This window comes from Salvelinus namaycush, chromosome 5 (assembly GCF_016432855.1).
Source record: "Salvelinus namaycush isolate Seneca chromosome 5, SaNama_1.0, whole genome shotgun sequence".
Lineage (NCBI taxonomy): Eukaryota > Metazoa > Chordata > Actinopteri > Salmoniformes > Salmonidae > Salvelinus > Salvelinus namaycush.
In genome coordinates, this window is record NC_052311.1 from 38,916,351 (window position 1) to 38,988,439 (window position 72,089).

Consider the following 72,089-nt stretch of genomic DNA (forward strand, 5'->3'; position numbering starts at 1 on the left):
ATGAGGATCCGTAGGGCTGTGATCATTGACCATTCACATTACACAATATGTTTGAAGCGTGCGCTCCAAGCCGCGCTCCGCGGTAATAACTATAAACAATAACTGATGGCCCACTCTCCCGATCGCAACAGATAGTTCAGATGAAAGGTAACAGAGTCGTGGACTTACGTGGATTCATGGATGCACAGACCTTCTGGAGCAGACGGAGTTAAGGAAGAGAAAGCAGCGAGATCAGGCGATGGCGTTTTCCTCCTTTTTTGGGGATGAGATCTGTCGGTCACTGCCACCTGACCTAATTAAAGCGCCCCTGGCCCAGCTGAGTAAGTGGCCATGAATTAAAGAATTATTCCACCAACTCCATGGGCCTTTTCTACAGCCACCCTGGAAATTTGTTAAATTCCACACTCTTCAAAAAGGCTCATTGCTCCCCGTCCTCTGTCATCTCAGGGAGAGGAATTAGTCGAGCAACTGGCCGGATATATGTCCGGTTCTTTACCTGGATCTCCACTGATCTAACGTGACCATCGGTCCCAGGCATGGTCTTAGTGATACGTCCCACCGGCCAGGAGACTCGAGGCAGCTGAGGGTCCACCATCATTACTACATGGCCAGTTTCCAGGCTGGCCATTTCTCTCCGCCATTTCCCTCTGTGCTGTAGGCTTGGTAGGTAATCCCGAATGAATCGGGCCCAGAAATGGTCAGCCAAGATCTGGCTGTGTCGCCACCGGTGTCTGCCAACGAGGTTGGTATCAGCATACATGGCTTGAGGAAGTGACGCATCTCGGCGTCCCATCAAGAGCATATTCGGTGTAACCGGATCGGGGTCAGCGATGTCTGCAGAGAGATCAATATCCCTTCCAACTCTATCAGGACGCTCCGTAAGAAATTTTCAGTGACAGTTTGGTCCCCCAGGACGACTTGTAAGGCCGCCTTTACAGATTTGATCTCTCGCTCCCCATGTTCCTCCAAAATGAGGAGCTCATGGAGGGTTAAATTTGAATAAGATTTGTTGGTCCATCAGCTGATCCTGGAGGCTGGGTTCCATGGCTTGGAAGGCTTCCTCCACCTGGCTTCTCCTGCCTTGAAGTTTGTGCCTCTGTCAGCCAGGATCTCGTAGGGTTTCCCCCGTCGGGAGATAAACCGCCGTAGGGCCATGAGGAAGGCTTCAGTATCCAAACTCTCCAGTAGGTCCAGGTGGACACACCTAGTTGTCAAACACTTAAATAGAATGCCCCAGCACTTTTCCACTCGACGACCTAGCTTGATCGTCAAGGGGCCAAAGCAATCTACTCCTGTTTACCAGAAGTGTGGTTTGAGGAGGCGCAAGCGAGCAGGGGGTAAATCTGCCATTTTGGGCACAGTGGCTCCGGCCCCCCATCTCTGACATTCTATGCAGGCGTATTGGTGCTTACGAATGGCTCCTCGTCCTCCAAGTATCCAGTACTTCCAGGGAAGCTAACTGCTTGTGCATGCTGGAGGAGTAGTGTCTCTGCCGTGAGGGAGGTGGGTATAGAAGTCACCCCATCTGAGGTCTGGTTTGTGGCGGCGATCAGATCTGGCAGTGTTTGGGATTGTGCTAGGTCAGGGAGAGCTGTTGTTGGTTCCGTAGAGATGCTGTAGCATTGGGCGGACTTCCTTAACTCATGAGCTTCAGTTGGTGCGGAGGGGCCGCACGCCTGGGGGCTGTCGGCCACTCGTTCTCTGGTTGGGACAAGAATGGTGGTCCCAAGCTCCAGCGATGGGGTTGAGCCAGTTCCTTAAGGGTTTTACCGCGAGTAACGTCATCAGCAGGATTGTTTATGCTATCAACATACCTCCAGTCCTGGACTTCTGTTAGTTGTTGGATTTCCGCAATGCGAGTTCTGACGAACACCTTATACCTGCAGGTCTCCGACTTGAGCCAGTCAATACAGTGGTCGAATCACTCCAGTAGATGAGCCTTTGGATTGGCAAGGTGAGCTCGGCTCGCAAGGTAGAGGCCAACTATGCTCCGGAAAGGGCAGCACTGAGTTCCAGCCTAGGCATTGACAACTGCTTCTTGGGTGCAACCCTGGACCTGGCCATGACAAAGGAGACATGGGTGTGGCCTGCCTTATCCTCCACGCTTAGATAGGAAACCGACCCATAAGCTCGCTCCAAAGCGTCACAGAACACATGCAGTTCCAGGCATGATCCCAGTTGGTCAGCACAGGGTGGTACATAACATCTTGGCATTTGGACATCAGAGAGCTCCGATTAACTATGTTTCCCAACAGATCCATCGTTCCACTAGATCAGCCGGGTGGATCGGTTCATCCCAGTCCCTCTTGGTCTGCCACAGGTCCTGGACTAAGACTTTGGCCCGGGTTGTGTATGGCAAGAGATACCCAAGGGGATCGTATTGACTGGCCAGGGTCCGATAGATGGTGCGCAGAGTGGGGGTTTCGGTACTCAGGGCTGAGTGGTGTTTGTACCCAAGGGTATCCGGTATGCAGCTCCATCTCAGTCCTAGAGTGGGCTCTTGTGGGTTAGCGCCAGACTGCGATAGCCGTAGTTCACTGCTACTGGACCTGGCTTGTGGCGGGAGGTGCTGGATAACCTCCGATCTGTTACTCGCCCACTGTCGGACCTCAAATCCCCCTTTGGACAGGAGATTCCGTACTTTATCAACGATTGCTTTCGCTTCAGCCGTGGATGGGATGCTCTGTAAGCAGTTATCCACATAGAAGGCATTTTCCACTGAATCCCATACTTCTGGGTTACTGTCTGGGTGCTCCCGTGCGTGTCTCTGCAGAGCATATATGGCACAGCAAGGACTGCAGGTGGTGCCAAATGGGAGTACTTGCCATTCATAGATGGTGGGCTCTGCGTCTCGTTCCATATCTCGCCATATGAACCGGAGCAGTGTGGTGTCGGAAGGCAGTAGATGAATCTGAGGAAACATGGCTTTGATGTCTCCACTGATGGCTGTAGAGTGCTGCCGAACCGGTGAAGGACACCGAGCAAGGAAGGACCTAAGGTTGGTCCGGCAAGTAGACAGTCATTCAGGCTTTGACCAGCAGCTTGGAATGAACAGTTGAAGACAAGTCGGTACTTCCTACCGTGTTGCTGGATAACATGGTGAGGGAGATACCAGGATTCGCTGAGTGGGTTTCCTTCTTCATGAGCGGTCACTTTTGTGACATAGCCTGCCTTCACAAGGTTATGAATCTCTCGGTTCTAAACTTCAGCAAGCTCAGGATTCTTCACAAGGCGTCGCTCCGTTCCACGCAGTAGTGCCCAGTACAGCCCGTGTTGTGGTTGCCAGAGGAGCAGTGGGGTCCCGTAGCAGTGGGGTCGCGTACCCCTGAACGCCATCCAGTTCAGTGGTGGTGGTGCACTTCTCCAGGAGGTCTAATGCATAGGAGTCATGTTTCGAGTGGGTGACCTCCTGTAGCTTCCGGTTGGAGAAGGTGTCCATCTTCCAGAGCATCTCTACATTCTGAAGGAGGTCAGTGGCTGCACAGGGGGATGGAGCTGGATTGCTTCTGGTGAAGAGGACTTGCTGTGACTGTACAGCTTGGGTGGAGAGAAGTACTGTAGATGGGCTGGTCCTTGCACAGCCCAACCCAAGGATGTATGGACAGCAATGGGCCCTCCTTCTGGTCCAGCTCGTATAGGCTCAGTCGGGGTGACGAGATGTGGGTGGTCTGTCCCAATCAGGATAACTGGCGCTACTCTGGCCAGGTTAGGAAGAGGCAATCCTCGTAGATGACAATATTGTTTCTGTAGAAAACTTACCGGGCAGGAGTGCTTTGCGAGATTCAAGCCATCTGCCGTGAAGGCATTGGTGATGTTATAGGCCACGCCCCTGTTTCCTGAAGGTGAAATGCTAAAGGTCACAGCAGAGCCTTTCATTTGGATAACATCATGTCGCACCGTTCTGAGATTAAGGGTCTCGGGGGTCCCCTCCAGGTTAAGCGGACCGGTGGCCGCCGTGAGAATGATTGTTCTTTCTGACCCATCATCTAGAACGGCGAATGTATCAATGCTTCTCCCTTCACTTTGCAGAGTGACCTTGACCACCTTCAACATGACCCTTGGAGACCGGTTCTGCTGGTCGAGGTACAGCTCCTTTGCAGCTCCTACCATGAGCATACTCTGCTCCTTCTGTGCTTGGGGAATTACATCATGCAACACTGTGAGATGGATTTCCTTACAGCGATTGCAGGGTATCCTCAATGTGCAGGTCTCCGCCTTATGTTTACAGGCACACTTGTAGCATCGCTCGCCTGAAGTGATCCAGGCCTTTAAAAACCTTTTCTCAATAGGGGGTGCTGTTTTCACTTTGTAAAAATTTCGTTCCCAAATTAAACTGCCTCGTACTCAATTCTTGCTCGTACAATATGCATATTATTATTACTATTGGATAGAAAACACTCTCTAGTTTCTAAAACCGTTTGAATTATATCTGTGAGTAAAACAGAACTCAAGTTGGAGCAAACTTCCTGTGAGGAAGTGAGAAATCTGAAATCAGGCAGGCTGTTCTGGGGTCAGTTTGTTAATTTGGATGTCTTCTATTGGTCGAGATGCACTGCATACGCCTTCCCCTAGATGTCAGCAAATAGTGAGAATTGGAATGGAGTTGCTAGGCAGATCTGAGGCCATATAAAGGGTCTGGGAACGTGGGGTGCACTCTTTTCAACATTCGCCATGACGCAAGACAGACCTCAGGATGGCGTTCTGGAAAGCTCCCGTTATAGGCCTTAGATATATCCGGCTCTGATTTTATTCGATATAGGTGTTAAAGACATCATAATGTTGTTATTTTAAACCAAGTTATATCAGTTTATATCAGTATATTGCGATTTTCGGATATTTCTTTGTGCTGCGTTATAGTGAGTTGGGCACGTCTGGGCCACATGGCTAATGTTTACTGCTAATTCCAAAGTTGAAGGCGACAATCTACAACCGAGCAACGATTATTTTGGACAAAGGACAACTTGCCCAAGATTCTGATGAAAGCTCATCAAAAAGTAAGAACTATTTATGATGTTAATTCGTTGTTCTGTTGAAAAATGTAAAACTCCTATTCCGCCATTAATTTCGGTGCGGTCTCGCTTTAACGCACGCTGTATGTCGTAGTAACGTTAATTTTAAAAATCTAACACAGCGGTTGCATTAAGAACTAATGTATCTTTAATTTGCTGTCCAACCTGTATTTTCTAGTCAAGTTTATGATTAGTTACTGATTAGATTAGGTGCCTCTCCCAAGATTTCTCCCGACATTTTGTTGGCAGCTTGGCTACTATTCTCATTGTATAACCACGATTTGTGCCGCTAAATATGCACATTTTCGAACAAACTCTATATGTATTGTGTAATATGATGTTATAGGACTGTCATTTTAAGAAGTTTGAGAAGGTTAGTGAAAAAATTAATATATTTTGCTGGTTTATTCGTTATCGCTATTGTTGGCTTGAATCAATGCTGTTGTGTGGTTGGCTATTGTAGTAAGCTAATATAATGCTATATTGTGTTTTCGCTGTAGAACACTTAAAAAATCTGAAATATTGGCTGGATTCACAAGATCTTTGTCTTTCATTTGCTGTACGCTGTGTATTTTTCATAAACGTTTTATGATGAGTATTTAGGTAATTCACGTTGGTCTCTGTAGTTATTCTAGTTGCTTTGGTGAGAGTTGTGATGGTGGCTGCAATGTAAAACTATGATTTATACCTGAAATATGCACATTTTTCTAACAAAACATATGCTATACAATAAATATGTTATCAGACTGTCATCTGATGAAGTTGTTTCTTGGTTAGTGACTATTTATATCTTTATTTGGTCAAAATTGTGATAGCTACCTATGCAGGAAAAAAATTGTGGGGAAAAAAAGTTGTGTCTTTTGCTATCGTGGTTAGCTAATAGAAATACATATTGTGTCTTCCCTGTAAAACATTTAAAAAATCAGAAATTATGGCTGGATTCACAAGATGTGTATCTTTCATCTGGTGTCTTGGACTTGTGATTTAATGATATTTAGATGCTAGTATTTACTTGTGACGCTATGCTAGGCTATGCTAGTCAGCTTTTTTACTGATGGGGGTGCTCCCGGATCCGGGATTGTGATGAAGTAGAAGTTAATTGAGGTTGAGTGAGCTTTTTTACCCTGGGGCATGAGCCAAGGAAGTGCCCCTTACTATTGCAATATGGGCAGTAAGGCTGGAATTTGATGTTCTTGCTCTTGAGAGGGGTCTTCTTCCCAGGTTCCTCCCCGGCTTCACTATTTAAGTACATGGTAGTGGGATTTAGCCTTTTCTGTCCCTCCTGGCATTCAAACTCCTTCCTTCCCCTGGTGGCTATGGTTGAGATTGTGGCCTGGTGAGCGATACTCTTCGCCTTTGCCTTCACCTCCAACCATGCGGCCAGGTCTCTGAGAGCATAGGTGCTTCTCAAGCCTTCTTTCAGGATGCCCTTTTTCAAACAATGTTCAATGAAACTGTCTCTGAGGTACACTGGAAGTTCGCTAAGAAGCCTGTCCACGTGGGAGCCACATTTCAGCTCGTTCCCGTCTTCTCCTTCAACGGATTGGAGCATCGAGGTCAGGGATTGGACAGCCAGGGAGAACTCTTGGAAGGCAGCAGGGTCTCCCATTTTAATTGGAGACGTGTTCAGGATGTTGTTTAGTTCATTCTGGACTAGCTGGCGTGGCTCACCATATCTCGCCTTCAGGGCCTGGAGAGCGGCAGTGTATGGTGTTGTGGAGTGCATAAAGGATTGGGCCAGCCTGTATGCACTGGGAAACCGCAGATGATCCATTAGTACTTGGTATTTGTAGCGTTCTGACAGATGACTGTGAATACCCAGTAGGCTCTCCAATGCCATTTCCAACTGGACAAATTCACTCTCCTTTCCGCTCTCAAAGTATGGCAGTTTGGGTCTGGGAATTCCACAGGCTACTAGAAGTTTCATAATGTTGGCTCCCTCTTCTGGTTGTGTGAAGGATAAACCCGGGACTTCTGATGAGCCCACTGTGGCCTCATTGGGCCGGTCCCCTACTGTCCCAGACCCTCCATTGGTGGAAGCCGGAATTGGGTGAGAGCCCTCCCACCTGATGTTTGAGGACTGTCCTGGCCCTGGACGAGAGGAACGATTTGCCGTGGTTGGTAATTGGCGGAAAGGCGAAGGAGTGATGCTTTGTCCAGATGGAGGAATGCTAACTTGTGTCACTGGCATAGAGGGCGTTGGTGGAGCGGCCTGTGCCCCGTGCTCCATGTTGGCTGTTGGTCCCGGAGCCTCCGGGGACTGTGTGCCATGCTGTACCAAAGGGGCAGATTTGGAAAGAAAGGCAGACAGGTCAGGTCCATGTGGAGGGGTGGTCAGGTCAACTCCCTGTTTGTTCCTCTCCAGGAAGGATGAGACCATCCGTGCCTCCTCCAATTCCCTTCTGGCTTGACGGTGCCGTCGCTGCTGTGCCAGGTCCTTGGCAATGAATTCCCGTTCCTGTAGAGCTCTACGGGCCTGCACATCCAATTGGTGACATCGTTTGTCAGCCTGTCGTCCCTCCTCAATCTGACGCTCAATTTCCTCCAAAGCTAATAGTTTCATCCTCTTTTGCAGGACAGCGGTCTGTGAATCGCTGAGGGCTAGTGAATGGCGGCTGCCATGGCCACTTCCAAAGGGGTATCCACTGGTCGAACTCCCACTCCGTCTAGAGTGCCTCGACGATTTCCCATTAGTTAAGGGGTGAGCGGAGCCTGCCTCAGGAAGCTGGTCGACCTGTGCTGTGGGAGTCACCTCCATGGGTTCTTCCTGTAGACCACTTTCCTGCTCCAAAGCAGTTTCCGGTCCTTGGCTCAGAGGGGATGGTTGATGGCTGAAATGTACAGTTGATCCATCACCACTTTGAGCTCTGGTGGGCTTGCCCTTTGATGTCGGAAACTCGACCACATAATCCTTAAGATAACCAGGTGCTTGCCTGGTTCTTCTGGTGCTGCTGGTGGTTGAGGATGAAGCCTTTGTTGCTTTTGGCTTAGCTCCTGGATATTTCCTTTGTTCCAAGACCTTTCCCTCAGCTGCTCTCTCCTCCTCTCTTCTTCCTTCCAGTGGAGACAATTCTTCCTTCTCCTCCTCCATTTCCTTTTCACTTGTCTTTGGTTCAGTCATCATCCGGCTCGAGGGACCTTTGAAAGATTAGTGGAATCTGTGTGGGTAGCTGGACAGGTAGGATGACTGACAGTGAAGGTGAACAGGGGGTCGTGTGTCAGGTGAAATAGGAATGGATGAGACTGAGGCAGGAATTCCTTTAACCATAAAGTGGTACATTTACTGAGTAGTCTGTGCTGCATAACAAAGGAAATGTATCCGATCAAATTCATAATCACAAAGATCATATCATAACAATCATTCACGATTAACATAATTAGGGAATTCAACAATCCAGTTCATTAAGAAGTCAATAGTAATCATCCGTGAGTCATTTAGGCTTGTAACTATTTATCATAAATCATGAAAGAATACAAACAGTGAATGGTTATTCAATCTATAATCCCCATTAGTTTGATATCAACGTCGATCAGTTAGCAAACAATGACGTTTCTCATTTCACCCTTTCAATTGTCTTCATGTGTACATGTAATTAATTTCATTACATATTAACCATATCGATTGCATAATTGGCCTATGAGGATCCGTAGGGCCGTGATCATTGAATTAAAGGATTATTCCACCAACTCCATGGGCCTTTTCTACAGAACATGAAGATCAGTCGTGGGTAATACGTATTAATAAAGACTTGGTTTATTGATAATAAGAAAGGACTATGCTTGGAGCAGCTTATTGGATAATAATTGCATGTAAGAGCTGAGGTCTCTGAAAAATGTAAGTGGCCATTGTGGTGTTAAAATCCTGATATTAGGGTTTAGTAGTTATACAAAAGGTGAATGTGGGGTAGATTTTCTATTTTTTAGAAGTGTTAATTTTGTGAGTTTTTCTTCAATGGACATAACCTGATTGACATATCTTGGGTAGTGGGTATTCACTGTCCTGCTTGTTTGAGTCTCTGACTCTGATGAGGTCCTCTGATTATTAAGTTTCAGGAATTTCTAAATTACAAGTGGTTTTCAATGGTAGATCCAAATGCTGAATATCACTCTCCTGCTGTGACATGTAAACTAATCAGGAAGCATGTGTGCTTAACCAGCAGACGGAATTGTGTACACACAAACATGTGCCTCTGTGTGTGTGTGTGTGTTTGGTGTGGGTGTTATCGCTGATGGGACAGGAAGAAAGCTCATTAGGTTTCTTGGCCCAAAACTCTGAGGAGATTTTATAGAATCAGCACAAAGCAGGGAGGCTCTTATGGAGGCAGATGCACCTGCTTGTTATCTTTCAATTAAAATTCAAAGCTCCGCAAACGAAAGGAGTGACGCTCTGTGGACACGATGAGTCCTCGCCGTCCTCCGGCTTAGGTTACATCACAGCAAAGAGGGACTCCCTATGCCTCATTTCTCTAATCTCTTCTCCCCCCCCCCCTGCACTCATGGTGTGATGGGTTTCCCAGCCCTAGTCTTGATCTGCGGATGCACATGTTATCATTGTGACTCCCCTGGATGTTGGGTCCAGACTAAAGATTTTTGCAGAAAGCATGTGACAGGTCTTATAGGCCTCCGACCGGCTCTCAGGATTAAGGACAGAGGTTATGGCCTAGGGTTGTGAAGTGGTTCAGCTTTGACCTTCAGGCTCACAAAATTTGGCACGGTGAGGTTTTGATGCAATTCATTGGGTGGGGGAAGAAAACATTTTAATATCATCCTAACACCCTACTTGTATATTATGATTTCTATAAGCATAGACATGAGTTTATCAGTGTCTTACTCTGGTACAATTTCATAGATTATCGAATTTCTCAAATACGTAATAAAAAGGAGCAACAGACTTATAACCATGGCAGAAAATAAAAGGGGAGAAGAGACCTTGACAAAGAACAGGTCTGAGACTGTTAGACAAGACAGCTAAGATGGGACAATATGTGCCCACACATAGGGGTCAAGGCTCAGATTCCTTGTCAAAGCAATATAGAAAGTTACTTTTCATAGATTCCCTCAGCAAGTGTAACATCTAATCATATAGTGGATTAAGCATATATGAGTGGCAATAATGTTAATAAAATAGTGCGGTTACAGAGAGCAATGAGTTTGAAATAGACATGAGAGAGAGGAGAGCGAGAAAGAGAGAGAGCGAGAGAGCGAGAGCAAGCGAGAACAAGATTGACTTCTTGTAAATAATTATTCCCAAACATGTGAGCATAGCGAAATGTACCTTTTCTTGCTATGGACACGTTTTGAGTGAAAATATGTTCTTGTCTGCTGTAAAATCATATTATTTCACTGGTAAATGATGAGTCAAATTACTCCACAGTGTCCTCTACAGGTTAACAGTATGAGTGCAATGAACAGAGGGTGAAATACATTAGCACCTGTGACTTGCCGGTCAAACCATAATCATCCCATAGAAGAGTAAATAACACTTCACTTTTATTGGGATTCTATTTAGATGACAAGTAATATAGCCTCTTCTGACTAAATTCACATGTAGCCACCACAGACACAAGCACATATAATGACAACTCCCCTTCACAGAAAATATTGAGGAAAATCTGAGGGAAAGCAGACATGTCAAGAATATGTATATTAGAATGAATGCAATATGCTGTTGTGCCAGATACACCCTTGTTATATCGATTACATATCCTATAGGATATATCTAAACCCATGCGTAAATCTGTGTGAGTGTTTGTAAATGGTATGCATGTGTCACGAATCCCGCTTCCTGAGTCTGGGTTTGCCTGTGTGTCTGTCCTGGAGTGTGTTTCAGGTGTCCTGGAACGCACCCTGTCTGGTTGCCGGGCGAATTAGCTTGTTGGGAGATTGATGTTCACCCGCACCTGTGTCCCATCAGTATTCTGCACACCTGTCCTGATCATCATCTCTCCCCTTCAAAAGCTCTGACCTGACTTCCATTCCCTGCCGGATCGTTAGCCATGAACAGTATGTTGTGCCATAGTACCAGACTCAAGTTGGATAGTATTTGTTTTGTTGTTTTTGTTTACGTATTGCTTGCCTTGAACTTATCTCCGTTTGTTTTGCCTTCAGTTACTCACCCGGATCATTCACCCCATTCCCGCCTGGTTGACGGAGGATTCCGCTACTCCATTGGATTCACCTATTTCCTCTCATCAATTCACCACCGCTGCCCGCTACGCCATCTGGATATATCTACCCTTTCACATTTAATTGTAAATAAATACTCACCTTCTTCCTACGCTCCTTGTCCTGGTCTGCTTCTGGGTTCGATCTTGAAAGAACGTGACAGCATGTGGAGTATTTCCATTCGCCTCACCCTTTGCTCATTAAACATTAGTCACAAAACCTTTCTATGCTCTACAATAGTCATTTGAATGCCAGTCATACTTTGAATAACTGTACTTTTCCGTAGTTGGAAATATACTATTAAGTCTATTTGTTCTGTCTCCACAAATATAAATATTATATTTTGTATTTACAAATTCTAATTCTGTGTTTGACTATTCTCTAAAAAGTTACTTTTAAAACACTAATAACTTATCCATGTAGGAGAAATAAACCGTGTCGTTTTAATCAACACCTTGCTTTGTGTATGGGTATCTGAATCATAGATGGGTAGTGCTGGGCTGGACAGAGTTTGCTATACTCTCATTAAACTGATATTGAAACTCCTTTAGAAGCCTCAGGAAGCTAATCAACACGACAAGGTCCTCAGCCCTGGGGCTGTCCTCGCTATGGATCCCGTCTCATGTGAGAAAGAAAGGAGAAAAAATAACAACGAATGAGGTGAGGGAAGTTGGAGACGCCAGAAACCATGGAAACTATGTGGAGTGCCTCCACTAAAGCAGTGTTTGAGAGAGAGAGCAGTGACCCATCGCTGTGATGGCGGAATTCTGGTACAATTTTATAGTGAATGGTGAACATGCATGCTTCTACTGGGGCACAAAGGGATGTAGTTGGTGCAGGGGAGATGGGATTTAGAGGATATGGATATTCTGTCTCTGTGCGCATTTTGAGATTGAGTGTGTCTTAGTGAGAGTATGTTTTGAGGGGCAGTATTGGTGAGATGTGGGACTGTGTGTGTGAGAACTGAAGCGAGAGAGTGTGGAGGTTCTCTGTATCTCGCGTGTGTGTGTGTGTGTGTGTGATATCACATCCATACAGACTCATGCAGTCCCCCTATTAAGGTTTGACTTACATTCTAATAAGGACAATTTCTTGCAACTATGCTATGATAATGAGGCTATGGAATGAGCCCTTTATGATTCCTGAACTCGGCATCATGTGTGTCATATAACAAAAGCAAAACACTATACAGCCCAGGCCATTGCAAGTTCCTCTCCACTCCAGAATATATTCCTCTCCAGAATATTCTCACATACTGTACTCTGTATCCTTTTAGAGATCCAGGCATCTCGAATGTCCAATATAGGCTACAATCTCTGTTTAACTGATGAACTAAAAATATGTGTGCACCACCTCTAAGCGATGGAAGTTAACTTTAGGTGCAAAAGCGATTCCTGCACTAGTCCTGGCCTAGCCTGATTCTAATTGGGTATTTTCACATTATTTATGGTAACTGTCTCACTTGCCAATACTTATAACATACAAACACCTTTGGTTGCAAAATAAAAAGTATGTAAATTATAATATTTCCACAAAATGGTAAAGGCTATCGCTAAACTATTATTTGCAGCTTTTGAATGATTCATTGTAGCCAGAAAGGCAAAAAGAGACCATGAAAGGCACCAACAACACAACTAACTATTGGACATTTAATACTTACCATTTTAAACGTGTCATGTATTATATTTTGAGTCAAAGTTGTCACTTAAACACTCACCAATTCGCACCATGTGAACATCACAGTTAAATGTTTTATGGGAGCGCGCCCACCACCCCTCGCCTGCCAACCAGTACCGCCCACATTGGTGATCTAGCCAATGAGCGCAAGCATCATCCTACTGTAGACACGTCCGATTGCTAAAGGCAATAGCTCATGATCATAGAACAGTAAACGCGCTACACGAGCGAGAAACGGAGGTGTATGACAAGATCTCCCTATTCTGCGCCTGGACGTCCTAACCTTGAAGAGAAACAAAGTCATAGTAAAATACATTTTAAAAATCAAGACAAGGAAAGGGAGACCGTTTCAAGGAGGATTGCTAACGGATCACTTTGCACCGGCAAACGCTCACACTACTCTGATCAATTTGTAATAACTCAGCCGCCGCTTTCACACGGTGAAGGCAATGCGTAAAGTTGCATTCAGAAGTTGGTGAAAGTTGTCATCCTGGTGAGCAGATAATAGGACGGAGATGTTCAGTCCATTATGGGGTTTCTAATGTGGATGTAGAATAGAAATCTTGGAAGAGTCTCCGGATGACCGACGCATTTTGGATGTTACCTTTCTTTGGGGCTATTCTCTGAGATTCCTTAGAGGCGGTTGCAATACAAAAAAATTAAAAAGGATTCCTCTCAGGTGGCACATCTGCCATGTTTGGATGGATTAGATTTTTACTATAACCAAGGTTATCAAGAAATTGTTGCATTTTTTCCCCTGTTTTTTCTTTATTATTGTGTCTGATCCAAACGACAGCTGAAATTTTAGTACAACTGTCCAACTCACCTTCGGAATTACAATCATGAACATTGGCAGTTTTGTACAATTATTATTTGCAGCGCTGCTTCAGCTTCATTTGTATGCAGTTAAGGTGAGAATTATATTTAAATCGGAGGGGGATCAGATGCGTCAGATGAATTAGGAATATAATGCTGTTCATGTTTCATTAATGAGGTGATCGCCCTTGTCGCTCAATCTCGTCACTTGCTGCTAGGTCCGTAGGTCACTTATAATGTATTCACTTTCTGTGAATCATAGGCCTAAAGAGAGGTTTTATGTAAATGTTGAATTGTTAATCCTGACGTTTGACATACATTTTGGTCCTTTTAGGAAAAAGTGTCATAGGCCTATCCAATTAACGCTGTATTTTCTATTATTATTAGGCTATTATATTATAACTTTTGAAAATGCACAATGCACCTGGCATTAATGTCAACAAAATAGTAGGATAGGCTAAATCGGAATTTTGAGTGATGTAAAAGGGAAATGAGTTGCATCATTACACTAGCATAATCCAAAATCACGACAACGACATAATTCAATTGGATTCCTTTGTAATAAAATCACGACAACATAATGTCACTATTCCCACTGGGCACACACTGGTTGAACCAACGTGGAATAGAGGTTGAATTGATGTGTGTGTCCAGTGGGTTGATTCCAATATTGGCAATGTATTTGCTCTCATTTGTAGACTAGTCTACTGTAATGAAAAGCAAAGTCCAGACGACCTGTCTCTTGAGAGCGCAAGGATAGTGCAAACCTGTTGGCCCCTAACCGAATAGGCTAGCTGGTCGCAGAGGGTATAAAGTGTCAACATGTATTTCACTCCGTACTCAAGGCTAATAATATCCCGTTTCTATTAAACTTAGGCCTTGTTCATTAAAACATTCACTCAAATGTTTATGGTAATCAGTACAACCAGTAAACGCTAACAATGGGCAACCCAGCTCACTGTCTTTCATCTATAAAATTAAATCGGCTTCTTTCTCACGCAATATTGAAGAGCTATTGCAACAGTCAACGTCAGGTGATAACGTGACTGAAGCGCTGCTGTGATGCCATTTTCTCTCTTCACTTGCCCATAGGCGGGAAAATATTCAATGAAGTAGGCTAGCTGTCATAATAAAGGGGGAATGTATTGGAGTCTTGCTGTATAATAAGCTAATGCCATACATTGATGCATGGCTTAATGACATACCAAAATGACTGTGCATGCAATTACATTATGGAAATTATATATACATAATTCAGGGTGGCAAAACTGCCATGCCTTTTTAAAACGTGATGCATAGCCTACCATAGAAAAAATGTGCATGACATAGGATAAAACATTGAGCTTGCTCTAATGGCTTAAATGTTTGCATTTTTACAGACAGCCCACATACCCAAGAACGGGGAGAAGAGTAAAAATGATGGTAAGTGCCGAATGTACAAATGTATTACAAGTGCAATATTGTAGAAGTTTATTCTCAGTGTTTACCTTTATTGGGGGATTTGGTGTGTGTATAGCCACCTAGTGGACATATTCTGAATCTGAATTTTCCCAGAGCAGACTTTTTCAAGTTTATGCCTTCAATGAAAATTCGTTTTTGACAAATTGGCTGTTGCACATGGCTTTTGCACATGGCTATTGTCATAACAAAATCTTTACATTGTGTCAATGCTCCCTCTCTATCAGTGAGAGTACCTATGAGTATCATATAGGACCGAATTGTACTATATTGAAGTCTTAGTGGTCAGTCCCTGAGTGAAAGGCTGTACTTGGGACTTTGGAATTACCATAAAAGTGTGTCTGATCCAAATAGTCTTCTATATATTAACAGACAAGGTTACTGCATGAATTCAAGGCCACTGCTGAATTCATGTTTTATTTTGCCTTTTTCTTTCTCTTGTGATTTGGGAACATGGTAAACACATGGTCAGATTGTATCATTTATATTGGACAAAGCATGTATGCATGGTTATGTTTGTTTATTGACAGTGACAGAGTGTGTTTCACTTGTTAGCTGTGTTCAAGGCTAGCCATGTTAGTCAATAGTGGACACAGACAGGTTACTCACTGTGATACGTCAGGGACTGGTCCTCAGCAGAGAAAACACGGAAATTGAATTGTGGTTGTTTGTTATTCTCAGCACAAGGGCAGTGACTCCATTCCTCTTCTCTGACACCTGTGAGCGGCTTTTGACCTTCATTTCACACGCACGCACGCACACAGAGAGAAAGCGAGATACAGAGAACCTCCACCCTCTCTCGCTTCAGTTCTCACACACACAGTCCCGCATGTTAACAATACTTCCCCTCAAAACATACTCTCACTAAGACACACTCAATCTCAAAATACACACAGAGACAGAATATCCATATCCTCTAAATCTCATCTCCCCTGCACCAACTACATCCCTTTGTGCCCCAGTAGAAGCATGCATGTTCCCCATTCACTATAACATTGTACCAGTATTCCGCCATCACAGCGATGGGTCACTGCTCTCTCTCTCAAACACTGCTTTAGTGGAGGCACTCCACATAGTTTCCAGGGTTTCTGGCGTCTCCAACTTCCCTCACCTTGTTCGTTGTTGTCTTTTCTTCTTTCTTTCTCACATGAGACGGGATACATAGCGAGGACAGCCCCAGGGCTGAGGACCTTGTCGTGTTGATTAGCTTCCTGAGGCTTCTAAAGGAGTTTCAGTTTAATGAGAGTATAGCAAACTCTGTCCAGCCCAGCACTCCCCATCTATGATTCACATACCCATACACAAAGCAAGGTGTTGATTAAAACGACACGGTTTATTTCTCCTATTAGTGTTTTTAAAATAACCTTTTAGAGAATAGTCAAACACAGAATTTGAATTTGTAAATAAAAAATATAATATTTAGATTTGTGGAGACAGAACAAATAGACTTAATAGTATATTTCCAACTATGGAAAGGTACAGTCATTCAAAGTATGACTGTCATTCAAATTACTATTGTAGAGCATAGAAAGGTTTTGTGACCAATGTTTAATGAGCAAAGGGTGAGGCGAATGGAAATACTCCACATGCATACCATTTACAAACACTCACACAGACAGCGAGAGAGAGTGACGTATGACGTAAAGGTAACGTAAGGGTAATGGCGGACTGAAGGGATTTATGTAGAGCACCTCAAGATAAAACATAATATTCGAAATATCTGCTAAATTAGACTAAAATATTAGCACTACTTAATCTGGTGAGTGATAACCTTCAATCTGGACAATAACACAAAACAAATCCTAAAACTAGAGACATTTATCGACAAATATTACGAAAACAGGCAACAACCAAACATGACGGAGAGTAAGACAGGGGAACCGATTACAAAACGAAAACGTGACTCTTCTACAGACACTGATGATTTAATATTCTCACCACCCGGAATGGTAAAGGTCGAAACCGATCTGTTAAAATCAATAAATGACAAACTGGGTATACTTGAATTAGTTAGTAAGGATATAAAAGAGTTGAAGGCAAGCCTAGAGATGAGTGATGAAAAAGCTGCGACATTGGAGAAGCAAACACACGCGCTAAAAGGGACAGTCAATAAGATTGAAACCGAAATGAATGGAATTAAAAAGGAGAACACCGTTCTGAAGGAAACCTTACTAGACATACAAACTAGATCCATGAGAGAGAATTTGGTACTTACAGGTATCCAAGAAAAAGAAGGAGAAGTTCCTGAATCTATAGTTAGAGAGTTCCTCCTTACAGCGCTTCAGATTCCACGCGAAGTTATCGACAAAATCCAACTTGAACGCGTTCACCGCTTCGGACAGAGAGGGCAGAGGTACGAACGCCCAATCGTTGCCAAATTTGCTTCATTTAAAGATAAAATAATGGTTAAAAGCCTGGGTAAAAGACTTGCTGGGACCAAAATTGGCATGAATGATCAGTTTCCGAAGGAAATTGCAGAACGGCGCAAAGTTCTGTATCCAATTTTCAAAGAAAATAGATTAAAAGCGAAACGAGTAGCTCTCGTCGTTGATAAACTATATATTGATAACCAGTTGTTCAGAGACACAAAGACTACTCCATGGTTATTTTAAAAATTACAAAGTTCTCATAGACGAGGGAAATAAACACAATTCAAGCCCGGTTACTGATTGTAACAATACAATAAAAAATATAGCTTTTCTATAAATCTTCACATATAACTAATTGAACACACAAGCACTAATTCAACATAGTGAAGATAAAAACTAAGTAAACAGAAGGCACAGTATGTGTGGATGGTATGGTTTGTGTTTATTTTTTATTTTATTTGTTATGTTTGGAAAGTTGAGTGAGTGAGTAATGAAATGGTTGCATATCCCAGAGCCAATGTATTGCTGTGAGCCGGGTATGAGAGGGCTTTCAATGTTGTTCAGATGATGGATATACTTTTATAATGAATTATACGTCTTATTTATTTATTGTCCTATCATGGAGAACTACATTTTTTATTTATTTTTTTATAAATTATATCTAATTATTTATTATCCTATTTTAATGGTACGGTCCATGGCACTATACCCTAGACACCCACCTGAATGACCCAGATACTAAGGAGAAGTCCCTAACTGTTTTATGTGCCCGCTGTAAGCGGTCTGTATGCAGCTAAAATGAGGTCAGAGACCAAGAGCAGCACTGCCCCCTCAAGATTCTGAGCCTGCTTGGCAGGGTTGGTCCTGCAAAGCCAAAGCCCCAATAAGGGAGAGCATAATATACAAGGAAATTCTCAAAGCTGCTAATGAGAACCTTGACGACCTTGTACCTAGCCGGTGGGGATTCCGGTGGGGTGCCCCCACCCAGGCAGTGGCAGTGCTGGCAACACTAGCTGCAGTAACCCATGGGGAGGGGGTCACACTCGGACATTCAGAGAGGGGGTATATTATTGTGGCCCTGGCGGCACAAAATCAAAGTCGGACTGCATGGAGATGCGTGGGGACATGGTCATGACGGGTGGCCGTATTGTGGGTGTTTCAGGAATAAGGTGTACATTTGACCTCCATTATCTAGGATATGACAATGGTAAATAAATCTCTCAATTTTTGCTAATTTTTTGTGCGGTCTTGCAGGCCTTCTCATGCAGCTGCAACTGCAAGTGCATTTGTAAATCATGACCCATCTTGAGTTGGGCTCTGGGATGGTGCAATTGTTGAGAAAGTGAGCTTATGGTTGTGTGGGGGTAAGGGCTGAGTGTGTGTGGGTGTATGTGTGTATCCCACAACTGTTGCGAAGGAAGAAGTAAAAGATGTTAGGGACAATAGAGGATGATCCACAGATATATATAATACAAATCGAGGTGAGGGCAATGGAAATGCATATGGTAATTGATCTTCTTCAATTCGGTAAATGGCACTGTATGCTCTTTTCAAAGAATGGATCCCAGTCGGTTCAGGGCTATGGGATACAGGGGGTCGAGGGTGGTCTACCGGGCATTGGGATGACAAGCCATCTCGAGATGAGGCCTTTTAGCGGGTGGAATAGTAGGGACCAATTGGAGGTTTACTTAGTAGAAATGCAAATATCATGGTACAACTATATAGACACTCAATCATTATGTTACTTTTTAATAGTACGTTTACAAAAATATATTCTGATTAAAAGAATGAAAGGTGTGTCTCATTATGGTAAGTGGTGAAATAAGTATAGCCAGTTACAATTGTAATGGCTTAGCAGATAATAAGAAAAGACGATCAGTATTTACCTGGCTAAAAGAGAAGGATTATAATATCTATTGTTTACAGGAAACCCATTCAACAGTTTTAGATGAAGTTTTGTGGAAAAAGAACTGGGGGGGCAAAATATATTTCTCCCATGGGCAAAGAAATTCAAAAGGGGTGATGGTTTTAATTAACAATAATTTTGATCCAAATGTGCAAATTGTCCAAACAGATCCTCAAGGTAGATGGATTATTTTAAATATGTTATTGGACAATAAACAAATATGGCTTGTTAACCTATACGGTCCGAATAATGATGATCCAAGCTTCTTTGAAAATATATATAAGAATTTATCAACTCTACAAGCAACACTAGACTCTATTATTATAGTGGGAGATTTTAATACGGTCTTAAATACCTCTATAGACCGGAAAGGAAATCACACTACAAACTATCACCCTCAGGCACTTAAGGAAATCATGAATGTCATGGATATATTGGAATTAGTGGATATATGGAGACTTAAATACCCTGATTTAGTGAGATATACATGGCGGAGGCTGAATCAAGCTAGTCGTCTTGACTACTTTCTTATACCATTCTCTCTGGCACCAAAAGTTAAAAAAGTGTTGATAGGGGACAGAATGCGGTCGGATCATCACATAATTGGCATATATATTTCTCTTACAGAATTTCCACGTGGGCGAGGATATTGGAAATTTAATCAAAGTCTACTAGATGATAAATTGTTTAGAACTAGGACAGAAGATTTTATAACTGACTTTTTCAGACATAACATAGGTACAGCAGATCCCCTTATTGTATGGGACACTTTTAAGTGTGCCTTTAGAGGCCATGCAATTCAGTACTCATCTATAAAACAAAGGGAATTTAGATCAAAAGAGTCCATATTAACAAAGGAAATTGAAGGACTAACAGTACAGTTAGATAGCAATAAAAACGGTACCATAGAGGCACAGAATAAGTTAGAGGAAAAACAAAAAGAAATGGAGGAACTTATTCAAGAAAGATCCAGTGTAATACATTATAAAAATAAAGCGAACTGGATGGAATATGGGGAAAAATGCACCAAATTCTTTTTCAATCTTCAATATAGAAATGCTACCAAAAAAAATGTATTAAAACTTGTTACAAATGATGGAGTCACGCATGATTCACCAAATGATATTTTGAAAGAGGAAGTAAAGTACTTTAAGAATATGTTTTCGTTTCAGGCTCCTCCATCTCCACTAACTGAAACTAATTGTATGGATTTTTTTCCTATTAATAATGTAAAATTAACATCTGTACAGAAAGACTCATGTGAAGGCCAAATTACAGAGGAGGAACTGCTTGATGCAATTGGGGCCTTTAAGGATGGGAAAACTCCAGGGCTGGATGGCATACCAGTGGAAGTATACAAAACTTTTTTTGATATACTCAAAGGACCATTATTAGCTTGTTTTAACCACTCCTATATAAATGGTAGATTATCAGACACGCAACAAGAAGGTCTGATATCGTTATTACTGAAACAGGACCCAAGTGGTATATATAAAGATCCAGTCCAATTAAAAAATTGGAGACCTCTTACACTTCAGTGTTGCGATGCAAAAATCCTAGCAAAATGCTTGGCGCATAGAATAAAAAAAGTTTTGTCAGATATTATTCATCCTAATCAGACAGGTTTTTTACATGGACGATACATTGGAGATAATATAAGGCAAGTACTGGAAACAATAGAACACTATGAAATATCGGGGACACCAGGTCTGGTTTTCATAGCTGATTTTGAAAAGGCTTTTGATAAAGTACGACTGGAGTTTATATATAAATGCCTAGAATATTTCAATTTTGGGGAATCTCTTATAAAATGGGTTAAAATTATGTATAGTAACCCTAGGTGTAAAATAGTAAATAATGGCTACATCTCAGAAAGTTTTAAACTATCTAGAGGAGTAAAACAAGGTTGTCCACTATCGGCATATCTATTTATTATTGCCATCGAAATGTTAGCTGTTAAAATTAGATCAAACATTAATATTAATGGATTAGAAATCCGTGGCTTAAAAACTAAGGTGTCATTGTACGCTGATGATTCATGTTTTCTTTTAAAACCACAACTAGAGTCTCTCCACGGCCTCATAGAGGATCTAGATACCTTTGCTATCCTCTCTGGATTAAAACCAAATTATGATAAATGTACCATATTACGTATTGGATCACTAAAAAATACACATTTTATATTGCCATGTAGTTTACCAATTAAATGGTCTGACGGAGATGTGGACATACTCGGTATAAAAATCCCAAAAGAAAGAAATGATCTCACTCCAATAAATTTTTATAGAAAGTTAGCAAAAATAGATAAGATCTTGCTACCATGGAAAGGAAAATACTTGTCTATTTGTGGAAAAATCACCCTGATTAACTCTTTAGTCATATCACAGTTTACCTATTTGCTTATGGTTTTGCCTACACCTAGTGACCTGCTTTTTAAATTATATGAACAAAAAATATTCCATTTTATTTGGAACGGCAAGCCAGATAAAATTAAAAGGGCCTATTTATATAACGAATATGAATTCGGAGGGCAGAAATTATTAAATATTAAAGCATTAGACCTCTCACTAAAGGCATCAGTCATACAAAAGTTATACTTAAATCCAAACTGGTTCTCTAGTAAATTGGTACGAATGTCTCATCCTATGTTCAAGAAGGGCCTTTTTCCCTTTATTCAGATTACACCTGCTCACTTTCGGTTGTTTGAAAAGGAAATAATCTCCAAAATATCCTTATTTTTTAAACAAGCCTTAGAAAGTTGGTTGCAATTTCAGTTTAATCCACCTGAAAGGACGGAACAAATAGTACAACAAATATTGTGGTTAAATTCAAATATAGTAATTGATAAAAAAACTGTATTTATCGAAGAAATGTTTAAAAAAGGTATAATTTTTGTGAATGATATCATAAATAGGACTGGTGGAGTTATGTCACACATGCAGCTCACACAGACATATGGAAATGTCTGCTCTACCCAAAATTACAACCAATTAATTGCAGCATTACCACAAAAATGGAAGAGGCAAGTAGAAGGGGAAAAAAGTAAGGAACTTGTATGTCGGCCCTGTATTAAAGAACATAAATGGTTAAAGAAAAGTGTGATAAATAAAAACATATACCAATTTCATTTAAGGACCAAAAAACTGACAGCTGTGCCATATAAATTGCAAAATAGTTGGGAAGAGATGTTCGATGTACCCATTCCATGGCACATGGTTTATGAATTGATACGCAAAACAACGCCGGATTCAAAACTTCGAATTTTTCAATTTAAATTATTGTACAAAATTCTTGCAACTAATAGAATGTTATATATATGGGGTATACAATCTTCCCAGCTCTGTAGATTCTGCTGTGAGGAGGCAGAGTCATTAGACCATTTATTTTGGTATTGTCCATATGTAGCTCGTTTTTGGTCACAGGTCCAGGAATGGCTGAAGAATTGCAACATTTGCCTAGAACTAACGCTACAGATAGCAATACTGGGGGATTTGAAAAGCCATAGTCAATCAATCAATAATATAATAATTATTTTAGCAAAAATGTTTATTTTTAATTTACAATCTGTAGAAGCTATGAGAATAGGAAGGTTCAAATCTTTTGTGAAGCATCACAGCACAGTTGAAAAATATATGGCAAATAAAAATCCGAAATGGATGATGTTGGAAGATAGATGGGAAGGGTTGAGTGGAACTGAAGGGTGGGACTAATAACAAGATAAACAATGTAGGGCATACGGGATCTGTGAAATGTGTATAGGTGCGGAGCTTTTGTGAAATAGCACAGTTACAAGTGGAAATAAAATTGGATGGACAACAGAAATAGAGGAAGGACTAAGAACAAACAAGAGAGAACTATTATAAAGTAGTCTGTGTCTGTAAAATAGGTATAAGATGTATAAATTGAAGGTAAAAGCAGAAGTGTTTATTAGTTTACTCCAATTGGGGGAGCGGTGGTAGGGTTGCGGGGAATAATAATAAAGGTATATTCTTTAAAAAAGTATGTATGTCTATATAGGTATGTGTATGTATATATGTATATATGTATGCATGCGTGTATGGATATATATATTTACCCCAAAAAATATGGGGGATTGGAAATGATGCAGACAATTACATTGGAAGCAACATTCTTTCCGCAATATTAAGCTGATCCACCCCCAAAAAAAAAAAAAAAAAAAAAAAAAAACACACAGATTTACGCATGGGTTTAGATATATCCTATAGGATATGTAATCGATATAACAAGGGTGTATCTGGCACCACAGCATATTGCATTCATTCTAATATACATATTCTTGACATGTCTGCTTTTCCCTCAGATTTCCCTCGATATTTTCTATGAAGGGGAGTTGTCATTATATGTGGTTGTGTCTGTGGTGGTTGCTTGTGAATTTGGTCAGAAGAGGCTATATTACTTGTCACCTAAATAGAATGTATTGGAGTCTTGCTGTGTAATAAGCTAATTCCATACATTGATGCATGGCTTAATGACATACCAAAAATGATTGTGCATGCAATTACATTATGGGAATTATATATACATAATTCAGGGAGGCAAAACTGCATTGCCTTTTTAAAACGTGATACATAGCCTACCATGGAATAAATGTGCATGACAGGCTAAGACGTCAAGCTTGCTCTAATGGGCTTACACACACACACATACTCACACAATCACATTAAAACAAATGTTGCCTAGGTACTAGAACGCTGCTAGACAGAGTGTGAAGCAGCAGCTGTGCAGAGGGAGACTGTGGGGCTCCGCAGAGCCAGAACAGCACAGGGAGATGTGTTGGGCTGGTGACCTTGGGCTGTAGACTATGGCAGCGAGAAAGACAGACAGCCCCCCCCCCCCCCCCCCCACAGGCCTACATGCTGGCCTGGGCCTGGGCTTCTCCTCTGAGAGCAGGTGCTGGGAGGGATAAAAGGAGGTAGTGGACACTGCATCTGCTGACCAGGCAGGTCATCCAGGGGCTAGCAGCGGTGCATGGTTTGAGAAGGAGTAACAGCCAGCTATGGCAGGCAGTGGTGTTTCAGGATGTTGTTGTAGCATTAGGACGTTACTAACCAGGCCGACTGGTTAAGGGGTGGGCTGCCGGGGGTCACATGTCAAAGGTGAACCCTGGCACCGCACAGCCTGAGGTCATGGGCTGCTCGGATGACCTGGGGGTCAGGAGGGGGACGGGGTCACTGGGAAACCAGTCCATAGGTTGGAGGGTGGGGGATTATTCTCGGATGGAGAAAGGTAGGGTTAGTCAGCATCTGAGGATTTTTGGGTTGTATGTATATGGCGTGTGAGTGAGTTCAGATCATGTAGCTTAAACGTGTGGATGCGTTGTAATTGTCCCTGTGTGTGGGTTTGAATGTGTGGTGGTTTAGGGCTGGGCTGTATACCTTATTTGATGATATACCAGTATTGATGCAGGAACCGGTTTGGGTTTTTACTTTACCTTCTATACCGGTATTTGAATGTTTGGTTTGTTAAATGTGATATGCTATGTGTAATGTCAATTTATATAGTTTACTTGCTACTTAAAAAAAAAAAATTGTTGAGTCATCTCTCTCCGGGCCACTTTCCACACAGACCTAGACACGCCCCCTGTCACTCAAGGAGCGCATTTGAGGTTAATCAACCACGAGACACTTGCGTTAAGTCTGCATTGTCAATGCAGCACCGTTGATGATAACAATGCTGTTTTCACTTTGCTTCTTAATATAAATCCACTAGCGTTCTATAATGACTCTATTAGTTTGTGTTTCGAACATCAGCAAACAGCTAGTTTGTCTTTTCTTCACAAGTTGCGCTAAATCTTGTGAGATGCTAATTGTTAGCCGCTAATGCTAATAGCTAGCTGATAAATGTACCGAGTAAGAGCAAACGTAGCTAGCTAATACAGCCTGATAATACCAGTGATGGTGTAGATCTAAATCAGCATGTTGTTTGTGCAACAGTATCTTCTAAATCAAAGAGGAATATATTAGCTACATGAAGTAGCTAAGAGAAAACATGCAATGTAGCCAGCTTATAGGGTCCCCTAGGAAACACTTATCAACACTTTAGTTCCTACCCTGTCACAATAACTCCTCCCTGGCATTTTAATTCATTGTCATCTCAAACAACACTGTATTCAAAGTGCCAACTATTATATTCTAACTATAGAATTAGAACAGTCATTCTATTTCCATGATTCCAACAGTTTTGGAGTGCCCCTGGCTATCTGTAAATTAAAAAAACAAGAACATGGTGCCATCTGTTTTGCTTAATATAAGGAGTTTGAAATTATTTATACTCTTACTTTTGATACTTAAATAGATTTTATCAATTACATTTACTTTTGATACACAGGTATATTTAAAACCAAATACTTTTAGACTTTTACTCAAGTAGTATTCTACTGGGTGACTTTTACTTGAGTCATTTTCTATTAAGGTATCAAAGCTTTTACTCAAGTATGACAATTGGGTACTTTCTCCACCACTACAACTGAGTGCAGGAAATGCAGAAATTATAAAAGTGCTGAAATTTGTTTTGGTTGAAGTTGAATTGAACAGTATAAAACAATAACAAAGGAGAAAGACCCATTGAAATCACTTAGAATGTATGTGTTGCCACCCTAGGATCACTCACTACTCATAAAGCAAATGTTAAACTTTTACTATTATCAAAAACTAAAAATACCGTCCATTTTTTTTAAAAATAGCGTGATATAATATTTTGGCCATATCGCCCAGCCCTAGGTGGGCTTTAGACAGCTGTGAGCACATGCGCAGGTTTGACATGATTTTGTTTTGTTTTGCTGGGGGACATTAAGATCCTTGTCAGCACAATAGTCTTCTTTGTTGCATCTGAAGCCATATATATGTGGCTTTGTTTATCTGCTAAGCTGGCTTTAGTAATGGGAACCACTCAGGAAACAAATGCCTGTACCTTTTGACGACCACAAAGGCACACAAGTACTCTCTTCCACTGCCAAGCGGAACCAGAGCAGATGGGGGGGGATGACAGGGAAATAGGAAATAGAGGAGGCATGGAGAGTTAGGATAAAGGAGAAAAGGGCACATAACTGGGGAATGAGGGAGGAAAGAAGGATGAAAGAGAATGCATTGGAGAGTTTTACAATGTGGAGAGGTTGGATGTGCTGTACTCTACAGTATAGCAGTTTTGTGGTAGGGTTGCCACTGATGTTGCTGTCTTCTCCTCAAGGAATCTTACTGTTACTGACAGTTATCTATGGCACAGTGAGGATGAGAAGGAAGCAGTACTGATGTTCTCCCTCTGCTCTTCCTCCTGCAGTGGTCCCGTTCATGGACGTGTATAACAAGAGCATGTGTCGGACACGGGAGATGCTGGTGGACATCTTCCAGGAGTATCCAGATGAGATTGAGCACACCTACATCCCCTCGTGCGTGGTGCTCATGCGCTGCGCCGGATGCTGCAACGACGAGGCGCTCGAGTGTGTCCCCACGGAAACAAAAAATGTTACCATGGAGGTAAGCACCAACTCCAATTCTCGCCGGGACCGGTGAACAGGGGATTTGTTCAACCCTCTCTCTCCCCTCTCACTCTCATTCCATCTCTCTCCTATCACTTACAACCCCCTCTCTCTTCCGTATCTCTCGGTGTCCTTTCTCTCTTCCATTCCTCTTCTCACTGGTTATCTAGGTCTCTCTCTCTCTCTCTCTCTCTCATGCTTTGCTTTTCTCTCTGTCCCATGGAAAAAGTGAAGCAGCAGGGGCCTGGCATGTCAGCTATTTTGTTTACCCTTGCACACCCTGTTTACGCCCCTGTTTATGTGGTTGAAGTCTCTCTTGGCTACAGTCAGGAGTTAGGACTTACTGTTGGCATGAGCCTAGGGTGGAAAGGAATAAGCTATAGGAATGTGATACAGCACATACCTGGATATGGTGTCGGCCTATCTTCACCGACCGGTTAGCTACTAGTAGTCAGCTAGTAGTCAGACTGTGGCCACTATGTCAATGGTCAGAGCAATCACTCACTAAGAATCTCTGAGGTAGTAATGTTGCGGCAGAGGAATTTGGTTTGGGTGGATTGACACTTTTTCAATGTGAATTTTAATGTTTCATATCTTATGTTTCTCTACAGGTAATACAAGTGAAACAGAGAGTATCGCAGCATAATTTTCAGTTAAGTTTCACAGAACATCGAAAGTGTGAATGCAGGTAAGAATCTTTTCTCAGGTCTATAATGATTTCATGCTTCACTGTTTTGCTTACTGGTTAAAGGTCCAATGCAGCTGTTTTTATCTCAATATCAAATCATTTCTGGGGAATAATTAAGTACCTTACTGTGATTGTTTTCAATTTAAATGTTCAAAAAGAAACAAAAATAGCTTCTTATTTTGCTATTACTGTTTGGGAGTGTTCTGAGTAGGGAGTTGAAAACTGAAAACTAGCTATTTTTGGCAGAGAGATTTGTAAATCTCTTTCTTATTGGTCTATTAACTAATTATTTAGGCCAAAACTCCATCCCACCAAAACAGGCTGACATTTCAGCCGGTCTTTTCAAACAGCTCTTACACTAAAAGGGCATTATCATAATTTTTTACAATTTTACAGTATTGTTCCAACCTCATAGTGTGGAAATATATATAAAACATAGGAAATCATGTTTTTGACTGCACTGGGCCTTTAATAAAAAGCTAAATATAAATATAAAGCTAAAGGTTTTGTTTTCTATTTTCCTCTTAATTTCAGACCAAAGCCAGAAGTTAAGGCAAAGAAAGAAAAGTAAGTACATGTTTTGCGTTGTTATTGTTGAGTTATTTGTGGGACGAGGGGAGGGAGCTGTCTGTGTTCAGTTTGGCTTCCACTCTGATATTCAAACTGTCAAAACAACTCTATCTGCCAGCCCCAAAATATCTGAATATTTTGATTGACCAGTTTCCCAACCAATCATCAACCCGTTCCCACAGACACTTTAACTTAACACAGAGGGCTGGGACCTAATCCTCCCGAACCAATAAGTATTCATGTATTCAGTATTCCCCATTTTGATTGGCAACATGCAGATGAGAAGAAGCCAGCTGGACACTGTGGTACCAGCAACAATGTGGGGTAGCACTAATGCTAATGCTAATAGTAATGGTGAAGCTACAGTATCTTTTACCCCTGCTGCACTGAGAAGTCAGCAGCTGCCCTGCTCCTGCTGATAGGACTGAGTCGATCATTTTAAAGGGTGGTGAGAGGAAGTGTTAGGTTGCCTTCTACAAGTGATTGGGATTATCAGCACCTCATAGGCTCCTACACCACACCACATAGCCCTGTCTCTCTCTTTTTAACATAGCGAAGGAGGGGAGGTAGAGGCCTAGTTCTCCATGTTCCCTTCACACCTTTTGGGAGTTAGAGGACTAGCAGCACACCTTGTGGGAAAAACAGCCTCTCTTCTCTATCTTTACTGGTGCTGATAAGCTCTTTTTTACGGGGTTTGTTTCAGTTTGTCGTCCTCCCAGGGTCTGTTTGTTTTATTTTCGGTTGGTTGAGTGCTTTACTGTGTGGCTGTAACAGTTGGGTTGAGGTAGTTAGCTAGCGCCAGACCACCCGCGACTGGCCGGGCTGCCCAGCAGCCTTCTTCTTAGCTCCAGTTGCTCATGCCTGACCCTCGGCCCTCGTGGCTACTTCCACACTGTAATCATTGCAACAGGTGTCATTCAGTTCACCCATTTTTTTTTTTAAAGTTGTAAATAGTGGATGAGCCTGGAGACGGAGACGCAGTGGACGTGGTTAGTTACAGGCAGTGTGGAGGGAGGGAAACAGACTGACTGTCAGTGTTGATGCAGGGGTGTGTGTGTGTGAGATGTGTGTGTGGTGCATGTCTTTAGCCACCTCAGTTGCAGCTGGCACGTCAGAGGACGTCCCTTGTTTTAACTGGATAAGAACCACGCAGGGTTAAAGCCCCATGGATCAGTGGAGGAGAGATGGGATCATGTTAGCTACCTGAGAGGGCTAAATCAAATCCATTTGTCATGAGGCTGAGCTGAGCCTTGTCCCCGCGCTGTGCCACACACACCTCTGCCTGCCACCCAGCACGTAGGCAGACAGCTCACCCTAGCCAGGCCAGGGTGGGGTGCAGGGAAAAGACAGGCCATTCATGAGCTCAGACATACCCTCAGTCATTCACTCAAATGCATACTGTACATAATACTAAAGACCAGGTATTCCCAAACTGGGGTACACGTGCAATGCCGTCGGGGGCACGACAAAGATTACATTTGTTTAATAAATAAATGATTATTATTTTATTTGTATTATTCTTCACACTTTCAAACAGTCCATTTATATTTTCCAACGGGGCTATACATTTGGCTAAGGTTTTTTTTCTTGCCTGAGTAGCCTCGTTTCACTGCCAAAAATAAAATGAAACCATCTAGTGTTCAGCGAAATAACAACACAATGTCAAATACATGTAGCCTAGTCAAATAATGAACATCTAATCACATTAACCGTTACTCTCTCATGGGAATTCCACTAACGGTCCGTATGTAGCCAAACGTAGCTGCTGCTCATTCCATTTGCTCGAAAATGTATAAATGTTTTTTAAAAAGTATGGCCCGCGTCCATAGAGACACATACCAGCTCTACTGGTATAACCAGCAGTACTACACCTGTCGACGACACAAGTTGTTCTGCTTCCACGAGCACATCCAATGCTAGCATCAGTAATTCTACATTTATTGTTAGCCCAGCTAGCTCTTTGTCACTTCCTACGAGCCGGGTTGTGACGACAACTCACACTCATTCTTATGTTTAATAAATGAATCGTATAGCGTGTGTGTGGCAGGCTTACAATGATGGCAACTGGTGCTAGAGGGGGTACGCAGCTGGAGGTAGAATGTTTGAAAGGGTACGGGACTATAAAAAATTTGGGAACCACTGCTCTAGACACATACTTGGGGCTCTATTTTAACAAACCTAACGCAATGGTAAATATAAGCGCAGGATGTAGCGCTATAGGTTTAGTGGCTTAAATGGCTTACAGAAACGAAATAACAAATGAAGACCTATCTTTGCTAAATATGTTAACTTTAACCCATTTGCAGTCCACATTGTTCTAAGTAATTGTATGGCTTAATAGCATTCACATTTAGGGGCTAGGCCTACTGTAAATTGCATTTTAGCAGAGCACGGACATGCCAAACATTGTCAATAAGCAATATTAAATTCATTATGGATTTGGCCTACAAAGAGAACGAATAGTTATAATCAAATTCTAAACAAAACAAGCAATCTTATTAGAATGCTTGTTTTTCTTTTAATGTTATTAATGTTAATGATATCATAAAATCTGCAGGATAAAAAGAAACATATTGCTATTGAACCAGCCTTCGTTATAGTAGGCTTAAGAAAGGGCTTGGGTTTTGAACATATGAAACAGAAAACAGGCAATTGTTATAGGTTACAGATAACTTCTAAATACGAGGTTCATCGGTATTCAATGAGGTTCTCATCTCTCGTTTCATGATGGGCATGACACATCATGGAGAAGGGTTTACACACATCCAAAATTGGACCTGCATGGCTAAAATAATGTGGGCCTACATACAATGCATAGATAACAAGGGAATGTCAGCTCACTGTTTTACTCCTTTCAAACGTTATATTTTAATAAAGTTTTGGTGATTAAGATTTATTTCCAGGTTGTCTCAGGAGCCAAACCCTTTATCGACAGTCTTGACTACTTCACGATTGCATTGGGCAGGACTAAAAAAAGCCTTCATTGAGAGGAGGGGGGCTATACTTGATTTTTAACCAAATAAAACAAAATGTTTTTTAAAATGTTTCTATATACAAAGTATACAGGAACATTAGGCTACTCTTGTTCCATGCGCATATTGGCAGTGTGCATCACTGAGTTTCCTCTGTCAACATTCATGCCATAACCAACTGCGTTACCGCTAAAACCAGCTTTTGGTTGGTCTTAAATATCCCTACCAGCGCTGCCTGAAATTAGCACTTTGGATCATGTTTTTAAGGACACGCCTAAAATATTTCCACCCCTCCCATCTTGGCGCAAGCGTGCTGATATAAAACGGGTACATTTTCGAACCTGGCGTTAGGGCCGGAAAATGCAAGTGCGCTAGTTTTTACATGACGAAATTGCAAACTAAAGCGCATTTCACAGTAGTACTGCCTTAATGCCAGCCGAAAATAGAACTCTTGATATGCATAGACTGATTTACAAAGGCAACAGTGGATGTATTTACATTGACACACGCATTTACATTGAGACACACACACACATACACACACACGCGTTCAAACAGGGATCGATCCCACTGTTAGATTAGAAGGGAGATGCCCGACTTGATTGATTGTCTCCTCTTTGGCCTAACCTCTATTGATTGAACTCTGTATGATTGTCCCTGCCTCCACTTAGGTGTCTTTTCTCTTTTGCCCTGTTCTCTATTTTCTAGGGGCAATGACCAAAAGAGAAAGAGAAAGAGAAAGAAAGAGAGAGACACTGGCACGATGAGGTCTGAGGCCTATGCCAGCGCCTCTTCTGTGGCGTGTCTGCACATGGGCACTATGTCTCTCTTGATGGTTGGCTTGATTTTGGAGGAACTTGTTTGGATCTTGTAAAATGCAAACCTCTTTTTGTTTGGAATGAGGAGGCTCCATTTTTTTAAAGAAACCTTTTTTTTTGTCTGGCGTATGCACCACTTAAGTCCATGGCGAGGGCAGTAATGTGAAGTTGACGTGAGTGAGAACTGTCAGGTAATGATGATGTCTGTATGAAGCTTGGCTGTCTACCACCCCTCACTAATCCATGGCAGCAGGGTCGATGCCATGTTGAGTCTACATGCTGCTAGGAGTTTGTTCTCTGTTTCTCTGTTGCCTTTTGTTTTAGCAGATAGGTGGATGAACCAACACTATTGTCTTAAATTTCTACCACAATAGTGTCAATTGGTTTGGTTACTTTAAGTACAGACAGGCTTGGCTCAGTTTATGTTTGATTAGAGTTATTGTCACCTTGATTGGTACCCCCGAAAAGGGCTGCTTTGGGTTGCTTTGTTCATGCTTTTAGACGGGAAGGTCTTGAACGTGACGCAGGCGTGATCTGACCTCACGTAGCTAGTAGAAATACGGCCAACTGAGTTGTCTGAGACAAAGCGTAGCTTCATCTCGTCTGATGCATCACAGCACTCCCCTGTCTCTGTCCTTGTTTTGTCTCACATGTTCACCTCGATAAAAGATACTGCATCTTTAAGCACCAGCGACGGCATCTACTTTGACTTTAAACTAGGCTTGTGAAAATAATACGATTAGATTGTCTTTGATCTGTATTTTATAATCCTTACATTGTGCCCGAGCCTGCGCTTACTCAGCCAAGCCATCATTCTAATGTCATCCTAACATCCCATTAATTTGTGGCAATCATGTGAGCATGTCTGTAGGGTAATTGTAGTGGGAAATATAGGCAGATTTTTGGGAGGAATAGGTTTTTAAAGATGGCTGCTCCCTTGTGAGCATGTCATTGGATGGATCGGGAAGCAAATGCTATGTGTTCTTTGTTTCTGCTGTGGACTTTACCTTATCACCTGCACCTGTATTGTGTGTGTGTGTGTGTGTGTGTGTGTGTGTGTGTGTGTGTGTGTGTGTGTGTGTGTGTGTGTGTGTGTGTGTGTGTGTGTGTGTGTGTGTGTGTGTGTGTGTGTGTGTGTGTGTGTGTGTGTGTGTGTGTGTGTGTATACAGGATCATGTGTGTATAAGTGCAAATGTTCTCATTCAATGTTGCTTTTCATAGACCCAATCACACATGTGCTTGTCATGCCATTAGAGAGGATGAATGAAAGAGTGTGTGAGTGTATGCAAGCATGATGAGGCCCATGTGTGTAGAAAAGTCTACATGTGCTCTCTTTCTAACCCGATCACAATGCTCCACAACCTCAAACAACTTTCACACCACCCAGCGGCTGCAGAAGTATTGAGCTAATGTTGCTCAAATGTTTGTCCAATGTTGGTGTGTTGGGGCGGGGGCTCTATAGCTGGATACGCTCTATAGCTTAGACCTCTCTCTCTCTCCCTTTTTGCTTCCCTTGCAGCCACTGTGAGCCTTGCTCAGAGAGAAGAAAGCGCTTGTTTGTGCAGGACCCTCTCACCTGTAAATGTTCCTGCAAATTCACACAATTAGACTGCAAGTCCAGACAACTTCAGTTAAACGAAAGAACTTGCAGGTTTGTTTACGAAATATTATGATAAACATCGTGACTTGATCTATACTCCATTCATCTACATCCATCCACCTGTTTGCACTTCTGTCACTTGCTTGATTTTCTTTCTCCTGCTGAGAAATGCATGCTTCTCACTTGCTTATAGAATATGTTTTTGTTTGTATAGAGAATTGTGTGGGACTATGTTTGCTTGTAAGTGTGTTTGTATTGTCTGTTGTCGTGCGTAATATTCTGATACTCTTCTTAACATCATCCTTGATGTTAGAACTGTGACTCTATTATCGTGTGTTCTATAAAGGTAGTATATTATAGCTAGCTAGTGTAGTGTATTCCCTTTGCATGGTAGACACTTAAACTAGACAATACACAAAAAACAGCCCGTTTCTCGCTTTAGATTCCCTTTATATTAATGCAGTATCTATATTATATATACTAAATTCTAGCACCAAGCAAGATGTGTGTAGGGGGTTAGGTTTTATGTGTGTGAGACAGTCCGCACCATATTTGGTCAGTCTGTAGTAATGCCCATTTATTCTGACCCACACTTATCATCCTACTTATCATCTCCCAACATAGTCTCCTTATCTCTTTCCCATCACTACATGGATATATATAACCACCTGCGTAGGAGGGGAATTTTAGCGTCCATTGTTGTTTTTAACTTCGACCAGTCTTGATCACACAAATGGACAGACATGTTTATAAGTCAGCACAGTACAGGACTCAAGACGAAACTAACTCATGCATGACACTAACACTCAAAGGGAAAGTGTTTCCCTTGGTTCGTAACCGTGAACCCAACAGGCTCTTAATTGAGTGAATGTAGAGCTGGTGTCCATGCTGCTCGTTTCTAATGGTCCTACTCATAACTCCTACGACGCGAAGCCCTAAACTCAATTACTAATCGGGGATTAAAACTCCATCTCCATTGGTTGCAAATAACGTCTGTATTCAGTCAGTGGCCCAATGGAGATCTGACTGCTTCCGGTGAAACTCCCACAAGGCTTTGTGTTGATGACCTCCCTTGACACTACTATATACATCCCTGACCTTTGAACCTTAGGGGCCCCCCACACAGTGTGCTGGATTTAGAGAGCCACACATGAGTGGGGTGACCAGCGACATGATTCCAATTGGTCATGGGTCAGAGGAGGAAGAGGGAGGGGCTGCAGGAGTTTTCCACATTTGCGGTGATGTGATTGGCTCAAGGCTACACCCCTGCTGGGAGGAGGATTTGTTGCCCATTTTCTAACCTACTGTCTGTCATGTCTTGTCATCCACAGATGTGACAAACCAAGGAGATGAGATGAGGAGAGGGAGAGGGGGACAATGAAAATGAAGGAATATTTTCTTGGCACAGCACTTTGAAACCTGAGGACGCATTCCCTGGATGGACAGAAAATGACAACGCAAGAAAGAACGAGCAAGAGTGAACGATGGAGAGAGACTGAGATAACAACATGCCGTTGTATATTTCTAAGATATATATATTCTAAAAGGACAATGACAATGTGTATTGCTGCTATAAAAAATGAGACATTATAAAGTGAACGAATGCGCCACTGTCTGGCGTGTGAATGGGGCAAATGTTTAGTTTCCAGGGTGTTTGGGCCTTCGCGTGGATAGGACTGAGAGTTTTTGTCAGAATACATTTTATTTTATGTAACACTTCACTGGATGTTGGTCTGCTGTGGATATGAGTATCTTAAATATATCTATATAAAAACGAAGCGAAATTGTGACCATAACTTCACTGCGAGGTGCAACGGGAGCATGTTTCTCCTCAGACCTCTGAAGGTCTGGAGAACTGTCAGAAGGCATAACTATTTCCTCTATGGGGTTAAGTTTTTGTCACCACCGTATCGACTAACACCAGATAGGACTCGGTGTGACAATACTTCTAAAGGGATATTAAATGTAGGTATATATGGAGACGAGAGAATACTGAACTTGATTCCATCTTCCGCCAAGGAACAGTGGCATTCAACTCACCACTGTCAAAATCAATGATCTCTATTTGCTTTGTTTAATGCCTTCATTTGTTTTCCAAAGATATAATTGCACACACACATGAAAGAATAGTCCATTATGGATAAAAATAACGATCTGTATATACTTACCTAATATCCCTTTGTCTAGTACACTACATCTAATTTATAATGCTAGAATATTTTCAGTTTTCTGTGCATTTAATTTATATATTTATATACAGTGTTATGGTTGATATTGATATTACTTCTTCACCTGGCAATGTTATCACCAATCTGTTTGGCCATGGAAAACATTGAAAACTGTAGACGTATTTCTTTTTTTTAAAAGAAGGGGAAAAAGAACAGAAAGATAAAACTTCAACATTCCTGAAAATTAGATACTGTATGTTTTTTGGGGCTAGAGGGGCTGGTAGCATGTGTCTTGATTTTGTTACAAACAAACCCTGCCACAAACATGTTTGTGAAAAGACGCACAGCCAACGTTGCAGTTTTAAGCTTGAGTCGGGACACATGTTTTTGCACTTGAGTGCCCGAAGACACGTCATGAGGAGGACTGAGGGCGTCTCACTGACCTTGGTCATCTTGGGCAAACTCCACAGTGAGAGACTGAGACTCTGGCCAGCCCAGTTTAGGCCAGAACATGACTTGGTATAGTGGGGAACCAGGAGCAGTAGAAGGAGATGATGCTCTGCCCTTTTATGAAAAAAACAAACATTCTATTTGTATGTCAGTGTCAGAAATGCTTTTTTGTTTGTTGTATCATGTACAGACACATTTTTAGTATATTTTCACATTAATATATTTATTGGTGCTGTAAAATTATCCATTTTACAGTAGTAACATCTTTTTTTTGTTTTTAGTGTAACTATTAACTATATTTATTTAGAAAATATATTGTTTTTTATTAAACAGAAAATGCAGTTCTCTTTGGAAGCCTATCATTTCAACTGTTTTGAAATTACCTCTGACATTTGGATCAATCTAAAATAATTTGATCAAGTAACAATACAACACAATCCTACTTTATTAATCATTCCTAAGCCAATTGATAAGGCATCATAAGAGTACAAGACTACATTAAAATACATGAAATGCAACATACAGGTATCTGAGAAAATAAAGGAAACACAAACATAAAGTGTCTTAATAGGGCGTTGGGCCACCACAAGCCAGAACAGGTTCAATGCACCCTGGCATAGATGCTACAGTTGTCTGGAACTCTATTGGAGGGATGCAACACCATTCTTCCACGCAAAATTCCATCATTTGGTGTTTGGTTGATGGTGGTGTCAAATGCTGTCTCAGGTGCCACTCCAGAATCTCCCATAAGTATTCAATTGAGTTGAGACCTGGTGACTGAGACAACCATTACATCGTTTTCATGCTCATCAAACCATTCAGTGACCTGTGGATGGGGGCATTGTCATCCTATGGGGGCATAGCCATGGTTTCCAAAATAATGGCTGAAATAATGGCCTGCCCAGCATGACCCAAAGCATAATGGAATGCTAATTGCTTAATTAACTCAGAAACCACACCTGTGTGAAAGCACCTGCTTTCAATATACTTTGTATTCCTCATTTACTGTACTCAAGTGTTTCCATTATTTTGGCAGTTACCTGTATGTAGGCCTACATTCATAAAGATTCAGAAATTACATTACATTAAGCACTGATGCAATACAAAGTGCAATACAGTTCCTGGAAGTTGACATTTTTCCCACAATGCCCCAAATGGAACCATAGGTCTCATGGTCCTTTGCATGATCAAAGTAGGTCCAACTGGTGCTTAAACCATAAAATTAACATTTAAACAAAAGAAGCCACAAAAGGTTTTGATCTATTCATACTTAACAGTACATGAAGGGCAGATGTACATAAAAAAGTGATAGATTCACTTGGGGTTCGATTCAATCCGTATCGCAGAAGTTCCGTGCTATAGCGTGATTGAAATGTAAAGGTAATTTCCGATTGAGCCAACATATGCAGTGTTTACCGTGAATGCAGTTCTTGTAAACATTACCTTTACATTACAATCACGCTATAGCACTATAGCCCTTGTTTAAGTGGTCAACACCTCAACACAACTTACAATGAACAACAGAGGAGAAGAAAATAAACTCCCTATTAATGTCAGAACCGAGCATTGACTTTGTGCCATACTTCAAATAATTTACCCAAATTGTTCACAAAGAATCTCTGAAACAGTGGAGTTTTTTTTGTCATGAGTGGTTGGTGATTTTTAAACCGAACCTCTCTAATTAGAATCCAAAAATACAAATGGCTATGTGGTTATGTCATTTCATGCATTCTACCTCCACTAAGAAAAGATTAGCAGTGGCTCTCTCTTAAAATAAACCCCAGAGAGAGCGGGAGGAAGGAGGAAGGAGGAAGGAGGGAGCCTATTGTCTTGGATTTTATTTGACATCTTCCTCTTATTCATCTTCCTCCCTCCATCTCTTCCTTCTTCCTCTTGAGTTGGTCAGCGTCAGCATGCCTGTGTACTACTGTAGGTCATTAATCACGTTTAGTAAGGTAAACTGCACACTGGCACTAAGAAATTGCTTAGTCACGGAACAACATGGAAACGCTGGCCCGACCACTCCAGGAAATGCCTAATGAGGCCTGTATTTGAATAACGTTCAAATAACGTTCAGGTAATGGCTAACCACCAGGTTCCTGCCCAGTTTCACTTTGTATACTTAAAAGGAAGTTTCAACTTGATTCCATAGAAAGTGTGGTTTCATCTATTGTTTTACAAGTGACTCCCTCACCCTAGTATTGCTTCATGAGGCCTACATGAAGGAAGTTTCTGTTGTTTGTGGGTGTTGTCTTCCAGGGAAAGAAATATTACATTTTCCAGTGAAATGGACTTAAAAACTTCTTGTCAATAGGGGGGCGCTGTTTTCACTTTGGAAAAAATCGTGCCCAAATTAAACGGCCTCGTACTCTGTTCTAGATCATACAATATGCATATTATTATTACTATTGGATAGAAAACACTCTGAAGTTTCTAAAACTGTTTGAATTATATCTGTGAGTAAAACATAACTCATTTGGCAGCAAACTTCCATACAGGAAGTGAAAAATCTGAAAACGAGGCTCTGTTTCAGGGCCTGCCTATTCAACTGGCTTTTATTTATCGTTATGTATGCACTTCATACGCCTTCCACTAGATGTCAACAGGCAGTGGAAGGTTGAATGGGGTGTCTAGCTTGATCTGAGGCCGAATAAGAACTTTTGGAGTGGCAGGTCCGGTATTTTGTTTGTTGTCGACGGCGCGCGGGGGACCTCGACATTGTCTTCTGAAGAGCGTTCGGTATACACGGCGAATTGCTCCGGGTCTGATTTTATTTGATACATATGAGAAAAACATCATAAAGTAGGATTTTTCAACTGAGTTGTATCAGTTTATTCAACGTTTATTGGGACTTTTGGAATTTTCCGTTCTTTGCGCCAAGAGAAGATGGACACGTGCGCTCCACAATGCTAGCCAAGGTTGCTAATTCGACAGAAGAAATGGACATTCTAAAACCAAACAACGATTTATTCTGGACCAAGGACTCCTTGCACAACATTATGATGGAAGCTCAGCAAAAGTAAGACACAATTTATGATGTTATTTCGTATTTCTGTGGAATATGTTCACTCCAACAGGGGGCAGAATATGTGAGCGCTGTCTCACAATAATGCATTTTGTATGTTGTAGTAAAGTTATTTTTAAAAATCTAACACAGCGGTTGCATTAAGAACCAGTGTATCTTTCATTTGCTGTACAACATGTATTTTTTAGTAAAGTTTATGATGAGTTCTTTGATTAGATTAAGTGACTGTCCAAAATATCTCCGGAGATTTTGGTGAATTGTTGCTACATATTCACAATGTATAACCACGATTTGCAGCTCTAAATATGCACATTTTTGAACAAAACATAAATGTATTGTATAACATGATGTTATAAGACTGTCATCTGATGAAGTTGTCCAAAGGTTAGTGATAAATTTTATCTATATTGCTGTTTTTGTGAAATCTATGCTGGCGGTGGATAAATAGCTTTGTGTGTTTGGCTATTGTGATGAGCTAATATAATTCTATATTGTGTTTTCGCTGTAAAACACTTAAAAAATCGGAAATATTGGCTGGATTCACAAGATGTTTATCTTTCATTTGCTGTACACCATGTATTTTTCATAAATGTTTTATGATGAGTATTTATTTATTTCACGTTGCTCTCTGTAATTATTCTGGCTGCTTTGGTGCTATTTGTGATGGTGGCTACAATGTAAAACCAGGATTTGTAGCTATAAATATGCACATTTTCGAACAAAACATAAATGTATTGTATAACATGATGTTATAAGACTGTCATCTGATGAAGTTGTTCTAGGTTAGTGATTAATTTTATCTCTATTTGTGGGTTTTGTGAAGGCTACCTATGCGGTGGAAACATGGTGAAAATATGCCATTGTGTGTTTGGCTATTGTGGTTAGCTAATATAAATACATATTGTGTTTTCGCTGTAAAACATTTTAAAAATCGGAAATGATGGCTGGATTCACAAGATGTTTATCTTTCATTTGCTGTATTGGACTTGTGATTTCATGAAATTATATTATATGATATCCCTGTCCCGTTAGGCTAGGCTATGCTAGTCAGCTTTTTTGATGAGGATGCTCCCGGATCCGGGATGGGTATGAAGTAAAGGTTAACTGAAAAGAATATGGAGGAATTACATGATACAGTGTAGGAGCATGTTTAATAAAGGTCCTGTCCAGTCAGCGGTCAATAATGTTTCAGTTTGCAGATTATCGATAAAGCCATGAGTGATTATTTGATCACATTTCTGTGACTGTTCAGTGTTATCAATCGATACAGGTTTGAATGTAATGGGTTGGGTCTTTTTATATGGATTCAGCCAGCTAGCTGTTTACCACTGATATACAGTCATTTTGTATGATCTGTTTTATGAGGGTTGATTTGGATCAGGGCTTTCATTATTTTAAACACAACACTCTGGATTGGTTTGTTGTCTTTTCACAAAAGTAATTCAGGTTCACTTGACATAGCTCAAATTATTTAGGGTCTAGTGAACCTTGCTCCGGTTGTTGAATGAACAGGTGATTGCAGGAGCGTGTTATCACACTGTAGAGTCCCAGTAACATTGACTTGCTGCCATTATGAGGCAGAGATGATATTTTTTTTTTTAAATTTTACCTTTATTTAACTAGGCAAGTCAGTTAAGAACAAATTCTTATTTTCAATGACGGCCTAGGAACAGTGGGTTAACTGCCTTGTTCAGGGGCAGAACAACAGATTTGTACCTTGTCAGCTCGGGGATTCAAACTTGCAACCTTTCGGTTACTAGTCCAACGCTCTAACCGCTAGGCTACCCTGCAGCGCAGTGCCAATCCAGCTGTTTGACTGACATCCAGATCACGGTTACAAATTATAGTAACACCTAACACAGAATAACCAAGATTAATGCCATAAAACAGGGCTGAAACACTTCTAAATGTCAGATTTAGTACCATAAATGATGCAGAACCTATAATCTTCCTCCAAAACCAGGGACGTTGTTGGGCTAAATTCTCAGAAGAATGCTGTAAATGATTTAATTTGTGATTAGAGAGGAATTTTAAAAATCGGGCCAACTTTGACCCTGTGTTAACTTCAAGGGCTAGTGTTGCGCTGGACTTAAAGTGCTGCTTTAGAAACTATAAGCTGCTGTTGCTAACATTAAACCTCTACCTCTGACTTCATTTTTTAAAAATGTGTGTGTGAGTGTGTGAGTGTGTGCGTGCGTGCTTGCATGCGTGCGCGCATGTATGGCTGTTTGTGTGTGCGTGTGTGTGGGTGGGTGCATGTGTGTGTGCATGTGCGTGCATGAGTGTTTGTACGTGTGTGTGTGTGTTTGTGCCCGTGCGTGCATGCGTGATTGTGCTTGCGTGCGTGCTTGTATGCTTGTGCGTGTGTTCATCTCATGGAGTCCTCCTGAAATAATGTGGGGGAGGAACCCAAATGACCAAGCCTGTCAGACTGACCTGTGTGCACAGAAAGATTTTGAAAGGTTTTGGCAGTCTAATTAGGGAAATACCACTGGGAATTTGCTATTCAAAGCACACATACAGGACAACATGAAGAAATGAGGTGGAATAAAAGTGTACCTTCTATAATGCAACACCAGCAACCTGCTCAAAAAATTTGTGTTGAATTAATAGAGAAGAGGTTGTATAGCTGTATAGCCAAGAAACACATTCGATAGCTTCTGATGGCGACATATTTCATGTCATCTGACAAAATGACACACTGCTCAACTCAGCTCAGCCATAGACCAATGTAGTATCCACAGTTACAACTGATAGGTGGCACTAAAAGACCAATATATGGACACATTTCATCCGAATCATACATTTTCATTGTAGTTGGCGTTCCACTCTTTGCGCCCTCCAAAGTTCCAAACGGCGCATTACATTATTCTAACTAGGAAAATTGTTTGAGGTGCAGTATGCTATACTGTCAGGTTGTTTTTGCTAGCTAGCTAGCTTCAAGTTTGGTCAGTTCAAGGGATGTGAGCGCCAAATTAGGCAGACACGCCCAAATTTGCACAACTTCCCCAGGCAATAACCACATAACATGTTTAGGCAATATGCATGTGCAAAATATGGAATTCGCTCAATGTAACAAATGTCAGCTCGGCAAAGCAGCGAGGCCTATGCTGACCCTGTCCATTAACAGTCATTGGAGTCAGGATCGGCCGCGCGCGTCAACAATTTGAATGGATAAATGGACATTGGGAAGGCATGCATAACTTGGCGCTTTTCCTGATGATGCAGTTTCAGATTTTTTTTTGTATTTTGAGCATAGAAACCATCAGAATCATTTAGAAAAAAACATTACATAACAAAAAAGGATGACCATTTTGTTTTGGGCTTTTCATAACAGTTTTTTAAAGTAGATTTTCACAGGCTAAGCACTCCCTCCTCTGAATGCATGTCACTGTGTACTGTAGCTTTAAGAGTCCCACTGTGCTGTATTCAGTTCACACGCTGTCACTAGGACTAGGACAATGTGCCTCTGATCAGGTAATCTTGGTCTTCTGCTACAGGCAGTGGAAACTCCCCACACCATCAGACCCCACACTACGTCACCAGTCTCACCCTCTACCCCACTCAGACGTTGTGTGTGTGTGTGTGTGTGTGTGTGTGTGTGTGTGTGTGTGTGTGTGTGTGTGTGTGTGTGTGTGTGTGTGTGTGTGTGTGTGTGTGTGTGTGTGTGTGTGTGTGTGTGTGTGTGTGTGAGAGAGAGAGAGAGAGAGAGAAACAGAGAGAGAGAAACAGAGAGAGAGGTTATTGTGTGATAATGAGAGGCGTATAGCTATAGCTGAGCGTGACTTTGAGGGATGGAGAGTGAGAGATGACGCAATCATCAGCTGATTGCTGTTGTCAGTTAGTTAAAGCATAGGGTAGTTCAAGTTTCAAGTTTTAATGTCACGTGCACAAGTACAGTCAAATACTTTTCTTGCTACCTCTAAACCCAACAATTCAGAAATCAATAACAATGTCTTACTAAAAATAACATAAGGTGAAACAAAAATACACAATAAATTAAAAAAAAAGAAATAAGATCACACGAGAAGAACGTTACAGTGCCTTTAGAAAGTTTTCATACCCCTTGACATTTTTTACATTCTGTTGTGTTACAGCCTGAATTATATATTTTTCACACATATTTAACCCCTTTTTTTGGTTAGGCACAAAAGTACCTTCAAATCAAATCCAATGTTATTTGTCACATACGCCAAATACCGTGAAATGGTAACTTACAAGCCCTTGTAATTTGTACATGTAGGTAGGGGTAAAGTAACAATGCATAGATAATAACGTCATTCAATACTTTGCCAAGTTAAACAGCTCTGAGTCTTCTCCTGTAATGCGTAATGAGGTTGGAGAACACATGGCAAGGGATCTGAGACCATTCTTCCATACAGAATCTCTCCAGATCCTTCATATATCCCGAGGTCCACACATGTGGACTCTCCTCTTCAGCTCATCCCACAGGTTTTCTATGGGGTTTAGGTCAGGGAACTGGGATGGCCATGGCAAAACCTTGATTGTGTGGTCAGTGAACCATTTTTGTGTTGATTTTGAGGTGTGCTTTGGATCATTGTCCTGCTGGAAGATCCAACCACGGCCCAGTACATGATACCATGTATCGTAACAAGTTGTCCAGCGGCTTTGGAAGAAAAACAGCCCCCCAACATCCAAGATCCAACACCATACTTCACAGTGGGGATTAGGTACTTTTCTGCATGGCTATCTTTCTGTCTACGCCAAACCCACCTTGTTTCCAAAAAGCTCTCTTTTGGTCTCATCTGACCATAGAACCCATTGAAAGTTCCAGTAACGTTTGGCGCTTGAGTTTGTTGCTTGATGACAGCAAAGGCTGTCATTTTGTATTGCAACCCAAACAACTTGTGGTTATGTAGGTGGTGTCTGGTCATAGTTTTGAAGACTTTATGACCCCAAGACCCAACCATCCTCCTCACTGTGCGTGGGGTTGATATAAACACACATCCTCGTCCAGGGCCGATTGTTAACATCTCCAGATGCTTTAAACTTCTTAATTAATGCCCTTAATTAATGCCCAACATTGAGCTATTTTCCTATAGCCATTTCCTGATTTGTGCAGCTCAACAACCTTTGTCGCACATCATAATTGCATTCTCGGGTCTTTCCCATTGTGATGGATGACTATGTGAACTTGGCATGTGTGTCACCTCATATTTATACCCCAGTGAAACAGGAAGTCATGGCTTACCACTTGAGTATTCGTAATCACTCAGGTGACCTTAAAAATGTACAAAAAAATATGAATGAGAATTTACTTCAGGTAGATTTGACTCATAATCATTTCTAGGGGTGACAATAATTGTGCCACACATGTTTCGGAGAAAAATATTTATTTAATTTCTTCCACATTCACTTCAATTAAAGTTTAGATTTTTGTGAATATTTTGAATGAAAGACCAAGAGGATAAACAGTAAAGATACTTTTTTCACAAGGGTTTGCCCAAGGGTGCCAATATTAGCGGAGGGCACTGTAGGTCTTGGATGGCAAGAAGCTTGTTCTCAGTGATGTACTGGGCCATACGCATTACCCTCTGTAGCGCCTTACGGTCATATGCCGAGCAGTTGCAATACCAGGCGGTGATTCAACTGGTCAGGATGCGCTAGCTGGTGCAGCTGTAGAACTTTTTGAGGATCTGGGGACCCATGCCAAATCTTTTCAGTCTCCTGAGGGGGTAAAGGCTTTGTCGTGCCCTCTTCATGGCTGTCTTGTTGTGTTTGGACCATGATAGTTTGTTGGTGATGTTGACACCAAGGAACTTCTCGACCTGCTCCACTACAGCACTGTCGATGTGAATGGGGCCGTGCTCGGCCCTCCTTTTCCTGTAGTCCACGATCAGCTCCTTTGTCTTGCTCACATTGAGGGAGAGGTTCTTGTGCTGGCACCACACTGCCAGGTCTCTGACCTCCTCCCTATAGGCTGTCTCATCGTTGTCGGTGATCAGGTCTACCACCGTTGTGTCTTCAGCAAACTTAATGATGGTGTTGGAGTCATGTTTGGCCACGCAGTCGTGGGTGAACGGGGTATACAGGAGGGGACTAAGCACGCACCCCTGATGGGCCCCCGTTTTGAGGATCAGAGTGGCAGATATGTTGTTGCCTACCCTCACCACCTGGGGGCGGTCCGTCAGGAAGTCCAGGATCCAGTTGCAGAGGGAGGTGTTTAGTCCCAGGGTCCTTAGCTTAGTGATGAGCTTCGTGGGCACTATGGTGTTCAACGCTGCGCTGTAGTCAAGGAACAGCATTCTCATATAGGTGTTCCTTTTGTCCAAGGGCAGTGTGGAGTGCGATTGAGATTGCGTCATCTGTGGATCTGTTTGGGCGGTATGCGAATTGGATTCGGTCTAGGGTTTCTGCGATGATGGTGTTGATGTGAGCCATGACCAGCCATTCAAAGCACTTCATGGCTATCAACTTGACTGCTACAGGGCGGTAGTCATTTAGGGAGGTTACCTTCGCTTTCTTGGGCACAGGGACTATAGTGGTCTACTTGAAACATGTTGGTATTACAGACTCGGTCAGGAAGAGGTTGAAAATGTCAGTGAAGACACTTGCCAGTTGGTCCGCACATACTCTGAGTACACGTCCTGGTAATCCGTCTGGCTCCACGGCCTTGTGAATGTTGACCTGTTTAAAGGTCTTGCTCACATCGGCTATGGGGAGAGTGATCACACAGTTGTCCGGAATAGCTGGTGCTCTCATGCATGCTTCAGAGCTCCTTGAAGCAAGCATAAAAGGTATTTCAACCCTCTGGTAGACTTGCATCACTGGGCATCTCGCGGCTGGGTTTCCCTTTGTAGTCCATAATAGTTTGCAAGCCCTGCCACATCCGACGAGTATCAGAGCCGGTGTAGTAGGATTTAATCTTAGTTTTGACGGTTTGCCTGTTTGATGGTTCATCTGAGGGCATAGCGGGATATCTTAGAATTGTCCGGATTAGTGTCCCGCACCTTGAAAGTGGCAGCTCTAGCCTTTAGCGCGGTGCGGATGTTGCCTGTAATCCATCGCTTCTGGTTGGGATATGTACGTACGGTCACTGTGGGGACTGAGGTGGTTGAAGTCATTGGATGAATCCCAGAATATATTCCAGTCTTTGCTAGCAAAACATTCCTGTAGCCTAGCATCCGTGTCATCGGACCACTTCCGTATTGAGCGAGTCAGTGGTACTTCCAGTTTTAGTTTTTGCTTGTAAACAAGAATCAGGAGGATATAATTATGGTCCGATCTGCCAAATTGAGGGTGAGGGAGAGCTTCGTAAGCGTGTCTGTGTGTTCATACTTCCACAAAAAAAATTAACTGCTACTTGCAGTTACCTTCAGACCAGTCCCCTCACACTTGTGGGAGTCGTAGAGTAAAATAAAAACTACCATTGTGTTCATAAGATTCCCATAATATTTTGTAGGTCAAACCGTTCAGACGCTACAGACATTTTCGATGAGAAGATGTTGCATAGTCTGACAAACACCGCTCTAGATCTGCCACCTTTCAATGCATATGCGGTAGTGCGACATCCAAAGAGAGACATCCAATGAAGATAAAGTGGTTTGTGAAAGTATTCAGCCCTCTTGGCATTGTCCTGAATGCAAAGTGTTATGTTTGGGGCAAATCCAATACAACACATTACTGAGTACCACTATCCATATTTTCAAGCAAAATCCTAGAGGAAAACCTGGAAAAACTGACTTGCCTAGTTAAATAAAGGTTAAGACGCTGCCAAAATTGTTTCTAACATGTATTGACTCAGGGGTATGAACACTTTCGTTAATTCAACATTTCTGTGTCTAAAATAACAAAAAACATGTTTTCACTTTGTCGTTATGGGGTATTTTGTGTAGGTTAGAGGTGAGAAAAAAAATCATACATTTTAAAAACAGGTTGTAACACAACAAAATGTGGAATAAGTCACGGGTTATGAATACTTTCTGAAGGTACTGTATATACAGGGTCAGTTCCAACACCATATTTTGAGGGAGTCCTGGTAAACATGTCTGGGAGGACGGTCACACATGTTCAACTTTTACCCTTCATATGTCAGGCTGGCGCTGTCTCGCTATGAGGTTAATGTCTACCAGCTTCAAGGGTGCACGCACACACACACACACACACACACACACACACACACACACACACACACACACACACACACACACACACACACACACACACACACACACACACACACACACACACACACACACACACACACACACACACACACACACACACACACACACAAACACCTCCCAGGGAGAGAGCAAGAGTGTGAAAGAGATTACAGACGGCATTTTCCATTCCGTCCTGTCTGTGTGGTGTAACTCTGCCCCTGATTTGCCTGAGTAATTATTTAAGTGGAAAGTCACTGGTTGGGAAATTGCTGAGGTTTGGTATTGCAGTGTTGCTTCTTTCAGTCTGGATGCAGATGTCTGCCCTCTTTCAAATGTCAAAGGACATCTCCCAAATAGTTTATAATAGCTTATTCTATCTCACATGATGATTGTACAAGGGCCACTGTGGCAATGGTTTTCAAGTGTCACCCAGACCAGACAGTATACTGTATCTTGTTAACTACTCCCAAGTGTCTTGACAGTAAAGCACCTCTGTTGCCCACTGATCAGTTGTGCCCTTACTGACACTAATTAGCTAAACCAATGTAGATTACAGTACTAGTATCCAAGAGCGCTAATGAAATCTGTTAACGGTTTCTCTTTAAAAACTTTGCCCTTTATGTCTGAGTATCTGTATATGTGTTTGTGCCATTGATTAAAAAGATAAAGTGATGTATATTGGTTGTGAAGAATAAAATAATAGAGTAGAAAGAATAATTGTGACAGATGAGGAGGCAGCCAGACAGCCAGACATGGTGCTATAGGTCCAGGGTGCACATGCACATTGTCGGTCCTTTTCAATTTACCCATGCCAAAAAAAAGAGGGCTCAAAAGTTTTACAAATGTTAAATCTGTATAATATAAGACAGTTAAAGAGTACAACCAACATTACGACCAGGAATACTACTTTCCCGAAGTTTGCAGACGACACTACAGTGGTAGGCTTGACTACCAACAACGACGAGACGGCCTACAGGGAGGAGGTGAGGGCCCTCGGAGTGTGGTGTCAGGAAAATAACCTCACACTCAATGTCAACAAAACAAAGGAGATGATCGTGGACTTCAGGAAACAGCAGAGGGAGCATCCCCCTATCCACATCGTCGGGACAGTAGTGGAGAAGGTGGAAAGTTTTAAGTTCCTCGGCGTACACATCACGGAACAAACTGAAATGGTCCACCCGCACAGACAGCGTGGTGAAGAATGGGCAGCAGCGTTTCTTCAACCTCAGGAGGCTGAAGATATTCGGCTTGTCACCAAAAACACTCACAAACTTTTACAGATGCACAATTGAAAGCATCCTGTCGGGCTCTATCACCGCCTGGTACGGCAACTGCTCCGCCCACAACCGTAAGGCTCTCCAGAGGATAGTGAGGTCTGCGCAACGCATCACCGGGGGCAAACTACCTGCCCTCCAGGACACCTACACCACCCGATGTCACAGGAAGGCCAACAAGATCATCAAGGACAACAACCACCCGAGCCACTGCCTGTTCACCCCACTATCATCCAGAAGGCGAGGTCAGTACAGGTGCATCAAAGTGGGGACCGAGAGACTGAAAAACAGCTTCTATCTCAAGGCCATCAGACTGTTAAACAGCCATCACTAACATTGAGTGGCTGCTGCCAACATACTGACTCAACTCTAGCCACTTTAATAATGGAAAAATGTATGTAATACATGTATCACCACTTTAAACAATACCACTTTATATAATGTTTATGTGTGTATAAGGTAGTTGTTGTGAAATTGTTAGGTTAGATTACTTGTTAGATATTACTGCATGGTCGGAACTAGAAGCACAAGCATTTTGCTACACTTGCATTAACATCTGCTAACCATGTGTATGTGAAAAATAAAATTTGATTTGATTTGATTTGACCCAGTAGTCTATCTTTTTAATCTTTCTTATACTAATTTATCTTCCTTGCCCTGTTTCACCCAAGTCTATCATGTTTAAGGTAAGACGCAAATGCAGACTGTCAAAGTAATAATGTTTATTACAACAGAGGCAGGCAAACGACAGGTCAAGGCAGGCAGGGGTCTATAATCCAGAGAGGGTGTAAGACACAGGAACAGCAGGCGGGGTCAGGTCAGGCAGAGGTCGGTAATCCAGAGTAGTGGGGCAAAGGTACAAGACGACAGGCAGGCTCAGGGACAGTGCAGGCAGAAAGGTCAACACTGGGAAAACTAGGAAACAGGAACAAAACGAGAGACAGGAGCAGAGGGAAAACCGCTGGTAGGCCTGACGAAACAAAACGAACTGGCCACAGACAAACAGAGAACACAGATATAAATACACAGGGGATAATGGGGAAGATGGGCAACACTTGGAGGAGGGTGGAGACAAGCACAAAGACAGGTGAAACAGACCAGGGCGTGAAAAAATCAGTCCTTTGGCTTTCTCTCTCTCTCTCTCTCTCTGCTTCGCTGTCTTCTACTCGCTCAGTCTCCACTCTTGAGAATCTCTTTCTGGAACGGCTGAAGTGCAGGAGACCTCTTGTTGAGTCAGGATGCCTGAGAATTATGGGCAGCTCAGCTACTTCATTTCTATTCCCAGCATGCCCCAGGGGCTCTGAGGGAAACATCCAGTGGGAAGAACAATACAAAGCAGGGTGCATTACGGCAAAGGGACCTCATCCCACAGTAAAGCATATTGTGATATATGGAGCATGGTAAGATTAGGGGTAGGCCACTGTGGGGGGTTAGGGTGACGTGACCGGTTTCTTTCTTAACTGGTGTCTCTTTGCTGCTATCTGTCTGTGGCTTAGTTCCCCTAGAACATCAACACGTCTGATGTATTTATGATCATGAGAAGTATGAGGCTGGGCCCTGAACAGTGTTGTTGTAAAAAATGTTTGAGCATTATGGCTACCTGTGTATTCCCACTGGAACTGTTGTGTAAATACATGTGGAAGGAGAGGTGTTTAGGGGGTTAGCGTGGCGGGGAGGTGGGTGTCTTGTATCTGCTCATGTGAACACACTCATCTTATGTCAAGCTCTCTGCTGGAGTTGTTTTTACATTTGACCCAGTTCTATTTTTTGTGTATGCAATTTTACACGATGCTTTTTCAATTTCACACTCACAGACAGATAAAGTCGCAGACAAAGAGGAATATGCAAATGTGCAATTTACCAAATAGAAATATGAAAGTAAACACATTATGGATGTATGTAGATCCTCTGTGTGTGTGTGTTTATGTGTGTGTGTGTTCTTACACATGCATTTGTGTCCACCTGTTGTCACGTGTGTGTATATGTGTGTGTACATGTACATGCACGCTTGTGTCTGCGTGTGCATATCAATGGGGGTAGGTGTACATTCCAATGGGAGCCCAGACTTGTTGCTGCATTCCAGACTCCTGCTTCAGGAAACAATCTCCTCTGAGAATCCCGTGGGGATTTCCACCGAAAAGAGTCATAAAAAATATATAATCTGTTGGGACAGGACACAACGTAGCGAGTGAATGGAAAAAGTGTAGTATAAATAGTGTAGTATGGGAAAAATAACTGTAGTAACTATATACTATAGTAATTACTGTAGTGTTTTTGCAGACTGTAGTATATTGTAGTATTTACTGTAGTGTTTTTCTTTTATTATCTTTGACATAGCAGTGAGAACCTTGTCCTTGAGGAAACCTACTGGGCAAAATATTCAAAGAGCATTTAGGATAGGTAGGACTGCGGTCTGAATGGACACGTCAGAGCTTCTGCTCTTTTTTTAATATCCTGTAGGGAGCACAATATATGGTCTATACTTGGCATGTCGGTTTCTCACTTATGGGTGGCACAAATTGGAATATAGAGAGGGGAATGGGCAGGGTATATCCACATTAGATAATGTAGTATATACTATAGTAATTATTGTAGGGTTTTTGCGGACTATTGTTTTTGCAAACATTACTATAGTATTTACTGTAGTGTTTTTGTTCTATATAGTACACTGTAGCATTTACTATAGTGTTATACAGTATACTACAACATTCTATAGTAAGTACTACAGAGGATTGAGGTATACTACAGCGAATACTTCTTAAGTATACTACAGTTTGCTACAGAATTCTACAGTAAGTACAATAGTATTCTATAGTAAACTGTAGTATTTGTTCATGTGGGCTGTTCACATACAGTATTGACAAATGTCTTGGTCTGCTCACTATAGTTATTGGAACTGCCTGGCTGTAAGTGACTGTACTACAAATACACAGGGGATAAAATAGCCATTAACCCTTTGCACTGGACCTCCGAAACAGACCCTGAGACTTAGGACATTCTCATTTGGCTAAGCCCAAGGAAAGTCACCATCTAAGTTAGCTAGCTAGTTAGCTAACAAGCTAGACTGTTGGTTTATTAAAGCCAAAGAAATCTAAACTCGTTTTTATGAATTTCTCATGCATTTACACACAAAAACACTAAGAAGCTAACAATGGGCATAAAAACAAAAGTAAATGTTTGCGCAAATGTGAATCTTAATGATGACTAGTTTTGCCAGTAAGTTAGTCATTCATTTATTTACCGCTTCCCATTTTGATTACGTTTACATTGACTTAGGGCTGGATTCAATCTGTATCACGCAAGTATCGTGGAAGATATGCAGCATTTACCGTGAATGCAGTCTCCGCGAATGCTGGAACATTGCCTTTAAATTTAAATTGCGCTATAACATAGATCTCCTGCGATACTTCCACAATACAGATTGAATCCAGCCCTAGTAAGCAATAAACTACTTCTAGGCTTGCCTAAACACACCTATCCACATAGAAAACAGATGAACGGACAGACAGACAGAGACAGACAAACAGACAGACTCACATGCATGCAGGCATGGTGGTTTAGAAATAGAAAGTAAGAATGCATGACTCTCCACCAACATCCTGTGCCAGAAATTAGACGGATTCTCACGTCTGTGTGTCTGTCTCCCTGTCATGCCACTACCAACTAGCCTACAGCAGTTAAATCCAGCTTCTAAAATGTAATCAGCCAATAATAATGACAGTAACTCTAGAGCCACGCCTCATCTGAAAGTGACTAAATATCGTCAGCTCTGTAAACAATGTCATGATGATCACGCCACCGATAAAAACATGTAAATCAAAACCAGTTTACAGTAATGACTCTGGAATCAAACCCAACGTTTACTGGAAACACCATAACCCTCAAGAAACACCCCTAATTGCGGTCTGCAGTTACACCATATTGCTTATAGCAAGCACCTGAACTCTTTCACCACATGGGTGTTTAGTTAATCATTTGCAAGCTATTCCGGGTTATATACTGTACATCAACTTCTCCCTGTAATTTCAGAAGGTTAAGTGATACTACAGTATCATGCAGGTCCAATCAGATAGGTTTGTAATTTTTTACCACGAACCAATTAAATAGTATGAGTAATTAGGTAGTTATAATCCCAGAGTCACAGACAGGCGTTATCTGTTCTTGGTTTCTGGTTGCTTTTCTCTGAAGATAACATACTGTCCTCTTTACACAGATATACTGAACTCCATCTCTAGGCATTCCTCTATCTTCCCTCCTTCGAATACATTTTAAATTAGCAGTAATCTTTTTTTGCAGAACATATTCAGTGGCCTTGTGGTTAGACAGTCTGCTCTGAAATTGGAAGGTTAGGGGTTTGATCCTGGGTCGAGGCATACCAAATATGCTTGTACATAAAGATGTCTCATGCTACTGAAACAGGAGAAGGCTACTTACTGCTCTATGGATGGCCATTTCATAATGTGTCTTTGTGTTCTGTGTTATCTCTGCAATGTGGTCACTGGAATTGTGTGGACTCCATCAAACTTGCTCTGAGAAATTAGGTTTTACATCTAGCATTGCAAACCGCCACACAAGTCATATAAAGGTCAAAACATTGACACATTGGACTGGTCTCCTGACTCATGGTATTCTTGTGGGTGTGTCTGGCCTGGCGCTTATTCACAGGACTTGGGCATGGCCAGTGCCTGCCAGTGCCCATCTCTGCCCACTCTTCAAACGGTAGCATTGTTTCAACCAAATCAGTCCTTTGGCTCTCTCTCTCTCTCTCTCTCTCTCTCTCTCTCTCTCTCTCCTTTAGAAAAAATAATAAAATCTTCCCATGTGTCACACTTGTGTTTTGGATCAAACAGCCAGCTATGCAAACAAGTGGTGTGTGGAGATACACAAACAGAGCCTCCTTAATGAAGGACAGCCATTGCGTAATAGGGTAAAAGTCAGTGAGAATGCTTAAGCACAGCTGTCGTGGTTTATGTAAGCAGGAGCAGGTGATGATGATAGAGCAGAGGGGGAGTTACAAGGCTAGATGTGGACTGATAACACGGCATAAATATTGGCAATGACTCCATGAATCAGGCCCATAGACATCTGTCCCATTATGGCGTCTGTGAGAGCATGAGCAGCGCCATCAAGGCCATCTCCAATTTTAAATAGTCCATTTCCTTCTTCTACTACTTTTATAAGTTGGCAAACAAACTGAAAGGGTGCACACTGCCACCTAGATTGTGTTGTTTGAACAGGTATGATGCCAAGGTTGGCGATGTACTGCCACCTGCAGTTATGGAATGTTTCCTCACAAGTTTAATTCATTGGCTGATACCTCCTGGTGACCTGGATGGAATTATGTGATCCTTCCTTAATCCATAGGACGTCCCATCCAGTTGACTACTTCAAAATGGTGAAAGTCCTCAATGGCGCTGCCCATGCTAAAACAGGCTTTTGGGCACTAGAGTCCTCTATCTATGATCAGTTCCCACTTCACAATGAGCAAACAAATTATGTGCCCATTACCATGCTTCATATTCATGACTCCCGTGCTACGCGAAACACCAAAAAAGTTATGTCATACTACACTCTTGGAAAAAAGTGATCCAAAAGGGTTTTTCGGCTGTCCCCTTAGGACAGGGGCCCGCTTTCGAATTTGGCCCCCTAAGTGTTCTGATCCCCAAAAATGTCTATATTTTTGGTAGATAAAAGACTGTCAAAATCAGCTCCAAGTGATTTTAATTTTGTAAATATGTTCCCAAGTATTCCCACACGTAAAAGAGAGACATATGTGATCGTACACAAATAATAATAATTAATAATAATTGATTGGATTTATATAGCGCTTTTCTACTAAACGAGAAACTCACCTCATCCACCATCAATGTGTAGCACCCACCTCAGTGATGCACAGAGACCATTTTTGTGCCAGAACGCTCACCACACATCAGCTATCATGTGGAGAGGTGAGGAATGATATACAGTACCAGTCAAAAGTTTTGACACACCTACTCATTCAAGGGTTTTTATTTTTTACAATTTTCTACATTGTACTAACCAACAAAGTGTCAAACAAATCAACATATATTTTAGATTCTTCAAAGTAGCCACCCTTTGCCTTGATGACAGCTTTGCACACTCTTGGCATTCTCTCAATCAGCTTCATGAGGCAGTCACCTGGAATGCATTTCAATTAACAGGTGTGCCTTGTTAAGAGTTAATTTGTGGAATTTCTTTCCTTCTTAATGCGTTTGAGCCATATTATGGCAAGAACAGCTCAAATAAGCAAAGAGAAATGACAGTCCATCATTATTTTAAGACATAAAGGTCAATCAATACGTATTGTCTGACCTTCATGTCTTAAAGTAATGATGGACTGTTCTTGTCATAACGAGCTGTTCTTGTCATAATATGGACGTGATCCATAATATGGACTTGGTCTTTTACCAAATAGGGCTATCTTTTGCATACCTTACATTTACATTTACATTTAAGTCATTTAGCAGACGCTCTTATCCAGAGTGACTTACAAGTACATACATTCATACTTTTTTTTTTACTGGCCCCCCGTGGGAATCGAACCCACAACCCTGGCGTTGCAAGCGCCATGCTCTACCAACTGAGCCACACGGGGCCCAGTTGTCACAACACAACTGATTGGCTCAAATGCATTAAGAAGGAAAGAAATTCCACAAATGAACTTTTAACAAGGCACACCTGTTAATTGAAACACATTCCAGGTGACTACCTAATGAAGCTGGTTGAGAGAATGCCAAGCATGTGCAAAGCTGCCATCAAGGCAAAGGGTGGCAATTTTGAAGATTGAGTTGGTGTTCTAAAAGTTTTGACAGGTAGTGTATGTAGGATCTTAATTTGACTCGTATTGTCGCAGAAAAATAATCCTGCAGCAAAAGGATTTGATGTTTAGTCCATAATGTTGCTTGATCAGTGGTTAGGCTATTAGCTGGCTACATGAAAAGTCTAATATTGTTAATACAACCATGTGTTAATGCAGGTTTTCAGTGAACTTATGTAATCACGACACTCACCTGCATTTCCTGCGGCTCATGAAGATTCTCAGCAACAACAGAGTGATCAATTTAAGATCCCACATCCATTACTATGAAGCTGCTGCTGCATCTTTTACAGGGCAATGAAAGCATTGCACTCGACAGTGCTGTGACGGTGAGCCAGTGTATCAAGGATCGATCAGCTACCCCTGTCTGCTCAGCTGCTGCCCTGTAGCCTAGAAAGCTCTGTCAATCTGTCCCCCTATGGATGCCGTGGATCAGCCTGATAACAAACAGCCAGACGGTTAGTCACAGTAACCCAGAGATGAGATACCCCATGGACCTGAGCGCCGGCAGAAGATGTTAGCGGGACCTTCATCACTCAGGTGTCCTGTCTGATCTCTGATAAGAAACGAGAGAGAAAGAGAGAGAGAGAGAGAGTGGAGAGGAGGAAAGACCAGTGGTGTAAAAAGTACTAAATTGTCATTCTTGAGTAAAAGTAAAGATACTGTACCTTAATAGAAAATGACTCAAGTAAAAGTCAAAGTCAAAGTGTTCTCTTGAAAAGTGTATGAATTGGACCATTTCCCTGTACTGCTAAGCATTCAAAATGTAACGAATGCTTCTGGGTGTCAGAGAAAATGTATGGAGTAAAAAGTACATTATTTTCTTCAGGAATGTAGTGAAGTAAAAGTAAAAATTGTCAAAAACATAGACAGTAAAGTAAAGTACAGATACTCAAAAAAATTACTTAGGTAGTACTTTACACCACTGGGAAAGACATATGAGACACAATGAGGAGGGGAAAAATATAATCAGAATTTTTGACTCTACTACTGAAAGGGTGTGGGGAAGGTGGATAGAGAGAGAGACAGAGAGATAGAGAGAGGGAAAGGGAATACCTAGTTAATTGCACAGCTGAATGCATTCAACCAAAATATGTCTTCCGGATTAAACCCAATCCATCTGAACAGAGACGTGGGAAGTAGTTTGGGGGTGCTGTGATTCTTTTGGCAAGAGGGAGGGGGGGTGCACAAAAAAATATAATTTGCCTGCGCTGAAGACTTCTATATCGGTCTGCTAATACAGGACTAGTAGGTCAATTGCACTACTTTTGTGAACTAAATGTGTTTACCAGCAATTGTAACTTGAATCTGATAATTATCTGTACAAAACAATTAATCTGATTATCCTTGGGAATATAAAACACTTGCTTGATATATGTTTTCCTGTTTCTTTAAATACTTTGCAAATGCAACTTATTTCTATGTGAAAACTGAAAGGGTCTATTCATTTACCCGCCCAGCTGACCTCTCTCCCTGAGCCTGCCGTCCTTTACCTTTGCTCCACCTCTTGATTACTGAACCCTGCTTGTCCCTGACCCTGAGTCCGCCTGCCGTCCTGTACCTTTGCCTTGCCCTACATTTTCGATCCCTGACTGCCTTGACCTGTCTTTGCCTGCCCCTGTTGCTACAATAAACAATGTTGCTTCGACAGTCCTCGTCTGGGTCCAGGCACTCCGCGCACTCCAGGCACTCCGCGTTGCATTGTGCATAAGAACAGCCCTTAATCGTGGTATATTGGCCATATACCACAGCCCCTCGGGCCTTATTGCATAAACATAGCCTAAGTCGTTAGGTTAGCTTTTATAATGTATGCCTATAAGGCTTAAGCAGACAGACAGTGACAGTAGAGAAGATGCTGAGACAGATAGACAGCTCAACAGGGAAGCAAACAAAATGGCTAGAGCAGGGGCATAGATATATAGTGGTCAGTTGTATCTCCAGTGGTGTTTTTACATATTTTATTTGTTTTAAACATGAGATGGTTAAAAAGAGGAGGAGGACCATGTCTCAGCAGTCACTGGTACATACATAGTTGAGAAACACTGTATTGTACTGCCAATGTTATGTGTCAGCAATACTGCCTGTGTCTAAGTAGGGTGTGAAGGGTTAGGGTTTATGTGTGGGGATGGGGTGTTGAGGTAGAGTTGGCTGTGCACACAATGATGTGGGCTGGTGTGGATAAAATGCTAGGGCCAAATTCTTGTCTCAGTCCACCCCTGTTGCAGTGCTAATTTGTGGATTAAAGATTAAAATATTATTTAATGTCCCTGTAAGCAGGGTACAAATATGTAAACCATGAGTAATGTAGAAATATAGTTCTCCAAAACACTAAATGAAATAATTGTATATTCTTCTTATAGAAGAGTTTAATGTATGGGAGTGGATTAATGTAATCCCCTCAGTAAATGACAGACGTTTGTCTATTGTGCCAAAAACATATTGCAATGTCAGTCAAGAAAACAAACAAGAAGCTATATTGTGAGTGATACCTTCTAGGATTCCTCATTTCATCTCAGAAACATCAGGGAATAAATATTGAGGGACAGGTGTGAAAACAGAAAACAAGTGGACAGGTTAATCAGCTACATTACCTATTTGCTCATTGATTCTGTTGAATTGATTCCTAAATCAAGTGCATTTCCAGGTAGGAAAAATAAACTGTATAAACCGTTTCTCTATCTATTGTCAAAGCAGGTACAATATTTGACTTCATGCTACACCAAGCACTGCCTGTCTGAAATCCTGTATTGCTGTAGTTTGTGTTTGCATAACGGCATAATTATATTTAACTGACTAGCTTTGTGGCCGAGGTCATCTATACTGGCACGAGTCCAGGGACCAGATCAAACATTCAGGAACACTCAAAAAATGTCTGTTTGTGTGTTTCTCTGGAAATTAACAACACAGATACGTGGGCTATTTGCCAGACAGACTGACAGAAATGTGACCTGTGGGCAGGTAGGCACACTGACATACATTGAGTTGAGTGACAAGCTGCCAAGTTTTTAGTCATCTTTAATAGTCAGCGAAGATGGAAGATATACTGCGGTGAATTGTGTATCTGTGATTGTGTATCTGGGAAGGAGGGGTAGGTGGGGGGTTTAGAATTCATGTGGCTTGTGATTGGGTGCCCCGTAGTCTCAGGGCTGGCAGGTACACTACACATAGGAAATGATATGGACACCCCTTCAAATTAGTTGATTCGGCTATTTCAGCCACATCCGTTGCTGACAGGTTTATAAAATCGAGCACACCGCCATGCAATCTCCATAGACAAACATTGGCAGTAGAATAGCCTTACTGAAGATCTCAGTGACTTTCAACGTGGCACCGTCATAGGATGCCACCTTTCCAACAAGTCAGTTCATCAAATTTCTGCACTGCTAGAGCTGCCCCGGTTTACTGTAAGTGCTGTTATTGTGAAGTGGAGCGTCTAGGAGCAACAACGGCTCGGCCACGAAGTGGTTGTCCACACAAGCTCACAGAACGTGACGGCCGAGTGCTGAAGCATGTTGTGCGTAACAATCGTCTGTCCTCAGTTGCAACACTCACTACTGAGTTTCAGCACAATAACTGTTCGTTGGGAGCTTCATGAAATGGGTTTCCATGGCTGAGAAGTTGCGCACACACACCTAAGATCACCATGCACATTGCCAAGCCTTGGCTGGAATGGTGTAAAGCTGGAGTGATGAATCAGGAGATTCAGAAGAACGCTACCTGCCGAATGCATAATGCCAACTGTAAAGTTTGGTGGAGGAGGAATAATGTTCTGGGGCTGTTTTTCACACCGGACAAGTAGGCGGGCAATGGATTATCGTCATTGTAGTTAATTACAAAGTTTCCTGCGTTGAACTATGTAGAATATTGACCTATTGGAACTACAAATCCCTAATACATCGCACAGTTTGGGCTTGATCTGATTTATCTCTTGAGAAACTGCACAATGTGCACATTGAGCTCACAAAAAAAATGCTATTCAAATAATTTAACTGAATTTAGTTGTCAATTAAGCCCCATTTCCACTGGCACTTAAAATGAGGGCCAGTTTCACAACTGGTGCCAGCTCGATTAGAATGGTGACGCCGTTACTATGCAAATACCAGCTGATCACGTTTACCTAGCTTGTCTGGGCTTGTTGCTGTTAGCTAGCACATTGACAAGAAATACTGCTGTAGTCAGATTGACATGAATTACCACCATAGCTGGATCCTTCATTTATTTTTGCACTACACAAACTTTTATGAGAACAGTCAGCCCTCGAATTGCTAAGTAGCTATCTAATCTTAGTTTGCAAATCAGAGTTGAAACAAACCCATGTAAAATCATACACAGCATTGGAGTGAAGTATGCATGTTTCCACTTGTGAAAGTAATTCATATATATGTATCCCCCCAAGTCTCGCTATCACATGAAAGTAGAGAGAGTTTAAAGCTCTTATGAGTCAGATCAAACTTCATGAGATTTTTTGGTTCCCATACTCAACTTTCTGCATTTGCAGCTACTCATGCTGTCAAGGATCCAGCTGATGATATGCCAACAACTCAGGGTGGATAGGATTAACTCTTCATGCATTTAATAGGGAGATATCGCCCCTGGGTCCGACTTGCATGAACAGCCCTGGACTCAATGTGTGCACAGTGTCTTGGCTGTGTGTTCAGTACAGTACGTCACAGTCTCTGGATCACTTTGAAACTGTTCCATGTGTCCGATTTTCTTCAGTGGGGAATTTGACACTATAGAATATAACACAATAAAATGTGGATTAATGACCAATAACAAAATACATTCCTGAAAGAACTGAACAGATTGTTTGTTTCCTATCCATCTGCCTTGTGCATAAACAACTGAAGGCAACACAAATGGAAAGAGAACCCATGCACACTTTCGACATAAGAATTCTCATATCCCAGTTACAAAATGTCAAATTGAGAAAAAATTCACATTGATTTCATGATGCCAAGTACTAGTAAAGGCCATATAGAAAGTATTATTCTACACACTGTAACTAATGCTCTTTGGAAAAATACACTGTTTAAATGATTTATTCTAATTGGAGGTAGTATAAAGTAGACACCCATCACAAAGAGTCTCCTCCCCTTATCTGTAGACTTGACAGGCTACCTGGTTTCAGGCTGAGACAGGACATTAGAATCATTGGTGATTCAGTTCTCATGACACGAGAAAGTAACATACGTCACACGAGTATAACACTGTGGGCTTTGACACGTCCTGTGTGAAAAGCAGCTTTGTTCATCCAGCTATCTGAACTTAACCCAGTGACCGGAAGTGCTACCTGTCACGTTCTGACCTTAGTTCCTTTTTTATGTCTTTATTTTGGTTTGGTCAGGGCGTGAGTTGGGGTGGGCATTCTATGTTTTGTTCTATGTTTTGTATTTCTGTGTTTGGCCTGGTATGGTTCTCAATCAGAGGCAGCTGTCATTCGTTGTCTCTGATTGAGAACCACACTTAGGTAGCCTGTTCCCACCTGTGTTTGTGGGTAGTTGTTTCCTGTTTTGTGTTTGTTTTCACCATTCAGGACTGTTTCGATTTTCGTTGTTATTTCACTTTGTTATTTTTGTATTTTTGTGTTCTGTTCTATTAAAGTAACATGGACACTTACCACGCTGCGTTTTGGTCCGATATTTCATATTCCTCATCAGAAGAAGAAGAAAATCGTTACACCACCCGCCTTTCAGGATCCAAGTCCAAGTCAATGCGTCCCGCTATAGAAGGAGAGAACGAGAACAGACTGTACAGCCTGCTCTGCCTCGGTGTGTGAAATTAGCTATGTGGTTCTGTCATGTTTTCCGTTAATAGTTTCCCTTAAATATTCATAACATAGAAGCAGAAAATCACATGGATATTTATGTTCTTCGGAGCAAGGGCAGACAGGCACATTAAACATTGGCACATTGTGCATGGAAACGCATTGTCATTGAACACATTGGCATTTGTAGTCTGTGTCAATCATGAAAAGATATATATATTTTGCAGTGCCAACCTATGATTGCTCCATATAAGGTAACATTAAGGGCTCTATTAAATTTTTCTGCGCTAGAAATGTAAAGGTAATTTCCAATTGAGCCAACATATGCAGCGTTTACCATGAATGCAGTCTCTGCTAAAACAAGAACATTGCCTTTAAATCACACTGTAACTTCCGTGATGCAAATTGAATATAGCCACAACTTGTTAAAGGCTATGCATCTTACATGTCATGATGATATGCTAAATATCCACTGAAGAAGTTCACAAGTTCAGGGTAAGACAGCTCAAATGAACCAGCATTGTAAACCAGTCCCTTCCTCTCAAAGTCATTTTCAAACATAAACAAGTTCTTGGTATTGGATGGCTTCTTTTGGTACCACCGTGTGTCATTGCTGATGACGTTTGAGCTGATGTCCTGAGTTGTTCCCAATCATGGGCACTGGTAAACAAGTCAACATAATCCGGAATTACTTTTAATCAACCATGGAAACAACCTCAAGGTATTCAGTAATATGAAATTTGATTGAAAAAAAGCTTTAACATACAGTTTAAGTCGGAAGTTTACATACACCTTAGCCAAATACATTTAAACTCAGTTTTTCACAATTCCTGACATTTAATCCAAGTAAAAATTCCCTGTTTTAGGTCAGTTAGGATCACCACTTTATTTTAAGAATGTGAAATGTCAGAATAATAGTAGAGAGAATGATGTATTTCAGCTTTTATTTCTTTCATCACATTCCCAGTGGGTCAGACGTTTACATACACTCAATTAGTATTTGGTATTTGGCATTGCCTTTAAAATGTTTAACTTGGGTCAAATGTTTCGGGTAGCCTTCCACAAGCTTCCACACAATAGGTTGGGTGAATTTTGGTCCATTCCTCCTGACAGAGCTGGTGTAACTGAGTCAGGTTTGTAGGCCTCCTTGCTCGCACACACTTTTTCAGTTTGCCCACACATTTTCTATGGGATTGAGGTCAGGGCTTTGTGATGGCCACTCCAATACCTTGACTTTGTTGTCCTTAAGCCATTTTGACACAACTTTGGAAGTATGTTTGGGGTCATTGTCCATTTGGAAGACCCATTTGTGACCAAGCTTTGACTTCTTGACTGATGTCTTGAGATGTTGCTTCAAGATATCCACATAATTTCCCTCCCTCATGATGCTATCTATTTTGTGAAGTGCACCAGTCCCTCCTGCAGCAAAGCACAACATGATGCTGCCACCCCCGTGCTTCACGGTTAAGATGGTGTTCTTCGGCTTGCAAGCCTCCCCCTTTTTCCTCCAAACATAACGATGATCATTATGGCCAAACAGTTCTATTTTTGTTTCATCAGACCAGAGGACATTAATCCAAAAATTACGATCTTTGTCCCCATGTGCAGTTGCAAACCGTAGTCTGGCTTTTTCATGGTGGTTTTGGAGCAGTGGCTCCTTGCTGAGCGGCCTTTCAGGTTATGTCGATATAGGACTCGTTTTACTGTAGATATAGATTATTTTCTACCTGTGTCCTCCAGCATCTTCACAAGGTTCTTTGCTGTTGTTCTGGGATTGATTTGCACTTTTCGCACCAAAGTACATTCATCTCTAGGAGACAGAACGTGTCTCCTTCCTGAGCAGTATGACGGCTGCGTGATCCCAAGGTGTTTATACTTGCGTACTATTGTTTGCAACAGATGAACGTGGTACCTTCAGGTGTTTGGAAATTGCTCCCGAGGATGAACCAGAGTTGTGGAGGTCTACAATTTGTTTTCTGAGGTCTTGGCTGATTTCTTTTGATTTTCCAATGATGTCAAGCAAAGAGGCACTGAGTTTTAAGGTAGGCCTTGAAATACATCCATAGGTACACCTCCAATTGACTCAAATGATGTCAATTAGCCTATCAGAAGCTTCTAAAGCCATGACATCATTTTCTTTTTTTTCTGGACTTTGTTTAAAGGCACAGTCAACTTAGTGAATGTAAACTTCTGACCCACTGGAATTGTGATAGAGTGGAATATAAGTTAAATAATCTGTCTGTCAACAATTGTTGTAAAAATTGCACAAAGTAGATGTCCTAACCAACTTGCCAAAACTATAGTTTGTTAACAAGAAATTTGTGGAGTGGTTGAAAAACTAGTTGACTCCAACCAAAGTGTATGTAAACTTCCGACTTGAACTGTAACTAACCCCTATAAACGACAATATTTTGCCAGAAAAGAGACAACATATTGCAACTCGCTAGTAGCGTTTCAATCATGACGTCACTCGCCCTGAGACCTTGAAGTTGTTGTTTCCTTTGCTCTGCAAGGGCCACGGCTTTTGTGGAGAAATATGTAACGATACTTTGAGGGAGGCAGTTGTTGATGTGTTCAGGGTGTGTCACGACTCCCACCGAAGGTGGCTCCCCTGCCTGTTCGGGCGGTGCTCGGCGGTCGTCGTCGCCGGTCTACTAGCCGCCACCGATCCCTTTTCTGTTAGTTTAGTCTTATTAGTTGCACCTGTTCCTGTTTGTTTCTTGATTTTTGGTCTATTTAAGCCTGTTAGGCCCACTTAGGTTTGTGCGGGATTATTTCTCTCTGTCGGTTGTGGATGTGTTTTCTTTGTTCTCCGGATCGTTTGCCCTGTGTTTGGGCTGGTCAGTGTTTATGCGCCCTGTATTTGGCGTGACTGTTTTGTGCCGGAGAAATAAATCTACAAATCACTGAACCCTCTGCTCTCTGCGCCTGACTCCTTCCTACCCACCACTCCTAGTAAACTGTGACAGGGTGTCACTGGTTCCAACCCAGATTGGGGTGAGGAGAGAGACGAAAGCAACACTGTTACATATTTATTCATGCTGCCAAGTCTAAACAGAATAAAAAGGAAACCAAAAAAATGTGATAGCCGGGGTAAAGAATGGTTTTATAATAAATCGATAAGAGACATGGCAAAATATCAAACTGGATTTTCTCTTCCTGATGGACTGACCTACTTATCAGAGTTGCTTCCCAACAAACACAAGCAGACTGTGTTGCAAACTAGGAAAAGCTTTGGATGGTTAATAAGGGGCAGGGATGGCAATGAGTTATGGGGGAACTTACCCTATATCCTGCATTATGGAGCCGTACTACAGACACACAAGAAATATTGGTCAAACTAAAATGTGTAATTCAGAAGCTCCTGACTACATAGGTTGTCTAGAAAAACACAAAAACATGCCAGACAGGCCTGGAAATGACTGTGGGAGCCTTAAGCATGAAAGACACAGAGAATCTCACTGCCAATAGACTGCCGATAGGTACTTATCCTTCTCTTGCTAGAACGAAAGCGATACCTTCTGCGTGCAGACCCGGTAGCAACGAACCCACCGATTCTACTTGTAAAATCGTAATGCTTGTCAGTGGCCAACAATTTGACTTTGAGCCAATCAGAGAGCACGAACCCCCTCGTGGGGGAGCCAACAATTTTTTTTTTTTAAAGGGGATTTTCTCCTTACACCCACAGATGAGCCAGTCACACTTCATATGCAATGTAGGCTATGGGATGGTCGCTAGTTAAGTACACAGATGCAATGCATACAACACTAAACACTTCCTTCAAGCTAGCTAACCATTGTAGTTAGTATTGAAATTATACGGAAATCACAATGGATTAGCTAGTTTCCATGAAACAGCTGCCTGTGTTAGCTGCCGAGTTAGTGCAGTTTCTTTAGCTAGCTAGTTATGTTGTTCTAGCTAGCAAATATTCTAAAGTTACCTAGCTATCTAATCATTTTGGTTATGGGCTGGCACTGGCAGTATGGGATTATGGAGAGTGAATTACATTGTTTCTTCGTCATCTTGCTAGGTAGTTATCTAGATGTGGCCATCTGGCTAGTATCAACAAGGGCTTTCTACAAAATAACAACATTAGCGCAGAGAGCTTGGAATCTAGACTATTAGCAATACGCACGGAGGCTGACGACTTCCAATGTCTTTGCTTTGTGAACACAAAAGAGATTGACTATCGACACTGTTCAGAGGTGCTAAGCACTGTAGACAGACAAATGTTTGACAATCCTGTCGGTGTGTCTGAGCTTTTAGGTGAGGCGAAGTGAAGGTCGAATCATGCACCCTCCGGACACATGACCCGCCAAACCGCACTTATTAACACCCAACCGCTTAACCCGGAAGCCAGACACACCAATGTGAGGAAACAACATTCATCTGACTACCGAGGTCAACCTGCAGGTGCCCGGCCGGCCACAAGGAATCGCTAGAGCGCGATGAGACAAGTAAAGCCCCCCGGCCAAACCCTCTCCTAACCCGGAAGGCGCTGGACCAATTGTGCGCCACCCTATGGGACTCCCGATCACGGCCGGTTGTGATACAGCCCGGGATCGAACCCGTCTGTAGTGACACCTCTAGCACAGCGATGCAGTGCCTCAGACCGCTGCGCCACTCGGGAGGCCCGACATACATAGTTTTAACATGGAAATATATTTTATAGTTTGTAAATGGTTGATTTCACAATGTGCATGAAAAACAGTTTGATCTCACTGCAGGCCAAGTTCAGCTTGGTTTAAGATTTCCAAATATCAGTCAAGTGTTTCAGCTTCTTGTGGATTTTTGCATTTGATCAGGTTCCAGGTTGTAATGTTCCTACGAAAAACAGACTTGAAAGATTCTTTGCCCTCAGAAAGGTCAGGCTGGAAGTTTTACAATCAGATAAATATTTGGGCATGTTGAATTTTATGAGCGGATTGTTTGAATATTAGATGCATCCAAAATGTAAACATAAAGCCAGACTCGAATATTCAGTAATGAAATAACTATTCAAACAAGCAAGGTTCTGCCTACATCTCGAGCTCAGTATGTGTGCGTTTATACATGTAAGTATGCCTTTATGAACATATGGATCCACAGCTTGTATGACAGCTCAGCTGGCAGGATGGACGCCTGGCTTGCTCAGTTTGCCAGAGCAGCTGCCTGTGTAGTCGATGAGGAGCATGTGACCATGATGTCAGGCCCAGCTGTCGTGGATGTGGAAACGACCTCCCAGTCTGAACCATGGGAGGGGAGTGATCCTTCTGACTCAGCCTCCCTCTCAGGGAGAGACTCCTCTCTGGGGTCAGCCCAGTCTTATTTACATCACCTTCAAGTGCCTCAAAGCTGAGGGGAGGTGCCCTGAACAGTAGCAGATTGCAATCATTTATATATTTTATACATGTATACATCTCTCCCTTTTTCTCTCTCTGTCCCTTTCTCTCTTTGTCTGTCCCACCCTCTCTCACACACTCTCACTCCCTATCTATCTCATTCTCTACCTCTCTCACTCTCTATATCCCACTCTCTTTATCTCACTCCCTCTCTCACTTAGGCCTACTCACTCTCTAAGTCCAATCTCCCACACATAACTCTAGAAGAGTCTCTCTTGGTGTGAAATGTGAGATAACTGCATAAGGAGGCTCTGACTAGTTGACACTCTATCAATGTTCTCTGGCAGGTCTAAATTAAGCTCCACGGAGCAGAGGACCAAGCATAGGAACGTCTTATTAATAGCCATCTTCACCTGGTGCAGGCAAAGAGCAGCAGTCACAAGATGCACTCACCACCACCCAACCTCCCCCAGAACTGACACCCTGCCTGGCTGTCCTAGAGCACCAGCAGGACACAGGAGGAATCACATTTGCACTGCGGGTGATTAAAGTTGACATTGAGAGTCCTGGGCCTCTGGCCCCAGTAGGGGTTGGATGGATGTGATAACCTGAATATGCTTTGATCGTCAAGGACTTATTTTGTTCCATGTGTTGACTTGACGACTGGGAGTAGGGGTGTCTTGAAGGATACCCCCCTCTTAACTTACTCCCCTTGCGACCTCCCTGTCTACCCATTACGCAATGGCAAGATATTTCCAACCCAATGAGAGAGCACAGATGTCGGATCTTAATTTGAGCCAGTTTGATACAGCAGGAAAATAATCATTCAGCAACAGGAAATGTGAATTATTATGTGGATTATACTTAAATGGACATTTTTGTAGTGGTTGATATATTTTTCATAATGGAAAATCAAGTCTGAAATTTCAAAGTGTAAATTACAAGCTTCAGAAGCCTTTTTAGACCTCCTGCATTGCAGGAAAGGGTGATCAAATTAAGATCCTACATCTGTATCACCCTAGCTCTATTTATGCTGACGTCAGCAGGCCTTAGTCAGTCAGGTTCACCACCCAATAGGAAAACTCATCTGGGTTTTAAAACAAGCCTATGATTCACTCAGGAATGAAATATGGATTAAATCTGTACTCCAGCCAAGGCCATCCGAGACACCTTGTGTACCATGAGCCAGATTGTGAAGGGACACCGTTTATGATACTGCTCCTTTCTCTCTGTCCCAGAAGCTTACAATAGTCCAGTCACAGCTCCAAATGATTTCTCCCAACCCATTGCATTTTCTTCAGCTCCACCAGCTCTTATACACAGTACATGTTCTTCTCTCTCCTGTACCTATATTCTGCTCAATTCTGCTTGTTCTGTATGTTCTACATTGTTTATCCTATTCTTTTCCTGTTCTCAGATCCATAGAGAGCATATGCTGATATTCAACAGGTGTTCGATTGGTGACCATCACATCAGGAGAGGTTCTGAAGGCCTAAAAGGTAGAGTGTTATAGGAGAGTGAGTGGAAACAGGGGGGTAAAGGATCATGGGGCAAGTAGTGTGGGCTGTGCCTGCTAAAAGAGGAAAGCACCGTGTTGCCACTGGACTTCATGCGTTCTGGACTACACTCAGGAATGGAAGGAATCTTCTAGAGTCACCTTTGCAGTTAGAGAGTAGAAAGATATAAATGTGGTGAGCCATAGTAACCTGTTGCTTCCATAACAGCCAGGCATTGCACACGGGACCACAACCACGTGCATATTGTCATGCAGTGTTATGATGTCACCATGAATAGTACACAGATTGGGAATATTTAGATTCATTTATAGTTAATGTCATCCCTAATCTCCATAACAGTACACACCTGAATTATACATCTAAATATTGCCCCAGTTAAAGTTACTGTGGCGAACACTCCCTCACCCATTTACTAGGCCTGTTGCCAAGATTTATCATGAAGACCTTGAGCCAATAGTGGGAGCAATTTGTGAGGAGTTGTCAGATGCTGTTATTGCCCTGCAGAAGAGTGTGTTCAGGTTTGACTCATACATAATGTCACTTCACCCCAGTGTCTATGGGTCCGTTTCTATTTTCACACATGCTGTAAATGCTTGAATGATCAAATGCCCAGTGACTTGGTCACTCATGCTGTCCAGATAATGTCAAAGCCTTATTTGTTACCTGAGTGAAAGAAGCCTCCCTTAGACTGACCTTGTGTCTGCTGTCTAAGTGCTCTTATATAACACACTCACTACATGTTGTCATCTGGTTGGGTAAGACTGTCACTGGGAAGGGATGGTATTTACTGCTGTTATGCACTGACTGATGTATATACATCAGTTAAGTTAGATATGCTGTTTGCAGGATAGGGGAGTAGGAGGGAGGATGGCAAAAAAGCAACACATGTAGTAGATTGGGCAACAGAAGCATGTCACTGTGACTGCTTCAATATGCTATTGTAGAAATATAAACAGCATCAAACATGTGGTACACACTCAACCACAAACAAATATGTGTGGGCATTTATTCCTACATGAGCCACATGTTAAGACATAACTAAGTCACTTCGTATACAGTCGATTGAAGCGAATGATAAATGACTACACTGTATGAAGTTGCGTTCCTATGTGATGCTGTTGTGTATATTGTGAACACTGGCCGCTCTGCATCTCTGGCACTGTGAGAGGTGCTTTTGGGCAAGGTTGGGTTTTTGCAGCTGTATTGTGGGAGTGTACCTTATCAGGGTGCCAGAGCGGGAGGCAGAGCAGTCCAAGCACTCCCGCTGGTGTGGTCTGACCTCTAGATACCCTCCCAGAGGTGGTTATAGACAATAAGGGCAAGGTCACCTTCTCAATACAGCATGGAACTGACATACCCCGTGAGGTCACTGGTCAGCTGATCATGGAAAACATCTCTGACGTGTGCAAATAAACACAGGGAAGCCACATCGCATGTTTGCCAACTTAGCGGCTCTCTCTCACAAGAGCGAGCGCACTCACACACACAGCTCATAAACATGTACTGTATACACTCCCCTCCCTCTGTTTCTATCTCTTACATAAACATTCTCAAACGCACGTAAGATACTTTTCTCAAACATACCCTATTTGCAAACAGACTCGCAGTATCTTCCAAATTACACATGCATGCACACACACACAAATGCATATACACAAAAACACAAGTATACAATCCCCCTCCTCTCATTTCCATAAGCATAGCCCCATTCTGCTTGTTCTGTATCTATCCAAGGGAAGGTCACTTGGATAAGACCTGGTTGAGGTGCAGCCAGTTCCCCATGGAAGTGCCAAGTATCCAGCAGAGCACAGGGTCTAAACTCCCCCTACTCACCCTGAGGGTTATACACTATTATAAGCAATCAGGAAAATCAACAGAGGGGGAGAAAAAGGGGGTTCTTTGGAGGTGTTTATTCCCCAGAAGCAGCCACAGCAGGTGGTGTTGGCTAGGCTGATTTGCCATTACACCTTGGCTGGGATCTGGTCTGTCAACTGAAAAGCTGGTTAGAGGAAGGCTTCCTTCCATTTATAGCAAGCATCTCTGCTGATGGCCCATGGAGATATGCAGCCGAGGGAATCTAATATGGTTGTGACAATTATCTTTTAGAGAGCTTCAAGGCAGGGGACTCTTTTTCAAATGCGTCCAGTATCATACAACACAAATATACACTGACAATACAAAACATTAAGAACACGTGCTCTTTCCATGACATAGACTGACCAGGGGAATCCAGGTGAAAGCTATGATCCCTTATTGATGTCACTTGTTAAATCCGTTTCAAGCCGTGTAGATGAAGGGGAGGAGACAGGTTAAAGAAGGATTTTTAAGCCTTGAGACAATTGAGACATGGATTGTGTATGTGTGCCATTCAGAGGGTAAATGGACAAGACAAAACATTTAAGTGCCTTTGAACGGGGTATGGTAATAGGTGCCAGTGTCACGTTCCTGACCTGTTTTCTGTTGTTTGGTATGTGTTTATTGGTCAGGGCGTGAGTTTTGGGTGGGCAGTCTATGTTTTCTGTTTCTATGTTGGTTTTGGGTTGCCTGGTATGGCTCTCAATTAGAGGCAGGTGTTTGACGTTTCCTCTGATTGAGAGTCATATTAAGGTAGGTTGTTCTCACTGTTTGTTTGTGGGTGATTGTCTTCCGTGTCAGTAGATGTTACCACACGGGACTGTTTCGGTTTGTCTGTTCCTGTTCGTGTGTTCTTCGTTTCATGTAAGTTCGTAGTTTAGGTCTGTTTAGTTCGTTTTGTTATTTTGTATTTCTAAGTGTTATTTCGTGTTTCGTCGTTTTGTTTAATAAATCATTATGAATTCACACCCCGCTGCACTTTGGTCCAATCCTTGCTACTCCTCTTCGGATGAAGAGAAGGAGGAAGCCCGTTACAGAATCACCCACCAAACCCGGATCAAGCAGCGGGTTAACGGACAGCGCACGAAGCAGGATTTCTGGTCTTGGGAGGAGATCATGGAAGGAAAAGGACCATGGGCTAAAGTTGGAGTTAATCGCCGCCCATGGGAACAGCTGGAGGCAGCTCGGAGAGCGGAGGAAACCGGAGAGAGGAACCGGCGTTATGAGGGGACGCGTCTAGCACGGAAGCCCGAAAAGCCCGCAAGTACAACCCAAAAATTTCTTGGGGGGGGGCTAAGAGGTAGTGGGTCTAGGGCAGGTAGGAGACCTGCGCCCACTTCCCAGGCTAACCGTGGAGAGCGGGAGTACGGGCAGACACCGTGTTACGCAGTAGAGCGCACGGTGTCTCCTGTACGTGTGCATAGCCCGGTGCGGGTTATTCCACCTCCCCGCACTGGTAGGGCTAGATTGAGCATCGAGCCAAGTGCCATGAAGCCGGCTCTACATATCTGGCCACCAGTACGTCTCCTTGGGCCGGCTTACATGGCACCAGCCTTACGCATGGTGTCCCCGGTTCGCCTACATAGCCCGGTGCGGGTTATTCCACCTCCCCGCACTGGTCAGGCGACGGGGAGCATACAACCAGGTAAGGTTGGGCAGGTTCAGTGTTCAAGGGAGCCAGTACGCCTACACGGTCCGGTATATCCGGCGCCACCTTCCCGCCCCAGCTCAGTACCACCAGTGCCTACACCACGCACCAGGCTTCCAGTGCGTCTCCAGAGTTCTGTTCCTCCTCCACGCACTCTTCCTGTGGTGCGTGTCTCAAGCGCAGTGCCTCCAGTTTCGGCACCACGCAGCAAGCCTCCTGTGCGTCTCCAGAGCCCTGTACGCACTGTTCCTTCTCCCCGCACTCGCCCTGAGGTGCGTGCCCTCAGCCCGGTACCTCCAGTTCCGATACCACGCACCAGGCCTATAGTGCGCATCGAGAGTCCAGTGTGCCCTGTTCCTGCTCCCCGCACTAGCCTTGAGGTGCGTGTCTCCAGTCCGGTACCACCAGTTCCGGCACCACGCACCAGGCCTACTGTGCGCCTCAGCGGGTCAGAGTCGGCCGTCTGCCCAACGCCTTCTGCACTGCCTGTCTGCCCAGTGCCGTCTGAGCCATCCGTCTGCCCAGTGCCGTCTGAGCCATCCGTCTGCCCAGCGCCGT

General features: G+C 42.3%; 1 protein-coding gene across 1 annotated transcript; it reads left to right on the forward strand.

Moving 5' to 3' along the window:
- The first annotated feature begins 13,056 nt into the window (after window positions 1-13,056).
- On the forward strand, window positions 13,057-36,510 carry LOC120048255 (vascular endothelial growth factor A-A). The gene is made up of 7 exons (XM_038994090.1): window positions 13,057-13,762; window positions 15,047-15,089; window positions 26,697-26,893; window positions 27,507-27,583; window positions 28,118-28,150; window positions 33,463-33,594; window positions 34,875-36,510. The coding sequence occupies exons 1-7, from the start codon at window positions 13,694-13,696 to the stop codon at window positions 34,894-34,896; spliced, it is 573 nt and encodes a 190-aa protein (XP_038850018.1). The 5' UTR covers window positions 13,057-13,693; the 3' UTR covers window positions 34,897-36,510.
- The last annotated feature ends 35,579 nt before the right edge of the window (window positions 36,511-72,089 follow it).

Coding starts and splice junctions, on each gene's coding strand:
- LOC120048255 (XM_038994090.1), top strand. CDS start 13,694: ATGAACATTGGCAGTTTTGTACAATTATTATTTGCAGCGCTGCTTCAG. Junction 15,090..26,696: donor GGAGAAGAGTAAAAATGATG/GTAAGTGCCGAA, acceptor TTCCTCCTGCAG/TGGTCCCGTTCATGGACGTG. Junction 26,894..27,506: donor CAAAAAATGTTACCATGGAG/GTAAGCACCAAC, acceptor GTTTCTCTACAG/GTAATACAAGTGAAACAGAG.